This window comes from Erithacus rubecula (assembly GCF_903797595.1).
Source record: "Erithacus rubecula genome assembly, chromosome: 4".
Taxonomy (NCBI): Eukaryota; Metazoa; Chordata; class Aves; order Passeriformes; family Muscicapidae; genus Erithacus; species Erithacus rubecula.
In genome coordinates, this window is record NC_136686.1 from 51,576,339 (window position 1) to 51,643,160 (window position 66,822).

The 66,822-nt window shown below is 38.3% G+C and overlaps 4 protein-coding genes across 6 annotated transcripts; 1 reads left to right on the forward strand and 3 right to left on the reverse strand.

The window, feature by feature from the left end:
* Positions 1-260: 260 nt before the first annotated feature.
* On the reverse strand, positions 261-12,687 carry CRELD2 (cysteine rich with EGF like domains 2). The gene is made up of 10 exons (XM_079304932.1): positions 12,389-12,687; positions 11,398-11,480; positions 10,403-10,513; positions 8,132-8,223; positions 6,938-7,114; positions 5,737-5,835; positions 4,072-4,149; positions 3,399-3,494; positions 2,426-2,566; positions 261-833 (listed from the first exon to the last, which is right to left on the reverse strand). Exons 1-10 carry the CDS (start codon positions 12,557-12,559, stop codon positions 775-777), a joined length of 1,107 nt encoding a protein of 368 aa, XP_079161058.1. The 5' UTR covers positions 12,560-12,687; the 3' UTR covers positions 261-774.
* Positions 12,688-12,835: 148 nt separating this feature from the next.
* On the forward strand, positions 12,836-27,293 carry ALG12 (ALG12 alpha-1,6-mannosyltransferase). Of its 3 annotated transcripts, none has more exons than XM_079304929.1 (10): positions 12,836-13,071; positions 16,720-16,909; positions 17,054-17,186; positions 17,710-17,883; positions 19,237-19,431; positions 20,763-20,866; positions 21,317-21,540; positions 22,256-22,425; positions 22,610-22,685; positions 25,976-27,293. In XM_079304929.1, exons 2-10 carry the CDS (start codon positions 16,745-16,747, stop codon positions 26,205-26,207), a joined length of 1,473 nt encoding a protein of 490 aa, XP_079161055.1. In that variant the 5' UTR covers positions 12,836-13,071; positions 16,720-16,744; the 3' UTR covers positions 26,208-27,293. The 3 variants fall into 3 exon arrangements, with proteins under 3 accessions (XP_079161055.1, XP_079161056.1, XP_079161057.1); XM_079304930.1 differs by lacking the exon at positions 12,836-13,071 and adding an exon at positions 13,828-13,852; XM_079304931.1 differs by lacking the exon at positions 12,836-13,071 and adding an exon at positions 13,878-14,097.
* A 5,967-nt stretch (positions 27,294-33,260) lies between these two features.
* On the reverse strand, positions 33,261-59,147 carry LOC306801406 (uncharacterized protein; the record flags this gene model as incomplete). Its single annotated transcript, XM_079304474.1, has 3 exons — positions 33,261-38,564; positions 51,603-51,679; positions 58,076-59,147. The coding sequence occupies 3 exons, from the start codon at positions 59,145-59,147 to the stop codon at positions 38,556-38,558; spliced, it is 1,158 nt and encodes a 385-aa protein (XP_079160600.1). The 3' UTR covers positions 33,261-38,555.
* Positions 34,645-38,133, reverse strand: ZBED4 (zinc finger BED-type containing 4; the record flags this gene model as incomplete). The annotated part of the gene is made up of 1 exon (XM_079304473.1): positions 34,645-38,133. The coding sequence occupies one exon, from the start codon at positions 38,131-38,133 to the stop codon at positions 34,645-34,647; it is 3,489 nt and encodes a 1,162-aa protein (XP_079160599.1).
* Positions 59,148-66,822: the final 7,675 nt, after the last annotated feature.

A 66,822-nucleotide genomic window follows, 5' to 3' on the forward strand; every position in this document is an offset into this window, starting at 1 on the left:
CTGTCTTTGAAAAGTTAAGTTGACATAATTCTTCCTTTAGAGGAAAGCATGTGTGAGAGAGGGGATGTTGTTGGGTTGGGGGTTTTATTTCATGTATGTTCCAATACAACTGAGTGCTAGAATTCAGTTCAAAAGGCTCTGGGGTTTTGGTTCTTTGAGGGTTGCTTGGGTTGATTTTGTAGTTTTGGGATTTTTTCACTGAAGAAAAATAGGCATGACAACACATCAAGGTATTAACATCTTAAAAATTTTAAGGCACATTCGAACAAAATAAACCTTTATTGAATGCAATATTAGGCATTCTATTTTGTTTAAGGGAACAGTGCTTCCCTCCCCCCCAGAGAGATTCCCTTTGACAATTTCCAAAAACTGTATTTCAATTACAGAAATATTTCTCATGATTAGAAACATCAAACTTCAGTTTAAATTTTCCTTGAATTATGAAGTGCAACTAAATTCTTCCAGAAGGTAATAGCTTTCAGTAGGCACTAGAATGAGAAGCCTGCAAGTTGTTTACAGTTGCTGGGTACAGTGTTATGTTCATTCAAATTTTATAGTAACCCAACTAGAGTGCTGTTTTTGAAGAATTATATAAAAAGTGGAATTTAAGAAAAAAGAAATGCAGCTTAAAGAGCAGGTTGTCACCACTGAAAAAACAAAGTCTTAATGGCAACCTGTGTATTTCATACCACTTCCACAGTATGTCAGCTAGCAGAGGCTTAGTCCAATAATTTAAAACTTTAGATAGGAATGTCTTTTGGTTCTGAATGCAGATCATAAGTCAACATGTTCAGTATGTGAAGGCTCAGTTGTTTCACTCTCTACTTCCCCTCCTGTGAAGTTAAAATCACAATTAGAATACAAATCTACTATCAATTATATATATATAATTAATTATATATATAAAACTATGATTTTTGAAATTAGGATTTTTTTTAAAAAGAAACCCAAATTAACACATTTATCAGGACTAGAGAAGCAATTAACACCTACTTGCATCATTCACCTAACCTAAGTTTGTATTTATTTATTTTACTATATACAAACAAAATTTTTCAAATAAATTGGTACTATACTATTAGTGGAAGGAAAAAGAATAATCAGCACAAGCACTTCTGTTCTTGGCTTTTGTTTTCAGCTATTCACAGTGAATTTCCTCCTTTTACACAACCTGTCAGCAGTAGTTCCGGTGTTTGGAAAACTAGGGCAAGTCTTACTCTGAATTGTTTTTTAAACTGCTCAGCTCAGATGTTAAAACAACCTTCAAAAAATCAGAGCAATTTTATTCTATTGGGAAAAACATTATCTAAACAAAACAAACAAAAAAAAAAAAAAAAAAACAAAAAAAAACCCAAAAAACAAAAAAACAAAAAAACAAAAACTAAGCCAATTTGTCAACTTTTTGTTTCACTTTTAGTCTCAAAATGTCAGACCACATTAACAAAGGTAGTAACTGATATCCTGCATATCTGTATCAGAGAAGTATGGAACTGATTCTAAAGGAATAATAGCAGTAAGCACTGAGAGTAAAAGGAATGAACTAAGTGGCCTTGAAAAATCAATGCAACATCCATCTTTACAACTTATTAGTACAGGATGAAAAAAATCAGTCTTGGGGATAGAAATGTGAGAACAAAAAAAACACTCAAGCTAAAAAGTGGAAAGAAAACAAAGGTATGAAATTAGGTGTCTCTCATCTATTTTTCTACAGCTGTTACTGCAAAATAATCCCATCTTTCTCTAGGGAATTGTATAAGAGGCTTAGATGGGGTAATGGAACATTTAATGTAGTTTTGTCTGTATGGGTTAATGCATCCTAGAAAATTGATAGTTGATTTTTTTTACTGAAGGGCTAATTTAAGTGATGCTAAACAGTTCTCTATGACTGACAGATGGATGTCTTTTCCATTTTCACCTTAACACCAGCTCTGGCACTTACAAAAATAAACATTCAGCTTTGTTACCCAGCAAAAAGAATTCATAGTTATTTGTTTCATTTGCAATTTTCTGAGATTTCAATGAGTTGAAAATTGCATACAATCAGATAAATCCTTAAGTCACTACAATTAATGATAAAGGAAAGAAGTGAGGAGGACAAATTCATTTTTATGACAGCAGAAATTTGCTAGCTCATTTTATGTAACAAAGCCAAACCCTTAAGTGACCTAAAACAACAACCTTGAGTTAAGCAAAAATGTAGCAACACAAGAACAGAATGTTTAAAAACATAATTATCTTTAAGCAAAAAAACCCCCACAAACATATCAGAGTGTGGTCTACACTATAAACTATTGATACAGCCTGTATGAAGATGAGAAATAATACAGAGGGGTTTACAAGTAACTAGACCCTTAGATTTAAATAAAATTCCAAGTTATTGATACAGCATTTTTTTAAAAAAAAATGTCCCTGAAAAGCTACTTACCTGGTTTTACAGTTTGAACACAGCTTCCATCCTTATCTTCAAACCCTTCTGAACATACACACTTGTAACTACCTGATGTATTAACACAGTCTTGATTTTCTTTTGTGCAGACCTTTTCAGGAAGGTTACATTCATCTATATCTACAGATAGCACAGGGGAAGAAAGAGTCCACTGCTGTTATTTTGATATAAACCTTATTTGTGCTCAGTCATATAAACAAAATTATATTCAGATATGAAGAACACTGATGAGCAGAATGCTGCTGCAAGAGATTTAACTTCTGTTAAAATAATCTAATTCTTCATTATTTGAACTGTTTCAAAGTTACTCAGGTAACACACAATACTGTTGTTTTTTAATGTTTTGCAGGTCCCTTATGGAGACATGTCAAGCAGTTATATTTGTAACAATTAGGCAATTTGTCTTAACCTACTTAACATTTCCCCCAGAGTAATTTTCTATTTATGCCATTCAAGTATAGCTAAAGGGAACAGAGCTTGTAAATACTACATCATCACAGTTAATAGCTACTTCAGGTTATGCATATGTTCTGCTATTTCCCACAGAGGAAGTCTAATTTCACGTTGTAATTCTATAAGAATGAATATCTTTGAACTTGGACACTGATGGATTATCAGAATGCCTTTCTGTTACAAAATGAATAGAAACACAGATCTGATAAAGTGGTAAATAACTGACAAAAGACTCATACAGCTGTTTCCTGAACCTAATATAAAACACCTTGCTCCTTTGTATCAGTGGCTCACTTTAAGCCTTGTCAAGCATATTAGCTCAGTAATATAAAGGAGGTTATTGAGAAGCTCCTTGCAGCTAATACCAGAACGACTGGGTTCATTTTGACAGGCATGAAAGCTGAAGCACACAAATCCGAATGTACTTATTAGCTCCTCAGCATGGCTAACCAAGAGTGAACTAGCCAGCATTCTACCAGGTACTGCTAAATCCACCAACCTGTACACTTCTCATCTTCCTTCATGTATCCAGATGCACAGGTCTTACACTTTTCAGAACCTTCTCCTGTGCAACCGACACAGCTGGCATCACATGCTAAAGATAAAATATTGTATGCATAAAAAAAAATGTATATCTGGGGTTTAAAATACCACCCTTAAAGTCAGACAGTTTACCCACACAAAGGAATCATAAAATGGCTTGGGCTGGACATTGACCCTAAAGATCATCTAGTTCCAACCTCCCACCATAATCTGGATGCCTTTCACTAGACCAGGTAGCTCAGAGTCCCCTCCAAGCAGTCTTTGAAAACATCTAGGATCATGGCATTCATGACTTCTCAGGACCAATGCCTCAACACTCCCATAGCAAAGATTTTCTTCCTAATATCTAATCAAAGCCTACTCTATTTCAGCTTGAAGCTGTTCTCCCTTGTCTTGTCTACTTACATGCCCTTGTAAAAAGTCCTTCTCCACCTTTGTTGTAGGCCTCTTTGGGTACTGAAAGGCTTTGAAGCCTTCTCTTGTCCAGAACAGACAACCCCATCCTCCCCATGCCGAGTGAGGATCAGACAACACAGCACCAAATACCTATTATGCATATTCTAAGCATTACCTCTAGCATTAGTTTAGGATTCTAGACAGTAAAATACAATAGCAGATTGAAAAGAAACCTTTGCATGAGAAAGATCCATCTGTGTTCAAACAATACTGGTGATCTTTGCAAGGAGAAGAAGCACATTCATCTAAATCTGAAAGATAAAAAGTGACAAGTTACCTAAAATAGCCATGATTAAACAGCAAGATTAACACTTGAATCCTATAAACCGACTGCACTGAGAACAGTTGTTGGGATGAGTTTGGGGTCAGGTATGCAACGTGGTAGACACAGAACTAGGATGGTAACATACGCTGTTTTGCTCAGCTTAAACCTGTATTAGAAAATCAAAACTGATCCCCATATGCTTTGTGATGACAATAAAAGATGTATCAGAAATTCAAGAGCTCAAATTAAATAAACTTCCAGGATACATGCAATCCTTGTCATTTTCAAGTCATGCATTTATGCAAATATAACAAATAAGTACACAGACTATAGTTCTGGAACACTATTTTCTCCTGTATTCCTACATTACCAAGTTACAGAACCTTTTTATATGACTAAAAACTTATACTAATGCAAATACATGCAACTCTTAGTATTTTACACAAAGTAAATTGGAACAAACCAGATGATGATTAGGACCAAGATGAAAATCAAGTCTACTGTAGAGTTAAAACATGCACACCTTATGATTTTGAGGAAAGTTAAATTAAAAACTTCAAACAAAGAAGGGCTATTTCAGTCCCTATCTTCCTGTCATTGCTGTCACTCTCATCCTGTTGCTGCACCCATTATTCATGCTGATTACTCAACTGATTTATAGTTCATTAGTGGCAATAATTATTTGAAAAAAGACCTAGCTGTACAGAAAAACAGTACCAAAGCATCTTAAAAATGCCCTGGGAGTGTTCAGTAGTTGCCTAAGCAGGTATTGCAAGACCTGTAATTCAAGCCCAGTTCTCTGTGGCACTTTGTAAAGGACGCAGTGTTTATATAATTTCTAAGACACTGTTTCTGGGCATTATGTTAGAGGTCTTTAAACGGTCACATTCAACCACTTAAAACAGACTGTGTTACTCTCCCCTCCTGCATTGGGAATATTTTTAGTGTTCGCATTTTTCCTGAAGTGTTTCACTCTTATCTCTTCATAAATCAAGTTAAATGCTAAGATAGAAACAGGTAAGAGATTAATGGAAGCACAGAGCTCACTATCTCCCACTATTTCTGTCCAACAACAGAAGTTAGCAAGCATAGCTTTTAGTGAAGTGTTTGAACTTTGTTAAGGTTGAGCACTTAGGACCAAGTTATGTGAAGGTAAATGTGCAATTAGTATAAAATACATAGTTAAGTTTATGCCAACCTTCTACTAATTGACAAAATACCTTAAGTCAAGAGCAAGATATTGCTTAGTATTCAAACAAGCACCAAGAAAACTCAACTAAAAAGAAACCAAAAAGAAACACCCCACTTGCTGCTCTGTATATTCCACTAAACTAAAGAGATACAGTGAACAGTATGATAAAGATAACTATCATCATCAGGCAATCAGTGGTGAGAAAATACTGCCTTCCTGCAACATGAAACAAGTTACGAAGAGAGAGACTAATAAAACTGTAGACATCTAAACTGACAGATCATTTCCATAAAATACAATAAAAATAGGAAGCGATGTCATCTAATCTAACTAGCCATTGTTACTACAAAACTTGCTTGAAGTCTGCCAAGCGTTACTCACCCACACAAGCTCCACCTTCATTTTTAATCCAGCCTTCTTTACAGTCTTGGCAGTCCTTGTTACTTGAACCAGTACAAGTCTTACAGGCAGCATGGCAGGCTGAGAGAAGAAAACAACAACCTGAGTTTTGCTCAGAGATCCCAAGACAAGTTCAGGCATACAAACTCTCAGAGACAAGTTTATTTAGGATTCACTGGAAGCCATAATTTTTTAGTAGCTTGAAACTCCCATTCACAAGACAGCACCTCCATAAGGTCAAGATTTAATTTAGAAACATGCAGCTATCTGACCAAAATAATTTCAAAATTCAAAAATAGCCCTGGAAACCAAACCTAGCAATTATGAGTTATTTGCACCACTGAGAACACTGTCATGAAATTCTAAATGACTACAAGTGGTAGGTCCAATTTCTAAAAAATTTTGAAAGAGGAGATCGGGAAGGCAAACTTAGCTTAACCCCTCAAGGCTAGGACATGAGTTTAAACATCAAATTCTGCACTTCTCTACAAAATGAATTCTCACACTACTCACATTTACAACTAGCTATGAGAGCAATGTGTGAAGTGATTTAACTCTGAAGAACTTCAGAAGGAAAAATCCTAGAAATATATATGTGCAGCTGTATATGCATATTGTAGACATATATATAAAACATGCATATATAATACATTCTATACAACACATGTATGTTATATATTGTAATCTAAAACAAATCATATAGAAAAATTACTACACAACCAGATAAAAAAAACCCCAAAAACAACCCAATACAGTCTATTTAAAAACAATCTTATTAGACCCCAGGGTCAGGATGTAGCTGTTGCAAGAGTCTAAAAACAACTCAAAAATCTGACCAATGCAAAATTTTATTCCTATGACCTGACTTTGGATCAAAATTAAACTTAGGCATATCTAACTGGAATCTAAGTAGTTTGCAGTACAGATCAACTGTTTCCATGCCTATTTATTCCATTTAAGCTTATCTGAGACATGAGGAAAACCTAGCTTTTAAAGCAGTCTAGTATGTAGTAATTTCACCTAAAGATTTTAACAGTACTTACTAACGCGTCTTTTATGCTTAAAGCTGAGTGACCAAACATGTTTTGTTTTTATATTTGTTAGTTTCAACTGTTTCGAGCTTTGTTGCCAAAAACGGAAGTAGTTAAGACAAAGATACAAACACATGTTAAGACTTTGTTACCTGTACAAACAGAATGTGTCTCATTTCTCAAGGAACTGAAGTAACCACTAGAACAGTCCAGACAAAACTGTCCCGTGTACTCCTTCTTACAGCTACATGAGCCATCTCCACCTCGGGTACCATCACCGTCACAGTGGCCGTTTCCATGGCAAGGTCGTTCTGATCCACCATGACAAGCTAAAAAAGGACCAAAATTATTTTTAAATCAGATGTTTAAGGAAATAACTTTCTACTTTCAGACACAAACACCTGAAGTCCCTCCCCCTTCACAGAAAATAAAATAAAAATTAATTTTTAAATGTCACACAAAAGCAGAATATAATTTCCAAGAGTCTTTTCCACTCTTGAGAATAACCAAAAAATTTTGCAATAAGGCAATGCTCAATAATATATTCAAGTATAAGGGAAACACAAAACAATCTCAAGGAAAGTTCAGTTATCAATTTGATTTTGGGTAAAGACCATGTCTCAGAATTTTATTTATTTTCCTAGCTTCCCAGATTAAACTGGTATCTTTATTTTTTCTTGATCTCTAAGAAAGCTCATATCACATTTGTAAAAATTTCCAGCTATCATTTAGATCAATAGTGAATGGAGAATTAATTTTTACCAATATATTAAGTGGCCAAAATCAATCTCTTAACAATGTGCACAGTTTTACAGATTTATAAATTTTACCAGGTTCAGAGGCCAAAATATCTCTTATCACTTTTGCAGAGACTTTTCACCTCCCACATACTTTTACGCAATTTTCCTCATTGCCTTTTTAACTGATCCTCAGTTGTAAGTTTCTTCACTTAAACCCCAGCACCATTTGGGTTGTTTTACTCTTGAAACTGGTCAAGAATTCTTGTTTACACAGATTCTGCAAGGTCACCTAAACAACAGACTTCATGTTACATAGAGCCTTTAAGGATGTGTCAGGTGTGGATATGAGCATCAGATTGATTGTTTCTGCACATCTCATACCCTTGAGCACTTTGCACATTACTACATGCCCAGAAGACTTTTATTCAGGAAGGATATTCACAAGGTAGCCACTCAATTATGGGGCAGCAAGCAGGTACATACTACACAGCAGCCTGTGTCCCATGCAAAATATCATATATCATGTATTTGTCCATGACAGTAAGGACTGAAAGAAACAGGTAAAAAAACCTTATCTGCTACTGAAAGTTTCAGAAGAGAAATTACCAAGGCAATCTGGTCCATAAGTTCCAGCAGGACAGCAAACTTCTATTGTTTCAATGCAAAACCACTTAAACAAATCTGGATACTTCTTCTTTCTGTATATGAAAGACATTAATTTACAACCAAAAAGAACAAAGATTCTTTAAAAGCCAACTCACACAACTAAACCAGCACAACACAGGAGAGAAATCTATTGCACATTAGAAACCTATTTCTTCTGAAGATTTCAGGAATCAGTTTCTAGAAGTCCTCCAACTTGTACCTTTTAAAATAGAATACTACTAACAAGTTCTACCCAAATTTTATAGATTATATTTAAGAAAAAAGTTAAGTAAGAGCAACAAATAAAATCAATTCATATAAGCACACAACCCTTTTCTTAAACACCTTACTTTTAGGGAAAGTTTATATATAGCTTAGACAGTCTTAGAGATAATTGCTGTATCTTTATCTCAAGTATACAGAAGATAGTCTGGAAGAGATATTAACATTTGCTTAAATTATTGGGAACTTGACAATAGGGTTAAAATTGCTCCCTTTCTTTAGTATTGATCAAGTATTATTTAAAAGACATTTTTAAAATTAAGAAGTTAGTTATGTGCTACTTGAGCACTGCATATAGCCCAAATCAATTGAGGCCAGCTTCCTACTCCTTGCAGGACTTCCTACAGGAAACTATGTGAGCAAGAGTGTCCTCCAGATGACTCCTGAACTCTGACAGGCTTGGTGCTGTAGGGAACCTGTTTCAGTGATCGACCACCCTTCATGTAACAACTTGCAAAAAATGCCTAAGGTATCCATGGGCAAAGAAACTGTCTTTGGAAACTGTCACAGAAACTAAATGACATTTGGATACTGCAAACAATCAATTGCATGCAGTCAAAAAGTCTATTAAATATAGAAACTCTCCAAACCCCAATGTATTTTATTAATTGTTTAGATTATTTTAGGAAGGTCTACTTTGTCAAATTTTCTGGTTTAAGACCAGTTCTGCAAATTTTAGCTGAATTAAAGACTCTGGGTTGCATAGTTTACCTTTCTGGAAGGCATGTCCTATGAGGAGCACCTAAGGACTCTGTGCTTGTCTAGAAGCAGGTGGAGGGGGTGGCCTCATTGCCCTCTGCAGCTTCCTGAGAAGGGAAAGGGGAGAAGGAGGTGCCAATCTCTGCTGTATTTAATGACAGGACACAAGGGAAAGGCTCACAGCTGCACCAGGAGAGGTTTAGTTGGACATTAGGAAACATTTCTTTACCCAGAGGGTGATCAAACACTGGGACAAGTTTCCTAGAGAGATGGTGGAGGCCCCAAGCCTGTCAGCATTTTAGAGGGGTTTGGACAATGACAACATGCTTTAACTTTAGATCAATCCTGAAGCAGTCAGACAGTGGGACTAAGTGATCATTGTATGTTCCTTCCAACTGAAATATTCTATTTTCTGCTCTGCTATTCTATTCCTCTCACAATGTGTTAATATATATACAATCCTGTATAGTTAAGTAAAAGGATAAAGCAGTCATTTAGAAGAAAGAGGAGTATAAAAAAGCCTTACCCAGTTATGAAACATTACAATGGCAGTCCACCCTATTGAATTCTAGCTAATTAGGAGTGCTGACAGTCTAAATTAGTAAAAAATACCTAGAAGAAATGAGATTTGGAACTAAAAAACCCAAACTTTAAGAAATCTAAATGTTACACAGCCATCCATGCACTAATTATATTTAAGACTGGTACACAAAAAGCTTAGCTGTAACACAAATCTCAGTCTAACTTAAAATGCAAGTAGAAAAGTGAGCTGATACTCTACCACCCTCAAAAGCTTCAACCTGTACACTGATTAGCACCAATTATTCTTTTGATTGCCAGGAGAACAAAATGTAGTTTCAGAGAAAAAAAAACAAGCAGCCAAAAAAATCACAAAAACCAAAGAGCCCCTTGCATTTTTCTGACAAAGGGAAACAAACAAGGGCCTAAATTTCAAAACTTTCCAATGTTAGTTTACCTTGACACCCACTGGTAAGTAAGTAGACAGTGTGTAAGAAATAAGTGTAGATGCTATGGTGCAACACTGCTGGAATTGAAATAAAAAAGAACATAGTACAGCAGCACATGATACTAAAAATTAGCCTGAAACCAGCTGTACACAGTGGCAACTCTTGAAAGGCAATGAAGAATTACCCACACTGCTACTGTTCAGGCACAAGATTTAACATTATTAATTCATCCTCTTAGGCAATTTATTGACACAAAGAACTCCACCAAGAAAATTATACTTACAATTTGAACCACCATTTCTCTATAAGTTCTTCATGTTCTTCTACCATGTTGTTACATTCGAAGTTACTACTGTCACACAGATTCTCTATGATCTCAACAAGACGAATTTCACTACAAGCAGAGAAGGAAAACTGTAAATTTAATTTAAACATTCAATACAATTCAAGACCTGACAGAGTAACCAGACTTCAATGAGAATATTACACCAGCTTATGGGGTACCCTGAATTAGTTTCAAAACATATCAAATATCAGAGTAAAGAATTAATAATCATTATTTCAGCCAAAAAAAAACAACCCCAAACCAAAATAATGACCACAAGAACCTTGTGACTTGCTTGCATTTCCTATATTTGCAGATTGTAGGTGTGACAGATTTTTAGCTTCCCAGAAAACTGGAATGCAGTACTGGAATGTTTAACAATAAATTTAATATATTTTTTTTACAAGCCTGTGAATCTCAAAGTAACATCTCAGTGCTCCAATTAAGACAAAAAATGAATCTGAAATGCAGGAGAAAGGTATCAGGTTACTCTTCTCCATGGTTAACCAGATATGCATATAGTAATCTGCTTCCTCTTTGGCACTGAAATAGTGACAACTCTAAGGAGGAGATGCTGCTTTAATTCTAAATCAAGTATTTCAGTACACTGAAATTTTTATGACTAGCAATAAAGTACAGACCATTATTTAGATTCATCATTTTAAGACTTTAATAGGTAAATAGAAAAAACACCCTACAACTAATAACAGAATTAACTTTTGCTGCTTTCAGAAACTAGACAAATAAAGACAATAATAAAGTCTTCAAGTCTTTACTATAATTTTTAGATTACAATGCAATGTAGCATTATAATCATTAAGAATTTAAGGTTTGGACAAGAGAAACCTTAGCTGCCAAGCTCAATATTTAAGTTCCAAACAAGCACTGGTATAGTGAAGTTAAAAACAGTGAACACAAAATGCAGCTGAATGAGAAGTACTGAGACAGCTCACCTGGACTCATACTTTGACAGTGTCTTCTCTTCCCAAGCAGTGTTTCCACCACCAAAGTTTTTTTTAGCTGTATCTGCTAAACCCTACAAATAAAAAAATAACAGAAATTACATAGGGTTTGTTTTAAACAAAAATTAAGGGCAATAACAAATGCTTATATAAAAATTGTGAAAAGCGCCATGCATAAACTTGAGCTCTCAAGCTGCTGATCAAATTCCTGAGTGAAAGCAACACTAATTAGAACATGAAAAGTGAGCGTATGTTACAGCACAACATGATTAAATTTTCCTAATGCATAAGCAAGGCCATATTACAGTCTTGATTTACAAAACAGAACAAAAACTCATGCATGTATGAAACTTTATACCCTTCCCCCTCAAGTTCTCAGGAGATTTATTATTTATTATCATTCGAACAGAACCTGTACTTCATTCAGTTTAGATAACAGCCCAGTCTGCGCCACGTTGTGAGTTAAGCACACAACAGTACACCAGGGCGATCAGCACAGCTGTCCCCAAACGCAGCCAATGCCACCAAACGAGAGCTCGCAGAAATCCCGGCAGCTGGAGTGAGCTGGCGATCCGCAGCAGCCGATTAGCGCACGGGGAGCACAAAGCGCCGGGCACCAGGCGCAGCAGCCCCAGGCTGCGAGCGGCAGCACATAGTCAGTGTTCGGGGACATTCCACCAGCACTTCCCATGGAGCCGGACACGCTCCAACGGAGCCAGCCTTTCTGCACAAAAGCACCGAAACGCCTTTGGGGCAGAGACGGGGGAGCTCCGCCACCCGCCCGCCTCAGCACCGCGACCGCTCCGGAGCGAGAGCCGCCGCTGCCCCATCACAGGGCCGGGCGCCGCCAACGCGGCTCCGGCGGAGGCGCCCCGGTAGCGCGGCCTCCCGGCACAGAGCCCGCCGGACCTACGCCGCTGCTCGGCCCCCCCGCGAACCCCTGCCCCACCGCGGGGCCGCCCGCCCGCAGCCTGTGGCCCACCTGGTTGAACCTGTCCACGATGCCCCGGCAGGTGGAGCACGCCAGGCGCCGCCGCTCGCCGGCGCCGCGGACAGGCGGCGGCAGCGTCAGGGCGGCACAGAGCAGCACGGCCAAGGCCGCGCGAGACGGTCGTGGCGCGGGGCCCGGGCGAGGAGAGGGGCCGGGCCCCATGGCGAGGCCGCGGGACCCCTGGACGCGGAGCGGGGCCGCCCCAGCCGAGCCCCCTCAGCAGCGGCGGCCGCGCTCGCCCCGCCCCGGCCCCGCCGGCCCGCGAGCTCCATTCAGATTTCCGCGTCAGCCCCACGTGCGCACCAGCCGCGGGCGCTCGTTGGCCGAGGCGGGGGAGCGAAGGGACGTGGTCCAATCAGCGGCCGCCACGCTCCGGGCCAATGGGAGCCCCCCGCGTGCCCAGAGAGCTGGGCGGGGCAGGGCTTTTGAGCGAGAGACGCCCATTGGCCGCCATCATGGGAAAGGGCAGGCACCGGCTCCGTAGGGGCTTCAGAGCCGCGCGCCATTTGTATTTGTGTTTGGCGGCCGCCTCCGAGACCTTCTGTTGCCGGGGGCGTGCCCTGCCCTCACCTAATATGGCCGGCGGGGGAGGCGGTCACGTGCTCGCGGGGCCGGCGCTGCCGCTCCCGCGCTGCCGGCGCCCTCTGCGGGGCGGCCACGTGCGCGCGCGGGCGGTGAGTGAGGCCGGGCCGCGGGCGCTGCCCGGGCCGGCGGGGCGGGCGGCGGGAGGGACGGGCAGGGAGAGCCGCCGCCTGCCCGTGCCTTTGCTGCGGCCGGGCCAGAGGGCGCTCCCGGGAGCCCCGCCGGGCGCTGCCAGCTCGCAGCTGGCCGCCCCAGCTCTCCGTGGTGTGGCGGCCGGGCAGGGCAGGGCAGCCGCTCCTGAGGGGTGTGCGCGGTGCCTGCCCTGCCGCGGGGCCGGGCGGCCTCGGGGCGGCGCCGGCGGCCGCGGCATCGGCGGGTGCTGCTGGGTCTCGGCCCGAAACGCGCACGGAGCCCCCTCACAGGAGCGAGCTGACGCGGGCGGCGCTGCAGACCGGGCTGGGCTGTGTGGGCTGCTCTGGGCTCGGCCGGCGGGTGTGCGGGTGTCCTGCTGCGGCCGGAGTGCCCGGGAACCATGAGGGCTGGCGGGCAGGGCAGGGTGTGCGGGTTGCATTTGGGTAGGTGTCAGTCGAGAGCATCCTGCATGCTTGTTCCCCGGTCCCAAGAGTACCATTTCCCCTCTATCGCTGCATCTTACCTTTGTGTCTGGTAGTGTGCCACACTGTGTCTCCTGCCTCAACTTTCCCTTCTTTTTTCCCTCCAAGTTTTTTTCTTGGATTTTTTTTTTTTTTTTATTTTTACAAGTCTCAAAACTTATGAGGAAGTGTATATAAGAATAGTAGCTGTAGCTTTTTCCTAATACGAGAAGAAAAAGCATTCCCAGCAACTACAAGGTTTATATCGGACCTCACTGAGGTATTAACTGTAGAGCGAACTTGGAAGAGCTATTAAAGCAAAAAAGCCATGGAAATTGAAGAACGTATAAAATGGGTTTTGCCAAGGCTAGGTCAAGCTGAAGGGGGAAGGTTTTATGCTGGGGTGCGCTTGGTGGTTCTGCTCGGATGCCGCCGTGTGAGGAGGTGAAGTGACTGTGGACAGGTTTAACATGCAGTTTGGCTGCCAAACTCTATCATGGCTCTTCTGAAGCGTGTCTGAAAAATGTAATTGAGAGAAATATGGTAGGTTTTTCACGGGAAGAGTAAAAAAATATATGTGAAATAATGATACTTCTACTGAAAAAGTATAAAACAGCAACAAGCCATTTTTGATGGAAGTACCTTAGGTTTTTTGGGGTTTTTTTCCTCACCCAGTGTAATCCCAGGAAAAGATAAATCCTTTGTTTTAAAAACTCCTGCTCTTTTGTGATTCAGTCTTGATGTAGATTCCTGTGGATGTGTTGTAGAGGCCTGAGGAAGATTTTTCTGAAGTTGCCAGAATGTAAACAATGGCAAATCTATGCGTAGTTGCTTATGATTATCTAAGCCTCATTATTAAATTATTTTATTAAGTGAAAATCTGCTTCTGTTTTTGGCATTTAAAAATAAAAAAAAAATAGTTGCAAGTATTTGCTTTTATATAGCAAATTTATTTTAATCATCAAATTCAGTGTTGACCTGTCTTCATAAATTCCACTTGAATTTTGATGCTTGACAGCATCAATTGTCAACAGAGCAAGTTATCTTGAATCTTGACAAGACCACTGAATTTATTAGGCTTTATCTCAGAAGCCTGTATGTTGTCTTCATGCTTTGGTTTTTTATCTTCTAGCATGTTTCCCTTCAGGGAATTTCAGTATTTGTAATGCATATAATTATCTTCAAGATGTACAAGTATGCTGGCATGCTTTTTTTTTTCAGGCATAAAAAAGGATTGTAGTCAACAAGATAAAAAAAACCGCTTGTGATTAAACTGTGTATGGGACACGTATCTTCACTTTCATTCTGATTTAGGAAGCTGGGGACTGATTACTCATGTGGTTATCAGCTAAAGATAATAGAGCAGGCTGTGTTGTAGATCGGTTGGAGGATAATGAATGCAGTATTTATAGGTGATTTACAGCTCGGTGTTATGCAGATGGTGTAGTTAAGAAGGAAAAAAAAATGCTTCTTGGCACTTGAGTCCTTTTATAAGGATTTATTGGGTCCTAAAGTACCTGCAATGTTAGGAAACTGTGAATTTGGAGTCAGAAATACCTACCTTGCAGGTGAATATCCTGTTTCACCTGATGCATGAGCTACTCAAGAGCCATGTTGCTGTGTGTAGCTGTGGATGACCCTTCAGTGTCCATTCTTCTCAGTTCAGCTTGGCCAGTAACATGAGATTCTTCTGCTTTATTGGAAGAATTCGGCAAGATTGCCTTCTATAGACAAGATTTTGTGCAACATAAATTGCCTGTACAGGGACTTCATTCCTGCCAGACACTTTTTGAGGTATCCTGGTGTGGGAGATCAGACCTCAAAAAGTGGGACTGATTCTCAATTCCTGTATCCTGGTGTCAGTCCCATTCCTCTTTTCCCACTCCTGTGGGAAAACGATTCTGTTGTAGCATAAGCCATCATTATCTATTCTTGTAAAGAAGTAATACTAGCACGGGTTAAAAAAGCTATTCCCACTTCCTGGAATGAAGGGTTTGTTTAGGCTCCTGACAATGCTCTATCTTTCACCTCAGGCTTAGAGCTTCAGTTATAGACTGCAGCAGAAGCAATCATCAGAAAAATAAATGCAGTCAGTGAGACATTTAAAATAATATGCAGATACATGCAATTTACAGGGAGTACACAAATTTCAGGATTTATTGGTGCTAGTTGTGAATAAAAGGAACATGAGCTCACTCATTTTTGATGAGCAGCACAAACATTGGTTCAGGAAAAGGTAGCTCTAGGAGGCAGTTGCTAAGTGATCCCAGGAAATCTACCAACTACCTTACATCTCTTTGGACATAATTTAGACCAAAACATAGGAGAAAACATCTCTAACCAAAGCTGCAGTTATACCTTAGAAGTGCTTGTTTTGAAATTTGTCTCTGTGAGAACAGAACAAGAATAACAATAAATAAAATCTCTTGCTTTTTATTAAATTGTAAACTTACAAAAAAATGGGAAGCTTAAATTAAAAGAACATGAAATAGATTTGCTCTGGCATCACCTGGACATGTGATTTTATGATAAAATCATAAAAATAATGATAAAATACAACATAAATACTACCCTAAGCATGGCTCAGCAGTGTTGTGAAATGAAGCACTAGGGAGAGATGGCCTTCATTTCTGGGTACAAGTCTGAGGTGTGGGCTACAGAATGTCTCTTGCCATAGTGATGTGTGTGGGTGCCACAGGGGATTTGTCCTTCTCTGGCCGAGTCCAGACCTAGCTGCTGGCAAAGTCAGGAAATTAAAGTACTCTGTCCTGAATATTCTCATCCTTGTGGATTCTCTCCCACTGGTTTTGGAGTCCTAAACAAACAAGAGAGAGTATGTTCTAAAGATCAGGTGTAAATCCAGTGTGTAGTTAAAGTGAGGGTAAATTACAAAGCTGTCCCACAAATCACAAACATAACTGAGGTGACACTCAGCTGTGGGGCAGTACGGAATGCAAAGGGATATGGATACCTTAATTTCTGGAATGTAGTAAAAATTTACTGGATATTTTGAGTTACTAGTCTTTGTTTAAACTTTTCAATTCCTGTAGTACATTTTCCTTGCATCATCAATCTTCTTGTGTGGTTGTACACTTCATCCCATGTTGTTTATGTAACTTTTAAAAATTTTCTTTTTATTAATAATAGAATATATCTGAATTTCATACCAAATATGGCTCAGAAGAGGAGCTCGAGTGGGCGGTCATTCCTGTTGCTGCTGCTGCTTATTGTGGTGGCCTTTGTTCATTTAACTGTCTGTCCTTTTACAAAAGTGGAGGAAAGCTTTAACCTACAAGCTATCCATGATGTGGTGTACCACCAGCTGGACTTGGATAAGGTAAATTGAAAATAAAATCTTCATTTTTGGACAGTGTTAAAGACTGCAATTTCCTGCAGTATCTGTAGGAAAATAGGGCGTGAATATGATTTATTTTCCCTTGTTTCTGATTTGCCTATTTTAAGTAGGTTCTCTTTTTTGCAGTATGATCATCATGAATTTCCTGGAGTTGTCCCAAGAACGTTCCTTGGACCAATTTTTATTGCTGCTCTTTCCAGCCCAGCTATCTACGTACTTTCTGTGCTAAGAATGTCCAAGTTTTATTCCCAGTTGATAGGTATGAGAACTTCAGATCCTCAGAGATGTCACCCATTAGAGCATCAGTTAAAACATTGTTGCTACATTTGGATCAATGGTTAAATTGTGATATTCTTTTCATCAAAGAAGGAAAGCCCAGACTGTGTTACTTGGGTCCAGCATGGCCATTCAGCTCACTCTTTGGGCAGTGTAGCTAACAGCACATAGAAAGTCTGTTCTAACATATGTCAGGCAGCGTCGAAAAAGCAAATGTCTCAAGTCTCTGAAGAGAGTATACTCCTGTATATGCTTCAGAAAGGATTGTTAAATTTGGCATGGAAGCATTGACCTTTGTGCAGAACTACCAGACAGGTTAAAAGTAGATTAGAATAGATGAACTAAATTGAGTTTTCTTTGGCTTTTTGTTTCTTTGAAGGTAGTTATATTGTGGTATATTATGTATTAATCTTCAGAACATCATCCCACTACATTATATAACATGGCCATTCATCGGTGATCCATCTGATGCTATTCTTTGATTTCCATTTTTATTCTCCTGATAGTCCGAGGAAGTTTGGGGCTCAGTGTGATTTACACGTTATGGAAGCTGCAGAAAGAAGTTAGAAAACAGTTTGGAGCAACTACAGCATCAATCTTCTGTCTCATCACTGTTACTCAATTTCATTTGATGTTTTACTGTACAAGAACCCTCCCTAATGTGTTTGCACTTCCATTTGGTAGGTATTTCATGGGGAAAAAAATTAAAACCTAAAACTTATGTTCAAATGTGTCAGTAGTTAAAGCACACAAAAGTTATGGTCAAAACGAGTTAACATATCCACTTGATTAAACTGTGTGTTAACAAGACTAGAAAGCTTGATATTTTTCTCTTTTTTTACCATATATGCTTACAATGACTGTTGAATCTAGTTTTATTGAATGTGAGTACGTGTGGGTTTTGTCAGATGGCTTTGATTAGCTAGAGGTTTGAGTACACATCTAATGCATAAAGCATGGAGTTATAAAAAGGGATGAGATATACCTGCAGTTCAAAAAAGCCCTGTGAACTTGGCCTGCACTTTTTCATGGGAGTGCAGAAGAAATTCCTACTGCAGCATCTCCACCTTCCTTTTCTGGAGCTGTCTACAAATGCAGCAGTTTCTATACTTAAGAGTAAAAAAATTTAAAAAAAACAAAAAAAAAACCCAAAACAAAGCCAAACCCTTTTTTTACATGTAAAGTTTTCACCCAGAGCTGATGAAGAGGAAAATAACCACATGTGACAGATATTAACTGAGTCACTAAATGCTTCACTGCAAGTTGTTCAGCTAATAAAATTGTGAGGTTGATGTAAGAATCTGTATGGATGAGAAATGAGAAACAAAAACAGATTTATTGTCAGATAAACTGACAATAATATAGTAATGTTTCAGATAACTTCTGCATAAATTAAAAAAAAAGGTTTTTCATTATTTTGTACCTTAGTATTTCATGTTTTCCTTAGGATCCTTAGCACTTTACTATGTTGAGATTTAAACTAAAAGTAGAGACAATCTGCAGAGATATGTGTCCCACCTAATAATGTAAATGAGTTTATAGATCGTTCTCCCTGATCAGTAGTCTGTAGTCTCATTTTTATGTTTGAAATGGGTTTGTATTGTCATGAATATAGAATATACTTAGCCAAGAGAATAAACTAACTGCCCAGCTGATATTGAGCAATAATAATTATGAATCATAGTTTGAGAAGATTTTAGTGTTCCCTTAAGGTTTATTTTCCTTTTCCCCCGCCTCAACAGCTATTAAATATACTGCCTAGAAAGAGTTCCCATGTTTTCCTTCTGTGGTTATACTTTTCCTAATTACTTAAGCATCAATGGTATAAAGCTGTGCATTATTCCAAATTACATTTCTCTAACAAAGGAAGAATTTCTGAACTAGAAGTGGTGGGAAGACCAAGAGAGGATTGGTGGGAAGTTAGAGGAACAAGAAGATAGCATTGAGTGTTACCCTTTAGAAAATAAATATTTCAGTGTGTTGGATGATGTGTTTTGGGGTTTTTTGATTTGTTTTGTTGGTTTTTTTTGCAGTGCTCCTGGCATTGACATTTTGGATACAGCAAAAGCAAAGGCCATTCATTTGGTTCTCAGCTTTGGCGATTATAGTCTTCAGATCAGAGCTCTGCATATTCTTAGGCCTCATGCTCCTGGTGACGTTATTAACTAAAAGAATCTCCATTTTCAAGGTGCTTTCTCATGCTTTTCCTGCTGGAATATTTTGGTTGGGTAAGTGTTTTCTTGGAAGAAAGCAAATGACATGAAGCTCAAGTGGAGTTTTGACTGAATTATCTGTTGAATGGCCCTTAAGGGTGTTTTTTGGGAGGTGGCAGTGGAGACAGGGTAAGTGGGGTGTTGTAAGTTGTTTGTTTTAGTTTAATTTTTTTTTTTTTTTTTTTTTTGCTAATAATATGACAAGATTTTTTATTTCTTTGAAAATTTCTGTGTGAGGAAGTAGATGTGTACAGAGCAGAGGAAGCTAGTGTGGCCTCTGTCTTTAGATGCTTACAGTGTGATGTCCTGGTATTAAAGAGGCTAGGATGTGCAAGTTGACTTCAGTACAATTAGTATCTGCTTGTAGCTACTTGTGAATATTATAATTTGTAGTATCTGTTGCTATGGTGATGAGTCCCAGGATAAAATACATGGTGTGACAGACAGAGATATCAAGCAGGAGGGTTCTGGGGAGAGTGCAGTTCAGCTCTGTTATGTTATTAAATTCAATTTAACCTCTCAAGTGATCTCCATACTGGAGAGGTTGAAAAATTCCCTTGTCTCTATCCATCTGTGGAAGACCCATGTGTATATGCACATAAATACTCCAAGCTGCTCTGCCAGCTTACCTTATTAAAAATACTGTTCTCAGATATGTGATGATGATCCCTGGCAGTGTGTTGTCCCTTGCACAGAGTGCACAATACAAACACTAAAACAATTATGCCAGATGCATTTGGTGGCACCTCATGATGTAAGAGTTTGGAGGCCCAATGAGAATTAACCACTGGCACTCCCATTTCTGAACAAAATCCTTAAATACCCAGAGCAGTTTTCACAGAGCTGAGTGGAGGAGATAGGGCTGACAGTTCTGCTGCTTTCTTTTTGCCTTTCATCCCATATTCTCCTTCTCCCTCCACCTAATAATTAGTAGCAAACTTTGATTGTTTTTTCTAACTTTACAAAGAACAATCGTAGCTTTACAGTAAAATTTATTTAACACTATTTGACATTAACATGAACTTATAATTACATTTTATGCTCTTAATACTAAAGCAAAGCTCAATTAAACCATTTTTTTCAAACCTGAGGTTGAGGGGAGGTGAATCCCAATTGGATTCTTGTCTACCATGCTTCTTTTAAGGCTTCTGTTCAGAAGTGCCTCCCTTCCCTGCATTTTCCCTTCAAGACAGACATACTCATCCTTCTCTGTGGTTTTGGGTGAGGCTTACAATGCATGTTTCAGTTCATATTGGTCTCAATATGCTGTGTATGTGCTATTCAGATGTGTTTGCTTTTACCTGGTTTTTAGTTCATGCAGATTTGTATCTCTTTAATTCTTTTAGGGCTAACAGTTGCTGTGGATTCTCTATTTTGGAAGCAGCTTGTGTGGCCTGAGGGGAAAGTGCTCTGGTACAACACAGTTTTAAACAAAAGTTCCAACTGGGGAGTATCCTTTGAAACATCCAGAGAAAAAGAACACTACCAGCCAAAGCAAAGACTTTATGTGACTTACTCCTGAGACTCAGGATGTTAGATTCTACTTTTCATTATTTAAAACTTATGAGACAATGTCTGTCTTTTAAGTGTTCTTGCAAATTGTAGGTCTCCTCTGCTAACTTTTTTTCTTGCCAGTCTATGTCCTACCAATATAAAGCCAGTTTCTTCCCCTTGGTTTTTCATGTTGCCCATCATTAGTGCAATTTGATATGCCTCTGTTGGGTGATGTGAATGTAATTAAGCAATTACTTTTAGTTTTCCAAAGATAAGACAGGAAATGAAAGGCTGGAAGAATGTGTATACAGAAAGTGTACACATATTTGCAAAATTTGTGGGTACAAATGTAAAGAATACTTACATGTTAGCAGTGAAAGCATCCTTAACTCTTTTCACCTTGAAGACCTCTCCCTTCTTGTGGTACTTCTATTCAGCCCTGCCTCGTGCCTTGGGATGCAGCATAATATTTGTACCTTTAGGAGTAACAGAAAAGAGAACTCGGATTTTACTTTTGCCAGCACTGGGCTTTATTTTCTTGTATTCGTTTCTCCCACACAAAGAGCTGCGTTTCATCATCTATACTTTCCCTGTTTTCAACATAGTGGCTGCTAAAATGTGCTCACGAATGTAAGTTCAAAATCCTGTTGTTTGTTGGTGTTTTTTTCCTCTGAAAATGCAAAAGGAAAATGATTTGTACTATTTCTATGCGCTTTTTTCCATCTTGAATTTTGGATCATATTAAAATATTCATATGCTGTAGAAAGGAGTTTGAGGTTCTTGTACCCATTTGACTGCAGAGAGAAGTGGAAACAGAGAAGTCAAATGCTTTGATGGGACTCTTTGGGAAGTCTGAAGGAGAACTGAGAATAGAGCCCTGATTTTACTGTTATGCTGTTACATGCAACTTATTTTATCTACTGAAGAGACATTGCAGTATACTCCTGAGCTGTTAACGCAGCTTACCTCAGGAGATGGTTTAATACACAGGTGAGGCTTGTGAAACATGGAATTAAATAATTATGTTTGGGTATATTGAGTAAACAAATTGAAGTTCAGAGTTTAACTTCCACTATGAATATATTCTCTTTCAAAGAAGGTTTTAAACACAGAAATATTTAGCTTTATTAATAAGTTTGTCTTAGCGTTTTTAATGAGAATATTATAATTTAAATGTCGCAAGAAGTTAATCTTCTAGAAATTGGTAATAAATACATGCCATACAGGATTAACAAAATTTGCATTAATCTTTATTATCTAGAATTGGAGTTTCCATAAAAGCTGGTACAGCCAGTATGAATGAAAATAACAGTATATTCTTCCTTGTTTTCCTCTTCCTCAACAGTCTGAATAACTACCGGAGATCCTGGCTGTACAAACTTGGATCTTACTTTATTGTAATACATCTTCTACTCAATGCTGTTTATTCAGGAACATCTTTATATGTTTCACATTTCAATTATCCTGGAGGAGTGGCAATTCAGAAGTTGCATGAGTTGGTACCTTCAACAGCAGGTAGGTAAAGCTGTCTTGAGGTACGTTCACCTAATTTTAATTTCAGTGTATCTTTTCATGTATTGAATACTGCTTCTTCAAACTAGGTACATGCATCTTCTTTGTTACTACTTAGTTAATTTATTATTAATCAGAGTGTACCTGGAGGAATTTTGAAACTGTTCTATTTTCTTTGTTGATGTAGATGTCTCTGTTCATATTGATGTGGCTGCAGCGCAAACAGGAGTTTCTCGATTTCTAGAAATCAATTCTGATTGGAGGTATGTTCTGTAAGAGGTGTTTTGATCTGAGGACAATTGCCTGCTTTTTCCTTCTTTGCATATGCACAGGGACAAGCATTGCAAGCACAATTTCTGCTACAGCATAATTATTAAACTAGCTAAAGAACAGTATGAATCTTCAGAGAGTTTTTGATGTCTGCAGTGCTGCCATTTCAGAAATAAAGCACTGCAATGTTTTTTCATTATTTTGGTTGATTCTGATTTGCCTATACAGCATAGGAGATTTCAAAGAACAAGAGGAAATGGCCTCAAGTTGTGCCTGGGGAGGTTTAGGTGTGATACTAGGAAAAAATTCCTTCATGGCAAGGGTTGTCAAGGATTCGAACAGGCTGCCCAGAGAAGTGATGGAGCCACCATCCCTGGAAGGGTTAAAAGTGTGGATAAGTTGGGGCCATGGCTTAATGGTGGATGTGGTGGTGGTGCTAAGGTGATGATTTGGCTTGATGCTCATAGACATCTTTTCCAGCCTTAATGATGCTGTGATTCTAAAGACATCAGAAACTGCACAAAAATTGTTAGCTTACCAAAATTTATGCCAATGTGTTTAATGTGGCTAGGTTTGATACCCCACCAGACCTTGTGAAACAGAGTTGTTCTTAGCAGAAGAGTGCATATAATGATTTGTTTGTCTGAATGATGTGTGACAATGTGAGCCTCATGCACATTTTAATATTGAAAGTCTGTTTTTATGTGGAACATCCTTCATATTGATAACATTGAAGCTGCTGCTGTGTACACGTTCATTAGCTCTGAGGGAAGGCTGTTGAGTGCTTTGCTACTATGACCAGCAGTAATACATAGATACTTCTTAAGAGTTGGAATATTGGAATTAACAGTAGGAGACATTGTGGGGTGGCATCATTTGCTTTTCCAAATGAAAACCAAAAAAGAAACCTTTCTGATTCTTAGGCCTACCTCTTCAGCTGAAGTATAACTTTTTAATTTAAATAAAAACGATCTTAAGGATTCATTAGAAGGTGACACACACCTTCCCTCCATACTGCACAAAACAAAAGCATATAAGCAGATTTTAAGAAGTATTCTGAGCATACCATTCTTTTTCTCCAGTTACAGTATTCGAGATCAGATGAACAAACATAATTTAATTATTGGTATGTTTAGAGATAAAAGTACTTTGGAAGTAGAGCAGAAGAAGGGGAAAGAATGCTTCCAAGGGAATTACAAAAATCATTGAAAGCTGATGATTCATCAGATAATTGCAATCCATAACCAAAAGTGTTTTACAGTTATCAGTTTACAGTAGTGTGTTCAGATTAGATCTATTTGCCTCAAGAAAAATGCAGGCAATCTATTATTTTTCTTCAAAGGGTGATTGAAAGGAGCTTGATGCAGGTTCTTACATGGAACAGGTGTTATAATCTTGTCTTCAATTAGTGCAGTCTCTTTGAACCCTGAATAAAGATGCTGTGTAAGCTTAAAGTATTTAAAAATAATAAAATTCAGAAATGCTTGCAGCCAGATGAAAGGCCTTTTACTTGCTGATGAAGAAGATGCAAAATTAGTAGTTGGTAAGGTTGTTACAAAGTAATGCTGTTCCTTCTGCCAGTTTGCATGTATCTACCAACCTAAGGGGAATTGTGATATTTTTGGAAATAGCAGGTGAAATTAGCATGCAATTGTTTTAGAAGAAGAAAACACCTGTTCAGTGTGCAAAGTCTAATTCTGCATCATATGGTGTATTTAGTGACACTTAGGAATCTTGTCAGCCTGAGTTGTCAAAATTTTAGTTAATTTTAGTAAACAATCCACACAAAACCTCTAGTTTTCAAATATCTTAAATGTTGATGGCTGCCCTGTCAGGCAGGATTACAAAAATCTCAGAATATCAGTAAAGATTTTTTTTTCAGGTAATTCAGGCAGATGAGAGGCCAGGCCTGCAAAGACGCAGGCTGGATTTAATCCTAAGTGAATTTAAGGTGGATGTAGGGCTGGGATTGCACTGCTTACCTACCTGTATCCACATCTGCAAGGAAAGTCACAGCCTGAGTAAAATACCTGTGAAACATGAGGAAGGGTTCAGGTGCTTAAGAATAGGAGTTCCAAGTGCTGGTAGAACTCAGTTCATGGAACAGGGCAGCAGAAAAGGTGAAGAATGGGGCACTGCTCTTCACTCAGGTTAGTCTAACAGTGGTTTGTGGAGTGTTTTGGAGTGACCTTACGTCTTCCTCCTTTGAAGTTGCTGGATTGAGGACTCAATCAGGCTGCTGTGTCCAGTATGAATATCCTTACCCTTAAGCTGCTGTAAACTGCACCTGACTCTACTCAGTGAATGAACAAATAACTATTGCAAAGTAGAACCATGTCCTCATGACACAGTGAGGATGATCTGTCTCAAATCCTAGAAGATTAAAGGGATTCATACAACTCTTAGGAGATAATGAACTTCAGTTTTGGGCTTAGATCAGATGAAGAGTGACTGAAACTAGATCTTGCACATCCCTGCCAAATGGTTGTCACTTGTTTTCTCATCCTGTAAATTCCTTCAACAGCTAGATTAAACAAATCCTTTTAAGAAATGACTGTAAGTGTATATAATAAATAGTCCTAGAAGTCAGTAGTTGCTTTTAAATATTTTTTAAATTTATATATATAATTTATATGTATTCTAGTACTTAAACAGCTTGTGAAAGATGACCCAAAGTGATCTGCCCAAACATGTAGTAGATGAGGGAACTGCACTTAGAAATAACAAGTGCCAAATTAGTATTGTAATTGCCAGGCTCTTTCTTTCCTCCAGTGTTCAAGGAAGTCTTCTCCTTGCTATTCTCTCAGACTCTAATGTATGACTACTGGAACAAAAAGGTTTCTGCTTAAGTACCAAATAAGGTGTTTTTTGGAATTACTTAAAAAAACCCCAACAAACAAAAATCAGCAAAAAAACCCAAACAAAACCAAACCAGAACTTTCACATTTGTCCAAATGCAATTCTTGTATAGTAGAACTTTAAAATGATTTAGTTTCCTATAATCTTAAGCTTGGGAGTCTTTTTTCCACTAAATTCAAATAGGGAACTTGTAAGAAATTTTGTGATTTATATCACAATAGCAACAGAAAGACTTGCAGGGAATAACTGAGTCCCTACATTCTTCAAAAGTATTTCTTCCTCCAGTTCTATTTAATCAGGAGATACAATTGAGAATGTTAGTTTCTTCTTGTGTTTCATCTTGGGTGCTACATGCATCTGCAATAATGACCATCTTTAATAGGTAAAGCAAGGAATAAAAATAAACCTTCTTTATTCTTCACAGGTATGACAAAAGAGAAGATGTTAAACCAGGAGACCAGTTGATGTTTTCTTACACACATATACTGATGGAAACAAATCCTCTTCAAATATCACATTACAAGACAACCCACAGGCCACTGGCAAATATACCTGGCATCAGTAAAATTGGGTTGAACCTTACTGCGCTACCTCCTTTTACTTTAAACTTGAAACCAAAATTAGTACTGTTGGAAAGACTTCCTCTATCATCTTGACTGTGAATTTTAAGTAAGTCTTTTGATGTGATTTTGCTGATGACTGAACTGTACAAGACAGCAAGTTGTCATTCCAGCACTGCAACTCAGTTTCTGTGGAAAGGCACTGAAAATCTCTGTACCAATTGGTATTTAGCTCCGTCCTGTTTCTTACATAAATAATACAGTGCATTCCTAGTCAGTACATACTCAGTATACTGACTTGTATTGTTAGATGTTTGAGAGAGGTTGCCTGCAAGTTTAGTGGTATTAAGTAAAACCTGTCTACTTGGTTTGGTAGTCTGTTTCATCATGTAGCACAGGTATGTCCTAATCATCCTATATAAGATACAAAAGCAACATGTTTGTGCTAGGGCAATAATTGGATATGTAATCTGTGTGTGCAGAGATGTATTACTTTAAGTATCTGCAGCATTGTAACCCCCTCAGCTGTCAGATTGCCTGTGTGAAACCTAACGATGTTATCAACATAGGAAAGCCATATTCATTGTATCTTCATCATAATACCTAATTGTGCCCTATAGGCTACCAAACTAATGAAACATTCACTTAAAAAGCAGTTGGGCCTCTTGGTAAGTGCTGTTTCATAACAGATTTGAGTACCAAGGATGATTATCTTCATTCCAACAGCTCATGAAAAAGCAGTAATTTGGATTTCCCGGGAAAAAGCATTTTTAAAATAACGTTTCCTCACTTGTGTTGTAATGATAGCTTAATTAGCAGTGCAAAAATTTACCTATGAAAATGTCCACTTTAAGATAGATGCTATTTTTCTTTTTTTTTATTAAGCGATCCCTTTGGAAAGGAATACTCTAATGTGCCATGTGCTGCATTCTATAAACTAGAGTAAGATTGCATGCTCTGTAGGTTCTTTATTAGATGTTTTTGTTAAAAATGTCTTCATAGATTGCTGAATGGAATGAGGAAAAAAGGTTAGAATTTTGTTTAGAGCCAGTTGTAACGTGACAGAAGTTCCATTAGTGTAAAATGTCAGAATCACTGAAATTATCATGGACAGAAAACTATTCCTTGCTGACTGAAAACTTGAGTAAAATATAATTATGGAATAAAATGCTTTGGGTTTTTTGTTTTGTTTGTTTTCTTTTTATTCTTAAACTTGCTTGATTCAGGAACTACCTCTCAGTTTGTTTCAGTTTTTGGGACCATGTTTTCTTTTTATCCTCTAGATTATGTATCAGTGGAACTGATCTGGTGGGGTGGAGCTTGCTCTCTCCTGGGTGGCTGTTGTTGCCCAGGCTTCCTTGGCCTGAGCAGATCTGGCAAAGGAAACCTGCAGAACTTGTTGGTCCAGTCTCTGGCTGCTCTTGAAATTTAAATCATTCAAGTGCTATCTCTTTGACTTGTCTTTGGAAGAAAATGTAGCTTCCTCCAGAGCCAGTTTGAACATCAAACAATTCACAAGAGACAGAAGGAAATACATGTGCAAATAGTTGCAAATTTGGAACCACACAAAGGAAAACTTCTGTTTAAGGATTTAGGTAAGCTTCATGTTAAGGCTAATTACTGACTTCATGTAACTCCCCCACACTGGAATCCACAACTCAAGAACCCAAACTAAAATTTACCTGCCCAGGTGTATACAAATGTGTGTGTGGTTGATTCAGCTTTCCATATCCCCAGTTGTCAGAATCCCTCTGCAGGAACTTGCTTCTCACCTACAGAGAAAACCTAGGGCTACCATGCTTGCAGAATAGGCATCTCAAACTACTGTCTGAAGTGGCACTGAGTATGTTACACGAGGCATTTGAAAAGTTTCATGTTGCTAAATGTCGTACTCACATCATATAGAATCCTTCCACAGACTTACTCTGGTGTGAAGGTGCTACCTATGGGACCTAAACTAGGGATAGTGTTCAGCTGTGGAGCTCATGTTCCTGTTCACAGCCTCAGCACCCAGCTCAAACTGGCCTTTGACTCTGGGGTAGAGAAAGATGAAATGCATACAAGGAGATAGGAAAGAGATTCTGGATTTGAAGTTTATTTGGGTCCTGTTACATCTTCCTCTCTATCAGAAGTTATTGAAAGTGCTTGATTTGAAAATCTGCAACTTTGGTTTTATAGCTAAAAGGGCTAGATTGTGACCCAACCAGTGCATGGAACACCACAATACCTGTGTCTATGACCTTTGTAACAGCATGTGTCAGGGCAGGATTAAGTTGGATAATAGGAAAAGGTTCTTCACCCAGAGGGTGGCAGGGCACTGGAAGGGGCTCCTCAGGGAAGTGGTCACAGCACCAACCCTGACAGCTCAAGAAGTGTTGGGACAGGTGCTGTGATTGTTGGAGATGTCCTGTGCAGGACCAAGAGATGAACTTTGATGATCCTTGTGTGTCCTTTCCAGCTCATGTATTCCTTTCTAACTATGATTCTATGGGTACCCACCTCAGACACAGGCCATGAATATTATGGTGGTCCACACTTGGAATAAGCAGGGGCAGCTGGCAAACTGGGATGAAGATTACTGCAGTTTTTCCCTAAAGGCTGCTTGAATAAAACAAGCCATCCTTGGAACAGAAACTGAAGCCATCTTTCTCTTAAGTCATTTTCTCATCTCTAAGTCTTGTGTTGCCTTTCTTTAGCTCCACAAGAATAAGAGGGTTTATTTTCTCCTTAATATAAATTAATATTCAGTGCACTTGCATGGAAGAAAAAAATTCCCTTAAATACAAGAAGGCATAAAGTAAGTGTCTTGCTCCTTCTACAAACTTGAAGTCATGTATTATAAGTTTTTCTGCATTTGGGGGGCATAGGAGGGAAGCACCAAGTTACAGAATGAATGGGGCAGATAGGAGGACAGAGACTAAACACTTGGGATTTTTGAAGGGACTTTAAAGTAAAAAAATTTCTCATACCTATTAAAGTTCTTCAAAGGAAAATACCTTTTGATTTGACTGATTGCAATCCTACCATAAAGTTCAGCTTTTCTTAACAAAAACAGAAATAAGGTGAGCATATTGAATTAACTGAAGGTTGAATTAACCTGAGTTAAGCAAAAATATACTATAGTTCATCTATAGTTCTGCTATAGAATGAGATTTATTTTAGGGTGTCTTGTTTAAAATCCCCAATGGTCAAATGTTGTGTAGCATCATACAACTTAATTTCTTGGAAGCAATGCTTGTTCCTGTAAGAAGTCCAACAGATTATTTGGACGAAAATACATCACTGTACCATTTCACACAGAGAAGATGAATAATCACAATCTTATACCCTGAGATGTAGGATGTTCTTGTTATAAAACTAAATAAAGTAATGCATGGAAAAAAAGTTGTGGAACTTGCCAATAGAGGATATTTCTGGAAGCTGAAAGTAAAATCTGCTCCAAAATAAAGGTTAACTGATGATTCTTGCATCAAGAATGAAAAGAACTAAAGATCAAGGAACAACTTCCAGTTCATGCAGTCTCTAATATCAAGAGCTGGAAAAAAACAGACTACACTGACCTTGTACCTGCCCTAAGTCCTTGCTATGGGACTTTCTCAAGCTGAATTGGGGTGAGGAGACATCGAGAATGGTTGTACTGGATCTGACATTCCCATAATGTTAAGGAGCTTGAAAACTCATGAGTTCTTAGTATTGGTTTGCTGTATCAATTTCAATGCAAGACAGTGTGTTTTCTTTTCATCTGACAGCATTTTTTCATAATGTACACAGAAATTCCAGGAATTACAGTCTATTGTTGTTTCCCTCTACTACGTGTGCTCACTCTTATATATTCCCATTCTACCACAACCCTCAAAGAGCTTTCCTTTTTAGTATTTAAAGTTTCTTTCTTGTACAAGTGCCATCACTTTGTTTTTGCAAGAAAATAAGACAACTTTTCATATAGCTGAGTTTATGACTGATGTAAGTAAGTGTTCAGCCACAGTTATCTCAGTGAGCTGGTTACATAATTAGCCTCAACTACACCAAGACTCATGTTAAAAGGCTGTTAAACAGTGATACGTGAAATGTATCACTATCTGCTTAACATGTGACACCAAAGATTAAAAGAGTATTTGCAAAAATTCCATCAACTACATATAAATACCTCTACAGCGGTTTTCTTAATCTCCTAATTATATATGTGTGATTTCAAAGAGTAACTGGTCCACTTTGTATGCATCTACCTATTATAGATTAGCTCTTTAGATAAACATGAGCAGCTAAAACTACTTTTTGGTTGCTCAATTCTGACCCTTATGATAGAAGGGGCAGCCAGTGTTTCCTCTGAAATTCCACAACTTACTGTCGTGGGCCGTCTTTCACCAATTCTACTTTATTTCAGCTACAGCTGCCCTTGGTTCTGTACCAAGGCTTCACCTGTCAGTTTGTGCCAAGTATAAGGTAAAATTGCTGCCTGAAATGGAATCCATGTTTTCCTTTAAAACTGCCAAGTTAGAAAGTTGGAAGAAGACATTGGTTCAGAGATTAAAAAAAAGGGTCAGGGACAGCTTAAGCAAAGATCCAGCCTTTAGAACCCAAACTGATAGCTGAGTTGGGGACATCATAGTGGTTACTGTTTTCTGGTTGGCATTTTATGAATTCACTTTTAACTCATTTTATGAAATCACTTCTGGGTCAGCTTTGCAATGAAACCAAGAAGGTAACGAATCACTAAGATTTTACTAAGAAAAAAGCAAAAGAGAAATAAGTTTGTGAAAGAGTAAAATGCTTAATTTATAAAATCAAAATAATCTAAAACTAGAAATTGTTATTTGTTAATTATGTATTATATATATGTATTTACATACATTATTTTCCTGTGTTTGGAGGCAATGAAATTAAAGTTTAATCTGGTCAGCTCTGAATAATGGTAGGGAAAAAAGCTACTATAGGGGAGAGATCTCAAAAACTGTAAACACCTACTCTGAGCTGTCATCATCAATTCAATCAATTACATCCTTAACACTAGTCTTGACACTGCTCTAGTTGAAATATGAGTTCTTTACAAATCCAGAAGCTACATTTGGAAAGCAAGGTGAAGATATGAGTATTTGTAGTAAATGCTCACTGGTTAAATTCTGCAAACACGTTTCCTTCACTTGGACTTGGTGGGCAGGGAAAGATGGCACAAATAAAAAGAGACAAATGTGGGGGATTATCTCAGGTTTCTGAAGCATAATCTACATCTCAATAGATACTTTCCATTATACAGCCTTCACAAGATCTGAGTTCTTTGGAAAGGCTGTTGCAGATCTCAACTGCATCACCTTCCTACCTTTATATATATGAACTATTTCTTGCTGCAGTGTATAGTTGTTAAGCCAGTCTGCTTTTAAAAGAAGCAAAAGATGCTTCTTTAGAAGGAAGATGTAAGATTTGTATGATGACCAAGTATCATCTAAACTTTAGTTTCTGTGCTAACACTGAAAAGAAGTCTGCTTACTAAATTTATTTCTGAAGTTGCAAATGTACGGCAAGTATCTGTTTAAGTATCACTGTTGCAGGCTCACCATATTAAGCATTAGGGAACTGTCTGCTGCCACAGGGATTGGTGCAGCACAAACTCAGGTTGATGAGAACTCCCACTGTTTACAGCTTTATTAGTCTGAGGAGAAGCACTGTAAAAATGGGGGGATTTTACCTATTACAAATATGAGATGGGTTGTAAAAACATAAAATTTTAGCAATCACTGAGAATTTACATTAAAAATAATAAGGCAAACCCAACACAAAACACAGTCACTCGATAACTTACCTCAATGAAATTTAATGAAAGCTTTAATGAAAGCTTTCAGCCCTTCTTTTGGAATAATTCTTTTCTCACAGGCAGCAGTGCCTGATCTGAAGGAGATGCTCCTGTAATTCCTATAGAAGGATCAAGGCTTACAACTGAAAACAGCAACTTAATGTTCTCAGTTTCCCTCATATTTATTTAGGAATTAAATGTTTCAATTTTAAGGTCTTTTGAGCCTGCATATTATCTTAAAAAAATATAATATAAGCATTTAATGAATTATTAACCAAGCTGACACTGAAACAGTATGATCTTAAGAACTAAGACCTTTAAAAATCCAAACCAAAATTAAAAACTGAAATCACAGGTATAAATAGACTAACTTCATGAAATTTTACTAGTTCTTGTGTTCTCAGGATGTTTTGACAAAAAGCATGACTACACAATTAATTATCTGTATGACTAAGGAGCAGATTTCGGGCTACAAAATGTCATCACTACAACTTTCCACAAGGGAGTTTGACAGGAGCTACAGCAAAGGCTCCCTTCAGAGGAACCGAGATTCTGGCATCCAGAGATTTTCAGGTGAGCTTTTTCACTGCCAGCATTCCTCCTCGTTTGATGTGACTCCACAATCCTTCAAGTCATAGGCTGTATTTATATTCAAGCCTTGAGTGACAATTATATTGCTTTTTTAAAAAGAAAAACGTTTTCTTCATACTCTCTCCTCTCCATTGGTTTGGAGAGATTAAAAATCTCCTTTACAAGGGTCAAGGTTATATTCACAGTTAAAATGTAGGAGAAAAAACTGAGATAATAATTAACCAGTAACCATTTAAACATGTTTCCCAGTAAGCTGCTTCAAACTCATCTACTTCCAACTATATATAAATGGGACCAAATTGTTTTATTACTGCAGGAAAAATAAGTGCTGTTCTTATGTAACCCTAGAAGATCAAAGAGATGCTGATTGTTGATAGAAATAAACAATATCTTTTAAAATATTGCAGGGTAAAAAGGAGTATTAGTCTTTCCCAAATGCATTATGTACTATTTAAATATTAAGTAGTAGAGGTATAAACATAACACGATGGATTAACACTTGAAATACCTGAAACTAAAATATTTAGAGACACAACAAATGGAAACGTGAATTACTTGAGAAGTAATTCAGCCCATTTTCCTGAAGTTAAAACAGCCTTTGGAAAATGAAAAGAAGCAGAATCCAGGCCAAGTCCAAAGAGCTAAATGGAAAACCTGTCTTTTCACATAGTTTGTTCTGTGGTATATTTATGATTAAATTGTTTTAATTAATTTTTATTCAATGGTTGTCTTAAATCCATATGAAAATAAAAGGCAGTATTGACTACCACTGGAAAATTGCAAATAAAATGTTTAATTTCAGAAACTGAGTTCACCATTTATAAATACACTAAAACATAGTAAATGCAAAATTGGATTAGGCATAGGTAGAATATTTTAACAAAGCTACAACTTTTCTAAAAGGTCATAGGCAAATGATGACTTGTTTCCCAAAAATGTATCCAATGAAAACTGAAATTAAAATATGAATATTTCTAGTTAAACTCAGGAGAATGTTCCTTTCAAATTAAAATGCTGGCTATTTTTTCCATCTTATTTGAAGTTTTAAAGGCTCTATATCCCATTTGCCTGATGGACACCAACAGTTAAGAATCAACCCTACTATATAAAGTTCTAAGCAGTGCACCATATCCATAAGGCTATAACTGAAAACTGGAAGATCAGTTATTTCTGTACTAGGAGCTTTCAGACAGGCTGTTCTACACAATTGAAATTACATTAGGAGTAAGGGCTCAATTTTTACAATAGGGACCTTATAACTGTGATGCACTAAAGATTAGAGAAGGCTTCAGAATGACATTAGAGTCTTCTTGGTAAGTTTCTTGCCTTTTTTTTTTTGTACACGGCATTAAATAACAAGCATTAATTCACAAACTCTGAGAGAACTTCCAAAGACCTTTTATAAATACCCAGAATATTTCTGTAATTCACTTAAAATGTAAAACCTGAACAGGAGAACCCAGAATGGGAAGTTTTACTATGGATTGCTGTATAAGTGACATTCCATCTCATGTTAAATTTTAGATTTATTTTCAGATATTAAGTCAACAGTCTCCTGTAAACACATTTTCCTCAATAACTCTTCTTAATCCTTTAAGTACTTTAGGGCTTGCAGTTAAAAACATCGTATGATAAAAAGACAGCTTGAACCCCATCTTTCACGTACAGCTTTCTTTTGACAACTACAAAACCTTTTTTTCTTGCAATTAAAGCAATGTTCAACTAAAATACAGTACCTGGTTTATGGTTTTTACATAATAATTGAATAAAAAACTACAGAATAGAACTGTTTACATCTTTTTTTTCTTTTTTTTTTTTTTTTTGGCCATTCTATTAAAACAAAAGACTGAGCTTTTAAAAGTTCATTTACAATTATGGATTAAAACCTACATAATTTTGTATAATTTTACGAGACAGGCTATCTCTAGTGTGAACTTTTAAAAAACATATATACAATATCTGGCCTGAAGTACTATGAATAAGGCACATGTAGACATATTGAAAGCTGAAAAAAATGAACCTAAAATTTGGAATTATAGTCACTGATTAGATGTCATACATGGCCCCTACTGGAGCAATTTAAAAATCCAAGTTATAGATCGTTAATATCCAGTGAGCAACAACAGATTTAGTCTAGCAGTTTGTTCATTAGTTTCAATACTGGAAGTATATTAAAGGAAGATTCACTTTCAAAAAGATAAGCTTTTCAAAATGTTCAATCATTAGCCTTGACTGACTAAAGTTGTTGCTTTCATTGGATGTATTGAACAATCTCTCTGAAGGAACAATGCTTGGTGGACAACCCAAGAACCTGACAGCCAATTTTGACAGTACTGGCCAAGATGACTTCTTAAAGTTCCAGTAAGTTAGAGGATCACAGTTATGCTCAAGCACTTCTTCCTCCAAGTAAGAAAGCACCATTTCCTCTGGTAACTTTGCTCTCTCTTTCAGGTCTTTTGTTTTCTTCATGTCACCCATGAGTGACCAGAGATTATCTTCCCCATATGAATTTGTAGATGGTGAACCTATATCACATCCATTGGAAACAGGTTTATCATCATCTGAGGTAGAACTCATTATTTCCAGCTCCCTGATTAAGTCTTGTTTATATTGTTCAGCCTCCTCTTCTGTAAATAATGATGTTTTATACCGGGGATCCAGAAGTGTAGCAAAAATGTACCTTGGATCGTGAAGGGTGGAGGACAATCTGCTCACCATAGCTTCTTTCAAAGATTTCAGCATAGTATCTATGCCCATAGTTTCCTCAAATAGCATTTCTATTTTCCTGTTAAGTATATGAATCATTGGAATCACTTGGCTTAGCGTAGACATGTGTGTACTCATCTCCCTGCTTGCAGCTTCAAAAGGTTTGAGAGCATGACACACTGACTGCATGACTTCCCACTGATCACAACTTATTAGCTCCCGAAAGCTGCACTCGATTGACATTTCATCAATTGCTCTTTTCTGTTCAATAAGACGTTCAAGCATATGAAATGATGTATTCCACTTGGATGGAACATCTTGTATTAGCTGATGCTGAGGCAACTCATACTCTTTTTGCAACTCAGCTAACTTCTCTTTTGCTTTTGCTGACCGGTGGACGCGTTCACAGATCTTTCTTGCAATACTAAGCAGATTCTGAACCATTCTCTGGCTTTTAATAGCCTCATTTACAATTACATTAACAGTGTGACTAAAACATTGTACACTTGAATGATCACCTTCATTTAAAGTTTTCTCTATACTCTGATTATCAGTAACAGTAATCCCAATCTGAAGCCCAATGGAAGTAATCCACGTTTCCCACCAGTATTCTAGCTGCTTTTGAATACTGATTCCATTGTAGTCGCAGTCGATCTGTGATACATTTAACAGTGCTGAACAATGGTAATCCTCACATTGTGGTCGAAATGAAGACTCAAATGTTACCCAGTGAGCGGTCAGGGTTAGGTATTCTCGTGTTTGGTTGCTCATCCATATTCCAGATGTAAAATGGATCACTCCACTTTCAGCTTCTTTAAGATGTGAAATAATTATCTGTTTTACATTATCATACATATCTGGAATTGCTGTCCTAGAAAAGTAAGATGGAGAAGGTAAAGAATACTGAGGTTGCAAATATTCAAGCAGCCTGTTAAAGCCAATGTTGTCTACAAAAGAATATGGCTGAAGGTCAAGTGCAATCATTTCAGCTACAAGACTTGTGATTTTTTTGGCAACGGGATGAGAGTCACAAAACTTGTCATTGGTTTCATCAAAATTTGAAGATCCTAGTAATTCTGAGCGGAGTGGCATATGATTATCCGTAGATGGGGATAATACTGTCTCTGGGACATCAGTTTTCAATACATTGTTATGAAACCGCTGCAAATGTCTTAGAAGGCAACTTGTGCCTAGGTTTGTTGGCTTTTTCCCCCTACTTATTATACGTCCACAGTGTGTACATATTACTTTTGTTGAATCTGCAGAACAAATGGAAAAGTGATTCCACAGTTTTGAGGTCTTCTTACTATTAACCGGAAATATAATTTGATTATCATGTGTAACCATTGTAGGCAAGTCAGTCAACTTTGAGGATGAACATTCTGCAGAAGCCAAAGTGGCATAAGGAGAATTTGCCAAACTCATATCAAGAAAGCTCTTTTGGTTTCCAATTACATCAGGATGGCGTCTATATAGATGTCGCATTAAGCAGCTTGTACCCACATCTCCTTTCTTACCACGACTTATCATACAACTGCAGTATCTACATACTGCTTTTAGACTGTCTGCAGGTGAGAGTGAAAAGTGGTGCCAGACTTCTGACTTAAGCCTTTTCATAATCCTTTTATTTTGCTGAAACACAGCAGTAGGTTCAAATATTAGTGGACCTAACCCCTCACACTGTTTTTCAGGAGATGAAACAAAGGAGACTTCACCTATATCATCAGAAGATGACAGCATTGAGTCTTCCACTAGAGTATCTCCAGAAGTGAGATTGGTATGGATCTCCTCAGAGATCCTGTCTGGAGAAGAGGAAACAGAAGTTGGTTCTTTCATTAGTTTTCCAGGAGAGGATGACATAGAATTCAGATCGCTGTCTGACGGTAGTAAAGAAGGCAAGAGGGTAGGAGGAGTGGTGTAGAGAGGGGGTATGCTGGTACCACCCCCATTCTCTTGCAGGACAATGGAACGATGGGCTCTCCACATATGTCTTATTAAACAACTCGTCCCTAGGTCTTTTCCATTTTTTCCTCTACTGAATTCATTCATGCAATGGATGCAAACAGCTTTAGAATTATCTAGAGGTGACAAATAAAAGTGTTTCCAGACAGCAGATCTTCTTCTAGAACCTGATGCACTCTTTGGAATTACAACTGTTTTTTCTGCTACATTCTCAACAGTGTCATCATATTGGTTGTTGGCTTGCTGTGGAGATGAACCAATCATGACTTCTTCTTTGCTGCACTTTTCAGAAACTGAGAGATCTGATATTTCTTCAGAAGAAACAATGGAAACAGATTCCTCAATTATTCGATCTGGAGATGGTATTTTAGAAGCCATTTTCTTGACCAGTTTTATGGGGGATAACATAGAACTCAGATCTCCAACATCTGCAGACTGAGGTGGCAGCAATAATGTAGATGAAGAAAAGGAAGATATACCTGGCATAGTTCCATTTTCTTGAATTAGTACAGTGGGATGTGCTCTCCTCACGTGTCTCATGAGACAACTGGTACTCAGGTCCTTTTCATTTTTACCCCTGCTAAATTCTTTCATACAGTACATACATATTGCTTTAGTGCTATCTCTAGGAGATATGAAAAAATGGTTCCAAGCAGGTGACTTTTTTCTGGAGCTTATGTTTCTGCTAGAAAGGAGGCTTTGTGTCACAGCTTCCATTGCTACATCGTACAGCGTATTACTATACTGAGAAAAAAGAGATCCATAATCATCTTCATTTTCTGTAGACAAATATTTGCCAGGATTGTTGGTAATGAAGTTCTTTTCTTTGTCTTCCTGTTCATCACTGCTGTCTGCATGTTTGAAGTCATCTTGTTCTGTCTTTATATCCGTTCTTCCCAAAGTACAGTTGATGCTGTCGTCTTCTTGCTCTACTTTCAAGTTATTGATTTTACCCAATACAAAAGTATCATCCATTCCGGGGGAATCTGCTTTACTCATGTCCATGGATGATCAATTCTTGCCAAGACTTCATTTATGAATAAATATAGATAATTTAAAGATTATTTCAAATTTGATTAAAATTACGTGTCTTGTATACTGGATGTAAAACAAAATGTGTGCATGTGTTAAAATAATCTCTGGTTTATGAATTCTGTATCCGTGTTGCACATAAGCAAATATAATTAGTCATGAAAACGCATTTAAAAATTATACACTTAATTAATGGAATCTCATTTTTTCCCAGGATCAGGACATTTCAGGTCATAGATGAATGTTCTCAAAGACAGCTATTGCTATATGCTTCATGTTGTAAATATAATCCTAAAAGATGGATGTTCTGTTTTCTTGTTGAAGAAAGCCATTCTGTTCATCTTGATTGGGCAACTGAGATTCTTTTACACCATCTACAAAAAAAAATCAGAAGACAAAGTTGACTAACACACATTAAAAAACTACAGTAAAAGTGAAATGAAAACAGACACTTGGGTTTTTTTCCTTTGAAATAAAAACAATTCAATGTACTATTGGAAAAAACAAAGGGAAAAAACCAACATTTACTCAAAACAATTTATGTAGGCAAATATATCTACACGTGCAGCTCTGGTTCAACTTTGACAAAAATCTGGAGTCCAAGCATGACTTTTGTATTTGTTTGCACATGCCCATACTTCATCCTACATCATCATTCAACCACTGCATGCATACACACACACACATACATATCTAAATCCATTTACCATATAGGTGTCTGAATCTACCAATATATATGAACACAAGCAGGCATTTAATTATGTTAGCACAGAAATACATACTTAAAACCAAATGTTATATCCCAGTCCTGTATGTGAGTCCATCATACTGACAGCAGTCTTTAAAAGAAAAGAAGTAACCTCTGTAAGGTTACAGCCTCTGTAACCAATGCCTCTGTAAGGCATTGTCACATTAATCACTCTTCCTCTGTCCATAGTCACGTGTTTGTATTCATGCTGAAACACTCCCAGAAAACTATAGAAACAAGCTACTCGTAGAGTTTCATTATTAAAAACTGACACCTTTAATTTAGGATAACTGAGTGTTATAAATGTCATACAGACAGAGGTCTTGCAAAAGCGTAGCAATATCACTCAGAAGCAGACACACTGAGTTGCATATGCTGGTGCCCAGTGCAGCACTGCCAGCTGAAGTCCCTCACATGCCCAAAGGTCATACTAGAAAGCCCATTTACAAGACAACTGACTTCAGCTGTGAGTAAAGATTCTTCACCACCAATTCCAAAGAGCATATAAAGTTAGATACAAAAGGGCAACAACAGCCTCAAAAACTAGAACTGAGTAGTCCCTCACAAATATGAAGAAACTATCTGCATTATCAGTCACTTTTTTTCCACGGCAACTATACTAGAATATTAAATGTTGCCAAACCCTTTCTCATTTATTCTTCTGTGTCATTAATGCAGTTAGTGATGTCTTCAATCAAAATAACAAATATTTTTGGCCACACTACTGATGTCACACAATGCAATTTCTGCAAACTAGATTTTATGGAACTCTTTCTACACAACTGAAGCCAAAAGACAAATCTAAATTGATTATTTTAAAACCTTTCCACAATTTGTATGTGTTACTAAAACACAGGGGTGACTCTTGGGGTCCTGTGCAAAGTCAAGAGTTGGACTTGATGATCCTCATAGGTCCCTTCAAAATCAGCATATTCTATTATTTCTGCAATGGTAAAATTAGCCATAGCCACAAATCACATTAAAAAGGCTGTTAGTCACACTGACATTTCCCCCTGTATCAAGATCAATGTTTTATTACCTTTGTAAACTATTTTGACTAATTTTTCTCTGAGGTTTGTTTACAAAGAAATTAGAAACACTCACTTTCTGTGGATTTGTGATTTATGGAAAGCCTGTCATCATGGTAACTAACTTCCTTTCTTTTCCAGTGCAAGTGAAGGGGCAGGGAAAAGGAGGGGCAATGATTTTAATGCAGCTATTTTATGAAAAGGGAGATGGAGCAGTCAGAACTTGCTAAGAGGTAGGGAGCAATTCTGCTTTTTTTTTTTTTTTTTCTGTGAGAGTTTTAGTATTTGTGCCTTTCATTCACATTCTTGGAGGGGAAAAAAAATGTTTTCAGATACCAAAAGTTATGAGGGTTGAGGATGAAGAACAATGAAAGGAGGGACTTGAAGAAAAGGAAAAATCTTAAATTTCTACAAGAAATTTACACTACAGAGACTTTCCACTGGCTTGTGAGAACACATCTGAGAACAATTCTGGCAGCCAGACTAAATTTACATGACTCAGTATAAAACTGAATGAAACAGAAATTAGTGATCACACATGTACTGATGATACAGACACATGTGGATCTGGGACAAGACAAAGAGTGTAACACAGTCAACTTTTTTTAATAGCAATCCGATCAAGAGGATTTTTGTTTCATCTTTACTTTGATCTAATCTGTGAATTCGGAGTTTTACTACATACAGGAAAAGCAAGAAAATATAATAAGCTGTTGCGACTTAGGATCACAGAATAGAAAGGCTCACAAGCAAGTGGCTTGATGCAGAGCTTACAGAACATAAATTATGCAAGGAAGTGCCAAGTTACAGTAAGGACATTACAGATTCCTAGCTAGATTCACACAAAATAAATGTGTGTATCCACTATCATCGGGTTCTGATTAGGCTGTGTGCAATTTCTTTGGCTCAAAACAGGTAATCACATCTTTATCCTGCAGTTCCTATAATTTCTAAATTATGCAAGAACAATGCTAGGCTTTGAACAGAAAAATCTGCAGAGACACTTCAAGTGCCTCTGTCCTGATAAGCAGTTACTGCTCAACACAGTGAAGCTTAAGGTAGCTGTGATGGGAAGATTTGAAAACCTGATAAATAAGAGCAGTTGCAAACTTTATAACCACACTTAACTAGATTGACATTCATTAACAACACATTGCCGGTGGTTAAGTTCTTAATCATTATCAGCCATTATCACTACATATTCAAACACTTAGGCCCTAATCACCTTATCCTAAATTAGCTTTGAGTACACAATACCACTGAGCTGATGCCATGTAGTTAAATACTGATGGTTGTAGTCCTTGACAGTCTTAGTTACTGAAGCTGAGGTGAAGAGGTGAGGGAGTTGTTTGGACTCTGAAGCAGGAGCCATGGTGGTAGACTTCTTTTTTCCATATTTTTCCTTGCTGTCACAGCATGTTTTTCACATTCATACTCTCCTCCAGCAAGCAAGTGGGAAGCAATCTTGTCTGGTCCTGGCCCTACTACCTTCATTTCTTTAGGACCAAAAATTGTTCTTGTTCCACCAGAAATCTTATTATTCTGTATCCTTAGTTTTTGATTGCAGTTTTTACTGCTTGAATTTTTGATTCACATGGTTTTTGTCCTCCTTTTGTGCAATTAAACCCTTTGCAGCTATATGTTATTTCTATATTTCTGCTTAGCTGTGAAAATGCCTGCATACTGTTAACAGAATTATGCTATTAGCAGTGTTTAAAAGCACTCACAGACTATGGTCAGTTACACTATTTTAGAGTACTTTTGACTGAGTGTAAGACAAAGAAAAAAATATTTATATCTTGTCCAATTTGAGGCTGTTATAGGTCTCTGGCTATATAGTATGTATTTTTCTGGGCCTTGTTTCTGCCATCTAGAAATGAGCAGAAATAGCTGAGATTAGAGGAGATAATCACTTCCTGGGGAATCTCCAAAGTTGGATGGCCCTTAGAAGATTTTGAATGTAATTTTTTTTTTCTTTCAAACATCTAAGAATCATTTTTGTTGCTTTGACAACAGGCTGAATGGCACAGTTCAGAGGGTTGCAATCAGCAAGACAATTTGGTTAGAGGAAACCTAACTAGAAACCTGAAACACAGGAAGGTCCATCTGAATAAAAGGAAAAAAAACCCTTCATTTTGACAGTGACAGAGTACTGGAAACAGCTGCCCAGAGAAGTTGTGGAGTCTCCTTTGGAGATACTCAAAACCAGACTAGATTAAAGATAAAAGCAGGATTGTCCAACCTGTTCCAGCTGAACCTGCTTTAGCAGGGGAGATGATGATCTCCAGAGGTCCTTTCCAACCCCCATCATTCCCTGATTCTGTTATGATGTTAGATCACATGTAAAATTAAGTCAAGCTCCTTCCCCTCAAACACCCTCACATATTCAACTGAAACTTTCTTTAGAATACAGTACACAGAATACTCAGGGTTAGAAATAGAAATGTTTTTTATCTCCTCCTCCCATGCCAACTATATGTGCAAGTCAATCTGTTTTAATAAGAAACAAAAAGGCTGTTTTAAAATTTTATGGTTGCCTAGAATGAAGCATGAATTTGATTATGACCACGTTTATATAGCTTATTTATCCTTGGACCCAAGCTACTCAAAATTAAGGACTACTGCTAAGCAAACAGAATATTCAAGAATGAAAATGTTTTCAAAGATACAAAAAGCTATAGGCACTTAGCTCAAAGTGATTTATGTTTTTGAAATCTCCACAATGAGATAATGAGTCACTTTGCAACAAAACCATCTTCAAAGAAAATAAACAGAACTAAAGAACAACTATACTCAAATGCACTACTCTGGACTATTAGCTCCTGAGCAGTAGTTTGCTGTGGTTAAGAAGCCTACAGAAACATTTTATAGGATTTTCCATTCAAAATGGGATTATTGAAAGCATACAGTGGTTGACAAGAAATGTCTGGATAATGTCACTGATCCTCAGTGCCACAGCAAGCTGCCAGGACCAGAAGAAATCACTGCTGAAGGAAGGAGGTAAAAAGTGAAACACAGGTGTCTTAGAATTGCAGAGACATACATAACACACAGAGAAGTATGAAAAGTATGCAAGAACACTGGACCATAAGCTGATTACTTTTTGTAAAATAGAGAGTGGCCTGTAAGCTTTAAACAATTTTAGATTTTAGACTGAATAGTCAGGCAATAATCTGAACTTGATTATATGACAGAATCTTGGTGCAAATAATGGTCTAGAAAAAGTAGTTTAACACAAAAAATAATTACATTACTGAAGAGCATGTAGTATAAATGCAAAGACACACACCTGCAAAAAGCAAGAACAGTTTGTTCAAGAAAGATGTGAAGTGTGGAGACAGTGAAAGTAAAAGCATTTACTAGTTTGAAAAAAGATCAAGAATAGTAAGATTTTGAGCATAAGATGTACATAAAAGCTCATTAATAGTAATTTGCACATACAGATGTCAGTTTTATAATAGCATTTATCTTATTTATTTTTGGAAACGTACAGGCATAATTTAGGAATACATAAAAGCAAGCAATATAAGCAATAACAAACTTGAAATTGTTTGCTTCATCTGCAATGGCAGGTACTAAGCTAATTAAGGAATATTTGCTAAAGCAAAACAATCAAACAAAATAGAAACACACACACAAAAAAAAACCAAAAAAAACCCCTTAAAGATCCAAAGAACACATATCCCAGATCCTAAACAAATAAGCAGAACATATTTGTATAATTTTATAGTCCAGATGAACCTCACTGCTTTTCTAAGTTATAAATCCCTTGAAGAAGGAAAACTAAGAACAGTGCATTTTTTCTACAGAAATTTTTTATGACAAAATATTAGTACTAGTTCACCTGTAAGAAACTACAGAGGTTTGCAAGATACTGATCAATCAAAATGCAGAATGAGAAATGCAAAATTGGCATTTTAGTCACACTGAAACCAGGTGGGTCCTAATCTCAAGTCTCACAGAAGCTCACAGGAATTGGCACAGATGTACAAGAATGAACTAGAGGTATGCAACAGTTTAATCTTGAATAAAGTGCAGAAAGTCAGGCTTAATAGAAGAAACAAGTCATTCTGGACTTCATGGGAAATATGACTTGTAGAGAGCTGCTGGAAGAGAAAAGAGGTGACACCTTTACTATTCCATTACTTTTAAGTCACCTGAAAAGCAGATCTTATGAAAACTAGTATCTGCTATGGTTTTCCAAAGGTTTTGTCTCCATCTTGTAAAATAACCTCTCACATCCACAACCCCAAGTGTTCCATCTGGACACAAAGGAATGAAGAGTGCAAACAGCACCACCAATATTGATCACTGCCCCTTGTTGACATGAATAGTCTTCTGTGAGCTCCCCAGTGTGCTTGTGCTACTTGTTGGGACACGACACAGGGCCCTCTGATTTGCTGAAGTATAAAGATCACTCATGTCCCCTTCATGTTCAGGGCTTGGTGTAAGCTGCCAAGTCATTGTAGAGAAAAAAAACAAGGTGTAGGAAGCTGAGTATAACAGTCACCTTACACTCTGAGTACTCAAAATATATTTTTTAAAGTAAAATTTATTTTAATTCAATTCTTACAGTCATATATCCTCAATCATAAAACTTAAAATAATTGAGAAGATGCTTTTAAAATATGATACATTACTATTACACATTATTATACATTTCATATTAATTAAAGTGTGATAAGGAGGTTCAACTTAGCATGTATATTATTTATAATATTATTAAATAATATTATTTATTTATAATATCGGCCTGACATTTAGTTCTGGTATCTGTGTTTAGTGGTGTAGTAGGATGCTCTGCCTGGAATGGGATAAACCAACTTGAACAATGCCATTTGCAAACCTACAAGTGGTAAATGAAGAAGGGAGCATCATGCTGCTTTTGGTGAATAATGCTGAAACCAGCCTGACTCATCAGTCCCAAAGCTAAACATCCTGACAGTGAGATGAAGGTGTGGTAGATCTGTTCCTGGATAAATGAACAAACAAGTGATACTACTGATAACTTGTCCAAAGCTGCTGAGCTGACACAGCTGGAGACATCTGACCATCATCAGTCCCTTTACACTATAAAAGCCCAGTCCAACTTTTAATGCAGGGTCTTCAGAAGACATAATCCTTCTTGGAGTGTATGTATTCCAAGATTCCTTCCTTGAAAGGGGAACATCCCTCAAAGTTACTCCTCTTACTCCTTGAGGCTGAGCTAAAGAGATTTGCCCAAGGTCATTGTTATGGGTGAGTAACATTAATCAACTTAATTGTTTTGCCAGCTTTGATACAACTGCTTCAATACAACTGCTTCATAGTGTACTATAATAGTTGTTACAGTTTCTGTAACTGTATAGTAAATAATTCTGTAAATTATTTGTATCTAATCATTATAATAATATATCATATATATTCATATAAATCTATATGGTTTGTCATCCTTAATCCTGCAAGACAAAGTTATATAAAGGTTCAATTGCACCTCTATAATCCTTTAGACAAAAACCATTAAAAAGTCTGGACAAGACTGGATGCAGCCACATTCAGGCTCCTCTCTGAGGAGGAGTTTAGAAAGCATGGAGGTCCTTTCTGCACCCTCTGACTCACCACGAGAGCTGCTTCAACAAACTTTGAAGCGCCCATTCAGCCCACCAGTTTTGGTAAACAAGCTCAGTACCCAAACGTTTCATCAGACTCGATGCAGGCTCACTGCACAGCATGTATAAGAATAAAGCAGGTGTCTGATACAGAGTAGTGAGTCAAAGCTCAACCTTAGTTTTTGAGAAATCAATCTTCATAATTTATCTGCAAATATATTAAGCATATATCTCTTTGAAGCATCATCCTCCACCACCTAGACTTAATTAACACTCTGAAACATGCTAAAGCCCATAGCACAGAAATCCCTATTCCACATGGTTTTGAACAGAATTTATCTTAAAGGTAAAAAAAATGTAAAGCTACAAGAAAATAATCACCCTGGTCAAAACTTCACTCTCAACTTTTAGTAAAAAAACGAAGAAGCATATTGCATTACCACCACACATAACGTTATCACCGGAATTAGTAGCACTATTTAGTAGCACTATTAGTAGCACTATTCACACCTACAACAACCTGATAAGCCTTTAATTGTTGCTATTTTTTTTCCTTAGTGCACTAAAAATATCATCAGATCTTAAATGGGTCTATATTCCTTCACATGTCCTTTACTAACTTCCCATTGCAGCACAATGTAATGAAGGACAAAAATAAACAGGCTCTACACATGCTAATAATTTGTCCCAGCTTCTACTAAGAAATTACTCATAAAAACAGATCTATCACACTAAATAAATCATGTCAACATTTGTCTAGAATCCAAACTGTCTTAAGTGTTGAAGTGTTACTTCTCATTATCAGGTATGCAATACTTGCAGCATATGTTTCTGAGCTATTGTTCACACCTACCAAATGTCAGATCTTTCATTTGTTAAAATGCCAATGTTTTAAGCAATAGTTTCATTAAAACTTCAAGCAGGATTTTCCCAAGTCTTACACATCAGTTCAGTGTTGCTTCAGCAAATTATAAATTTATTTTTATATTTTTATCCTTTATAATTTTTGACAAACAAATGTCATATGCTGATATGATGGGGAAAATCAATGTTACAAGAAATAAGGTGGTTTTATTAAGAAAAAAAAATCTGTTTTTTTTTTGTTTTTTTTTTTTTTAACACAGCTGAAGCATGCACTGTTTGATTTAGAGCATTTTTGGAGCAGGACATCAAAGCTGTGTTTAGTATCACATGCTGTACAGTTTGAGGCTGACTGAAGACGAATGAAGGTTGCAGTAACACAACACAAGGGTAAAATGAAGATGATAAAAATAAGAACAGAGTATGAAAGATGCATCAGTATTACTGCAGAATAGGAAAAGCACACAACCAAAACTGCAGTAACAACAGATTAGTCAGAAGAGAATGAAAAGCAAAAGACTAAAGATGTACTCCATATTGCTAGAGAACATCAGCCTGCTTTCAGAAAAGCATCAGAAAATTTAAAGCAAAGCTCCTCTAACATCTCTTCTCTCCAAGTGATCAATTCTCTGAATAGCCCATTAGACTCTTCTCTTTCTTCTCCCATGCAGCCCACAGCTGATAAAGTAAAAGGGATTAGGACAAGTGAGTTTTCTACTGACTACTCTACCTTCCTAGCTTGCAACATAATAAAAAATATATACTTTTGTGGGCTTTTTTTTTTTTTTTTTTTATTAAATGTCTGTCTTTAAATCCAGTAAGAGTGAAACTTCAACCACTCTAAAGATGATTTCAAACAGTAAGAAATGAGACACCTGTAAAGAAGAAAGCCGAACAGGCAGGATGATGAAAAACAAGAAAACAAAAACAAAAAAACCAGTCATAAGAGACATGCCATGTTTTGTGTAGTCAGTCTTCTTGGAACTCTTGCTGAAAATATACATGCAAGTAGAAAGTGGAAAATGACCTCACAGAATGTAAACTGAGTCCTTGACAGAATATATTACACTAACTGTTACAACTATAATTCTTTTTGATATTCAAAATGAAACCATATCTGTTAAACTGCTAAGACTACCATGTAGTAGTATTTATTTTCATGCTAACCAGATGAAGTCTGAAGATGTCTGTTTTAAAAACCCTGCACAGCAATCCATCAACCCAATTCTGTGCTCGTATTGATGCCAGTTAGTTAGATGTCCTCAGATAGTTTAAACAGTGCTATTGAGTAGTTTTCCATTATTTATATGACATTTGTATATGTGTAACATGACAGAATACTATGCTTATATCCTGGAATGCTTGTGAACTCAAAGGAAGGTTAGAAAGAAAATTCAATTAATGGTACCCAAAACAACAAAAACATATTTTCAAGAGTATGAACAGCAGTTTAAATACTTCAGAGGGATTTCTTTAAACCTAAGCTGAATCCTTCTTTTGTCACAAAACTTGATTTCAAGTCAGAAGATACCCTGTATGGAGAAAAAAAAAAATCTTTGGAGAATCATTTGCAACTGAGGCTACCTTCTTTCTTCCTCATGTAATAAAATTGAAGAAGCATGTCTAGATGTTTCATAAAGTAAGGAAAAGGTCATCTCTTTACTAAATCTACCAAATAAAACAGAAAACAATATTCACAATACAATCCAAGTAATTAGAGTTCAGAAACACAGTTTCACCACAGTGCCAATGAGTACAAGAACTGTAACAAAAACACAGAGGTAACTTTAAAACCAAGCTTCCATATCACATGCAGGCATAATGCACATGCTCACAATAGGGGTGAACTTCTTATGCCTCTTTCAAGTATTTTTTGTATTCTGTATTTTCTATATAAATTGCACATTCATCAGTAGCACATGACATTTTCACCTGAAATCCCAGTTTAAAAACAATGATCAGATCTCTCTCCCTCTCAAAACAAACCTTCCTATTCATGGAACAGGGGAGAGAGAGGGAGGAATGAGTGTGCCTATCTCTGTACTCACTTGTCAACCAGCCTGTTCCCAGCCTCCATGACAAGAGGTACCCTCCTCTTAATCTTTTTTAGAGATATATTCTCTTTGTCTTCTTCAAGGCAAGGTAAGACATTGCAAAGACTTAACTTACTCAGACAACCAAGCTAAGGGTAGCCAACACTATCCACCAGCACCACAATGAGCACTAGCAGCAAGTGCAGAGACTCTCCCACCCCAGGCAAATTGCTCCTGCTAATAGCTTCTTCTCCCAAAATAAATGATATTTAGAAGAACCATCTAACTGCCATAGGGAGATCTTAATTTGATCAAAGAAGGTTTTGCTCAAGAAGCAAACAGTACAAGAAATTTTAAATTAAGAATAAAGCTTTTCATAGTACTTATTCTAACCAGTGCAGTTCACGAGCTTTAATTAATGTAATGCAACTTGCTTTTCAGATAAGTTTTACACAGAACAACTACATGGGCGTCCTATTCAGAGCAGGATCTACACCCCTATTAGTACAAGAACAGGTAAAAGAACAGATAACCCCTTCCATTCACTTGATTTCTGTTATTGTTAATAATTCTTTTAATAAACCTAATATTTTGTGAGGTATAGAAAAGGGAAATAAAAAACGTTTAGAGAAAAGGAATCTTCCTACTCTTTATCAGCATCATTGTATTTCCTGTCATAAATTGATTATGGTCTCCCCACAGTTCAGTAAGGCAACGAAGACAACTCAAAATCACTAAGAAAGGAAACAAACAGTACCTCAATTCCTCCCATTTCCCAGTACCAAAGCAAGGATGCTGCTGACACAGCACAATCTGCACACTGACTCCCTGAAAGCTGACCCACTCTTCCCATGTTTCAGCAGCTATTATTGCAAGTCACAGCAAGTGACAACCTCCCATGAAATGAGTTTTACACTCTTGGCTTTCATTTGTTTTTAACTCCTGTCTGTACACATGCTCCCATATCATGCATATCACATTTCCACCTTTAATGAAGAACAAAGAAGGGGAACCCCAGAGTAAAAGAGTATAAAACCAGAAAAAATTATATGACTGCCAAGAGCTATGCCACATTTTAGCACTGATGTTTGCAGTCTCAAATCTTAATTTAAGAAAAATTGTCATGAGCTAGAAACCAGTAGTTGGGTGTGAGACACAAACAGGCAGCAGTTTTCACACTGCTTTGTTCTCTCCCACCTTCTCAGGGCACATCTAGCACTACTAAAACCATTTAACTAGATTTTCTTCAGTGATCTAAACTGCACATAAAACTTACTGTATAGCAAAACACTGAAAGATTAATTCTTACAGTGGATGCTAAAGGATGCAAACTGGTAACACTGCTGACCAATCAAATTTTAAAATTTCAACAGAAAAGCTAACATCTTGACAGCAGAATCTTTGTTCTCAGGAGGCTCCAAATCTATATAAGTATCTGTTTTTAGGGTACCCACTGTCAAAAGCGTACTGCTTTAATCACAGATTAACAAGGGATCTATCAGAACACTGAGCTTGCAGTCAACAATTATTTCATACAGGACTATAAATCAATAAATAGTTGTTGAAGGTACTCATTTTCATTAGATAGGCAGTACTAAAATGGCTTATTTTCATTGAAGGCATTCAACCTTCAGAGTCACAATGAAAAGACACTTTATAATATCCTACAGTGTTTGACATCATATAATGAAACTGTGCAAAGCATTCAGTAACCTTGAAATAAGTATATTAGAATACAGCATGGAGAGTGAACTTTTGGATATTCTGGAAAAAAAAAAATACTGTCCCTTTTGTCAGATTTCTTTACAGTGGTATAAAAATGACCTGGGAGGCTGGTACAAACAACAACTACTCTCTCTTGCTCTTCAGCTATCCTGTGGGTTTGGAAAGCACTAGCAGCTCATTTTTGAGCTTATGACAGTCCACAGGCAGATTTAGTTTGTAACAAAATCTCCCACATCTTCTGTATGTGTCACCTAGGAAGAGAATGGAATGAATCTGAATCATACTTTTCCTCCAGAGACCACAGTCTTACAGGGCAAGGCTGTGAAAGTTGGAGTTGTTCAGAAGAGAGTGCTCCAGCGAGACTTTAGACTAGTCTTTCTGGAAGAGGAGTTTGTAAGAAGAGTGGGGACAAACTTTTCAGTAGGGCCGGTAATGATAGGAAAAGGGATATAGTTTTAAATTAAAAGAGGGTAGAGGCAAACTAGATATAAGGAACAGATTTTTTACAAGGATGGTTAAATGCTGAAACAGGTTTTCCAGAGATGCAGTAGATGCCCCATCTCTGGCAACACTCAAGGCCAGGCTGGATGGGGCTCTGAATAATGTGGTCTAGTTGAAGATGTCCCTCCTCATGGCAAGGGGTTTGACTAAGTGGCCTTTAGAGGTCCCACTTCTGATTCTATGAGCACACCAAGACTTCAAAGATCAGCATTTTCTCCATCTTAAACATTGCTAACATCCATATTAACTAATAATACAGATAGCTTAAAAATTGAATTATTGTATTCAGGACACAGAGGGGTTAGGATAAGAAATAAATACAAAGCTCTGAAACACTATACAAGAACAACATTTATTGTTACTCCACATATAAATTATTATCTTCATATGAACAATTTTCTCTCTATGGCATCTTATTCAGGAATCTCAGGCTTCCAAAAAAAAACCTGTATTCAAAAGCTCAAACAGAATACATATAGTTTTAATATTTTCAGACAAAGACCCTAGAAGAAAATATTAAAACTAACTTGCTCAAGGAAGACATGAAATCTGATTAAGACCCTGTAACCAGAGTACAGGGTGAATGCAGCATCTAAGTTACCTCCCCTTTTTAAACAGTATAACTCAGGGTAAGGATGTATATATGCCAGCTGGTACCAGAGAGTAAGAAGTGCCCCATAAATCATAAAATAGTTACTATTCCTGTACCACTCTAAAGATATCCAGGCTTCCAAACTTAATTTTTAAGGCTCAGGCCCTCATACAAGCCTCCTTCTAAATTATTAAGCTCCATACAAGTCAATGCATAGGCATACACTTCTTCATTATCTTTTCCCATTGTCTTCCTCCAAATTAATAAAAATAATGATACAAGACCCACAACAAACAAGCTGCTCACTAGTTTATTGAGAAAAACAAACAAACTTACACATCTGTTCCACTGCAGGCAGGCAGCTTCATTTGAGGTTAAATACTTGCCACTCAAACTTAATGAGATGATTGTATCTAAGGAAAAGAAGAAAGTAATTACTTTTGATATTTTTTAAACACATGAACTGTCACAGTGGCAACTCATGGGATGTTTCAAATTTCTCCTTAGGTGACAGCTCCAGGAGCTGTACTTACCCGACTCAACTTTTTTCAGATCTCTAGCTCTCACAATTATCAAGAAATATCAGACATTTTCACTTATGGAGCTCAAAAGTAAAATAAAAATTAAAATCCCTCAGATGATTGCTAAAATAAAATTTAAAACTGAAATGTTTGTATTTATTGTAGCACTACTCCATTTTTTAATGCTTACACTGAATGAAACAATCTACATTACATGCAAGATTTCAAAGGAGCTTGCTGACACCTTTCCCTGCACTAGAGGATTCACCTTACTACACCTTCTCTTCCTAAGTTAAATATATTGCTTATACACTTTACCAACCACGTGTATTAATCAACATGCAATACCATAGGATCAACAGAAGATTATCATTCCCTGTGTATAAGAAAGGAGTGATTGCAAGTGGAGCATATTAGATCACATATTTTGACTTAACGTGCAAGGCATTCTCTCTTACATTGTAGACATTACCCTTCTTGATCAGACTGAGGTGTTTAACACTAGGTATATACAAACATGCGTATTTATATGCACACTTAGGGGTTTTTTTCTTTAGGAAGGAGATCACCTCTCAGAGATAGTCCTGATGACTGGCTTAGAGAGCATTATGAAATTAACTATCTATCACTTCTCTTACTGACATTTTTCACTTAAAAACACTAAGTGCCTCTTAAGCAATTGAAACACCTCCAGAGCTGTGCTGCTGGCTAATTTGACTGTTGAGATACTTTAGCTATCCCTATTACAGCAACATTTAAATAATGTATGCAGAGAGGAAGGTGTCAGCCAAGGAGACACAGACCCACCAGAGGCAGGGTGATCAGTGGAGCAGTTAGGGAACTCTCCTCAGATGTGGATTAAGCTCCTCAGGCAAAGCAGGGAAGTAAACCTGGCTCTCCCACATTCCTTGCAAGTGCCAGAGCCATCAGACTACAGGCAAAATAAAGTACAAATATGCATCCTTGTGCTCCCTGATGTCTTTAAAAAAGCACCAGAATCCCTCAACCCTTACATTCCCATTTTCTCCCTCTCTGTGATTCGTTAAAGATTTCTTAAACTTGTTATAATTTCAAGCCAGGCCAAACATCTTGTTCTATTCAAATTAATGTTTGGGCTTTCTTGATTGTTTATTTTTGTGAGAAGAAAAACAAAGAAAAAGTAATTTTAGCTGGATCTCAGATTGTTTTTTTTAGACGCAGGCACTGATTCAGAAAATAGTACACAGAATTACAGCAACAGGTAAGCAGGGTAATTATTGAAAAACCACTTAACTTATTTGGGGTGAAACAGGTACAAATTCTTTGATAATTGTCACGAGATAAATATATTATTAAATATATTTTCCCATATATTTTGTAAATAATTGCAAAAAAGTATTGCTAAAATGTTGAGCTTTTAAAAATTCTCTTTTTGGCCCTGATTTTCAAGCTTGTGAGTATTAACCCCAGAACTGGCTTTTATATTAAATATACAGAAAATCTGAACCGTCACCTCAAAAATTACTCTAACTCATCACAGAAAAAACATATCTGTATGACCCTAGTGAATGCAAACTAGAAGATATAAAAATCCAACAACCTTTTGCACAGCTGTAACAAAAAGCTAGTAACCTTCTAAACCTTCAGAGCCAGATTGTCCAACCTGTGTCTTTAAACAAAGGAGGAAGGGAAAGAGGTGAGAAATGGAAAGGACACAACTGCACAGTAATTGCTACAGAGAGCACACAGGTTGGGAGTTTACACAAAGATTATAGTAATATAATAATATTTCTTATGTCAACATCCACTGAAAACCAGTCTTAGACTATGGAAAAGACTCATATCTCACCTCCTAAAATGTTGTTCAATATTAAAAAAAAAAAAAAAAAATCACCATTTATCCTGAATCATCACACCTGAATGAGAACATGGGCCTTAAAAATCAAGCTATTTCCCTGTTGTTGCCCATCATATTGAGTTCTATCTCATCACAAAAAACCAAAAAAAAAAAACCAAAAAAAAACCAAAAAAAACCCAAAAAAAACCAAAACCAAACCACAACCCCAAATCTAAATCAATGCTACCATGGTTAAACTATGTATCACATTAATTTAGGACAAAAATTCCTTTGCTTTCGCAAACAAAGAGAAAAAAAACATAAACCAAACAAACAACCAAAAGAAGCACAAAACAAATATGATAAAAGCCTTTAGTTTTTCTTACTTCTTGTTCTGAGAGCTTTAAATTCTAGATTTCATTAGAAAGCTACTATTAGGCCACAGAAACTACTCAATTTTTTTCACAAATTGCCTGAAATTAAACAATTCCACAGCTGTAAATTGACCAATATTGAGAATGAGAATGCCAGTAACAAATACAAAATAAATAGCCAAAGATGTGCAGAAAACAAGGCACATCTGCCATACAATAACTTTTTCTTTGTGAAGTCTGTTTTGAAAGTATACACTACAACAGGTAACATGTAAATTACATTAACTTAACTTATGTTCATACTACAAATACACAAATATCATCCTTACTTCAAGAAAAAAATGTCAGTCATGAGTTAAACACTCTGCTCTATATGGTGCAAAATTCTCCACTAAACTATCTATAATATTCTTTCTGATATAAAACTAAGCCAATATACATGTATCATCATGTTATTTGCATATGGCTGATTATTTAACTGTTCATTACAGTGGCAACCTCATAGCAAATCATGCTCACTTTGAAGATTAAACTCTTAAAAAATTAAAAGCAAGCTGCAAAGAAGCAGGATTTACAAACCCCCTGTAAATATTCTTCACTGCGAATGGCAATAAAATGCCACAAGCTGTTGGGAAATACAACATGTACATTCTTTAACTCAAACTTTCTCAGAAGAAAAAAAAAAAAAATCACTCAGAAGTTAATATACTTAGGATTCTAAAAACACACAAGAGAACTAATTCCAAGATAAAAAAGGGAGAAGGAAACAGAAAGACCCAGCAGGCTCGAAGGCCACTTCCTTCTGTAATACCTAGTTTTTACAAGTATTTGATAGGATATTCTACTTCAGTGGATGGACAATTTCAAATAAACATGTAAAATTCTGTTGCCGTCCTGTATTTTCCAAGGCACTATTGTAAGTCTTACTGGTGTGTTAATGTTTATTGAAGAAGACACCCTCTGCACTAACCTGTGACACTGGCTATTCTGCAAAAACGATTCTTGCTCTGGACATTTACTGTCTTGATTTAAAATAAGTCATAGTAGGGGGAAGCAACAGATAGAGAGGCTGCAGCAGACAAAGTAACAAAAAGATAGCAAACATTATTCTAAGCTCATCACCTGTCTGGCCTTCTGCTGTTCTATACCTTGCCTCTCACATTATCAATGACAATGCCATACCTGTCACAATTTTGCCTTTTACAGATGTCATGAATGAGAGGTTTGACTTCTTAAAGCAACACTGTCAAAGGTACTGGCAAAAGAAGTGCTTAATACGGATATGTGAACACGCACTTTTAGAGCTCAATGGCAAAGTTCCCTCTACTACTTAACTACACAGACTAAAGCATACAAAGGAAGATCAAATAAGCGATTTGGAATGATTTACACAAAAGCTGTGAATGCAAAAGCAGTAAGACTGCAAAGGGTATGAGTAGAAAGATAAAGGCGCAGAAGGATTTAGCAGCACTTAATACTTGAGTACTTTAACATTTACAAAGTGATTTGATAGTTTTCACAATAACTATAACAATGGCTTAACTATGGATTCAAAATAGTAACATTTGTAGCATAATCAATTCACATACGCACAGGTAAATTACCTATATGCATATTTCTATGTATATAAAGGCTCCTATGAAAAATTCCCCTCGAATTCACTAAAATATGTCAAATCCCTTTGCATTTCCCAATAGGCAATGGTGGCACCTTGAGGAACATGGAGTTGGGGGGTGAAGGGCTGACAGTCCTTGAGTGGCACAAGCTTGAGGGTTTGTGAGCTCTGGGAGGCACAGACACAGGCTGCTGCAGTCCAGGCGAGCTCAGACAGCCTCACTGAGGACTGCTGTTTATAGGGTCAGAAGGTGATTGACTTTGGTCATCAGCAATGTTCCTTCCTGACTGTAAATCAAGTCAGTAACTACTAAGATTTTTTTTTCCCCCCAAAGTGCAGTAACAATGATACCGTTCCACTCGGGCTACATCCAGGTAAATGGTTTACCAGGACTACAAGAGGTAATTGCTTATCCTTTGTTTCCCGCCTTTACCACGCCAGAGCTCCCGGTAGGATCAGGGAGTGCCTCACAGCCCAACTGGTACAGTCAAGGCTCACTTCACCACTCAGCTGGTTTGGTCAGGGCTCACCAGGAGCTTCCAAGAAGGCAGAGCAGTCATAAGGATGGGGGGTGTTACACCAAAAAAAGTAAAAGAGCTATTGTTATGTAACAGTACAAGTGTTTAGAAAACTTTTCTCCAAGATGTTTGGTTTAGGTATTTCATTTTACTTATCCTCCATCAATTCTTACATTTGACTCCTCTGGAGAACCCCAGTGGAACAAATTCCTTAACATCTGTTAAAGCTGCAAAGTACTAGCAACATAAAGTACCAAAGTAGCACCTTGCCTGTTTGTCTTATACCTAGCAGATAGCACTCAAACTTCTAAAAGCACACAGAAGAATTTATTTTGAACATATTTTTTTCCTCTGCAAAACCAGCCTCCATAGCTAATAATAATTAGAATGCCCCTGCCCAGTATTTGCACAAACACAGGCTTCCTAGTAGCAGCATAGTATCTTGGGGATAGTTAAGACTTTCAGACTTCACTCCCCCCAGTTTGTAAGCCACGAATGTCCTCCCAAGGGTGTACGCCTGCTCTTAAAGTGAAACACTGCTTTACTGAAGATAGCCTTTAGAAGGAAAGTGCTGTGCTCATGCTTTTGAAAAGCAAAACAGATACACATATATAGTGGGCCATAAAGACAACAACAGGTAAGTAAAGTCTGGAAAGTACATTCACATTATGGGAGTTTGAAAAGCTTTCTCTACTTAGTATTATAGTATAGTATGACAGCTCACACTAAATTATTGAAATCTCCCAAAGGAAGGCACAGAAACAAGACAGGACTGCTTCTAATACATAAGTACTACGGAGAAAGGTCTCTACATGGCAAAGCCTAACTCTGCTAAACTCAGCAATGGTAAGTGGAACCACCTTTAACGTAAATGAGGCTTTAATCTTTCAGTACAATAATAAATGTTTTTATACTTTTAATAGGCTGTATATGCAGCAGACAACTTTGAAAGTACTGGATACCCTGAAAACTCCAGTAAGCATTCTAACACAAGCACTCTAACATCAGCAGCTGCCTCAGTTTAGATCTAGAAGCTGCAAAAGACACTTTTAATCAAAGTTACCACGCCCCAAGCTGAAAACGAGAGCAGCACTACAAACAAGAAAGCTAAATCCTGCACTTTTCCGAGACACCATTCTTGAGCGACTCTCCCCAGAAGGGATGGCTGGAACTTCTCCGCACACAAGCGCAGTGGCGGTGCTTACGCCGCGGCCGGAGCCGCTGGCGGGCGCCTGTCCACCTCGTGTCCTATTTCTCGGGGGGGAAACGCTTTTCAGGATTCCCGGGCTTTCCGGTCCCGGCGCCGACCGGGGAGCCTGTACCGAGGCGGCCGCCGGTGCCGGGCGTTCGCACCCCGAGGAGGGCGGTGGGCTCTCCACGCCGGGGCTGCCTGGGCCATCTTGTGTCGGGATGGCAGCGGCCACATGGTCACCGCTGCCTCGGCGGGCCCGGCTCCCGCGGCCCCGCCAGGTGGGCGCGGGGCTCAGCCCCGGCGGGTCCCGCCGGCCCGGCCCGGCCCGGGCCGCGCACAATGCGGGGGCTCGAGGGGCGCTCGGCACCGCCGCGGGCACCCCTCCCCGGGCGGGGGGCGCTGGGGCCCGCCGGGCGGCCCGGGACAGCACCGAACCCCTGGGCACCAGCGACCTCCGTTCACCGGGCCGTCCGGGCCCCCTGCGGGGCCCCGCAGACAATGGAGCCGGCACCGCGGGCCTGGCTCCCGGCTTCTTGCACTGCCCTGCCGCCACACACCCCCTCCCCGGCCTAGCGGCGCTGTCCCGCGGGCGTTCCCGGGAGGGACGAGGCGCCGCCGGGCCCGGGACGCAGGTCCCCGGCCGCGGAAGGCACCGAGGCCGCCGAGGCCAAGCGCGGCGGTGGCGGGCACAGGAGTGGAAAGGGGGGTTGCGGGACCAGACAGCCGTACCGCCCCGCCCGGTGCCCTCCCGGTGCCGGAACAGTGCTACTCACCTCCCCGGGCGGCCGCCGCGGGGGAAGCCGGAGGTCGCCGTTGCCGCCGCCCGGCCGGGCCCGAAGGAGTTAAGAGGAAGGGCCGGGCGGGCCCGTCCCATTCATTACCCGGCGCTTTGTCTCCGCCGCCGCCGCGGCGCTGAGCAGCTGCCCCGGCTCGGCCGCCGCGGGCGCGGGGCGCAGGCGCGGGGGGCGGTGCCACGCACGGCGCGCGACATGTCAGCGCGCCGGGCCGCAAAATGGCGGCGCGGGTCGCGGTGCTCAGGCGCCGCGGGGTCTCTTCGCCTCCGCGTCCCGGCGGCGCCCCAGGCGGGCCGGGGCCCGATACCGGCCTTCTCCGCAAGGGCGCGGCCGCTGGTCGCTGCGTCCCGCTTCGTTCCTGGGGCGGCTCTGAGGGCGGCGAGCCGGGGCTGGGGCGGTTCCTGCGATGCTTCAGGCCTGCCGGGACCTCCGCCCGCCGGCTGCGCCTTCCGCGGGGGGCTGCGGGCGGGCGCCTGGCATTCCCCTGGGCCGGCCGTGGAGAGGCTTTCCCGGGCATCGCTCCGCTGGAGCGGGCACGGACATGCCGTTCCGAGCGCAGCCCTCGCCTTGTCAGGAATTTAGCCTCCATTATATCCGCAGTTAAAGCCGCCCTGATGTGTACGCGTGGTCTCACGCACAGTGGGTTTGGTTCTGGGCGCTGTTCTGATGTACCGAGTCTGCCGCGGGAGGGGCCCTTGGCGTGGCGCTCGGGTCCCGCCCGAACAGGCATCCAGGGAAGGATGTCCAGAGCTAAGGGAGAGCACTGCGCCGCTCCAGCAAACAGTAGCCTGCTATATGCTTGAAGTCGTGTTCTGGATAAAGCTCCTCCACTTCTGGTATTCGGTTGTAGGTCGGTGATTGTCTTCTCCGATTGAGAAACATTAGTTGAGGTTATCAATGGGCCGAGTGATCCAGGCTTTTCAGGTGAGGTCAGGGTGAAGAAGGGTGGTTTGTTGGGTCCTTTTGATATATGTTGTTTCTCCGGAGAGCTGAGAGAGATATAATCTGCTGTGATTGTGGCATTTGTTGTCAAATTCCCAGTGGCTGTCATAATTTGCTTCTTTCCTTTGGGAGAAGAGAAAAACCTTAAGAGTACTGCAAAAAGTACTGTAAACAGTACTGGCTTGGAAACAGTGTTAAATTTTAGGTTAAGACACTGTTTAGAGAGACAGTGCTTAAGCAAGTCCTTCAACTCCTTGCTTTTTGATTTGAGTTACTTTCATCAGTAAATTTTTTTATTCTTTTTTGTAATTTGAACGCATTTATAAGGGAGTGTTTTGGTTGGATATATAGCAGTGTATGAAGAGATCAGTCAACAGCTTTTTGATTTGAATTAGTGGAGCTCAACATTCTGCCATATTAGGTATTTGTACTTAGGTACTGGTGTGATTTTTCCAAATGGATTCTGCCAGTCAATATGCAGTAAATAATTTGTTGTGGTTAATATTTCCTTTGGAAATCTCATGTCAAGTTTTGGGGTTTTTTTTTTGGTTTTTTTGTTTTTTTTTTTTTTTTTTTTGTTATTCATACTCTGCTCAACCTGCCAACAAAATAGTTGTTATGCTGTGTGCAGGCAGTCCTTTGTTCCTTATTACTTTTTAATTTACAGTTTCTTTCTATTGGTAGAGTTCAACTGTATCAGTGTGTGCATATATATATGTGTATACAGACAATATTTTATATATATAGCATATATGTTAGTTACTATAGGTGGCTGAGGCCAAGCAGCTGAGGCCAAAATGATTTGAGGTGAAGTTGTGTTCCACTGTTACAAAGTGCAGTTATATAAATAAAGCTGCTTAAAAATGAAGTTTGATCTTGGTTGGATCTTCCCACTAGACACAGTAATAGAGGTGCTAGAGTTTACTTGACAGGACATTAAGGTGATGATAGCAACAACTGTTATTATTAGTATCGAGATATAAAGTATATTTTAGAGAACTGGAAAATTGCAACAGTTGAAATGACATAGTTGCACTTATCACAGTGTGGAAAGATTAAATATCAAGAGTACCTGGCTGTGTTAAGTCTTTCTAACAGCTGTAATTTCAGAGACTTTCACAATTCATAATTGAAAATTTTCCAGACCAGAAATTAATTTTGCACTTTTGTACTGCATGTTGGTCTTTCTGAAATCACCTCTCTGTAAGTCTTCATTTTTTCATACATCCTATTTTGAAAATTTCCTTAAGAGTTAGGGAAGTTGAGATTAATGAAAGTTAATTATTTCTTTAAATTATCTTTTAGGTGGCTTGGGAACCTATCAGTGATTCATCTACAGGTTTATATCACAGATTGAGTGAAATAACTGCAATTTCTCTGTTCTTATTGTTTTACAAAAATACACTGGAAACTCCAGGAATTGGGTCTTAAATTATCTGAGCAAAGCTGGATCCAGAGAGTCTTCTCAGTGACAACCAAGTAATGTGATGAGTAAAACACAGAGGTGGTGATCTGGTGACAGGCAAAAGAAAGAGTAAATAACTGCAATTCTGAGAGAAGGCTCCAGACTGCCAGCTTGTGGTGTATGTAGCAGCACTGGTGTGGTGATAGTCTAAAGATACAGGTTGAAGTCTGACGTGTAAGTATGTGAAAGAATGTTGTCATTTAGGAATAATGGATAAGATAATTAGGAAAATCTGCAAAGCATCCTGACAGGAAGAACCCAAAACTTTGGTTATTTAATTTCAGAAGCGTAGTTTTTTTTCTTTGATTTTTCCTCCATTTATGCATTTATAGTCTTATCTGTTTCAGATATTGTGAATAAACATCTTTATTTGCATGGTTAACTGAACCTGGCATGAATTAAAACTGATACGATATTAAATGAATATGAAAAAGTGATTTCTCACTCCAGTCCCTGGAGCAAACCTCAAGTATCTGGCTCCCCATTATGTTTAGTAGAATAGCAGAAATCTAGGAGACTGTGCTTCCAAACAAATTGTTCGGTTCTCTGGAAAATAGGTATTACAGGTTCAGAGAAGAAAGAAACATCACTTATGTAACTGTAAGTAACCATCTCTCTGTCATTCTCTCTACAGGATGTACCTTGAACTTGGAAAGCTCTCAGGGAGGCCATAGCAAGAGCCTAAGAGCAGTTGGAAACTAAACTAAATTCTTATATCCCATCTTCCTGTGTCAGAACTTAAAACATGTCTTAAAGAGACCTTAGCCTATATATTATTAGCCAAATGTAGGTGTTCAGTGCTGCAGAGAGAGTTTTGTGGTCCCAGGGTCTCTCCAGTCACTGGACTGTTCATCTTAATCTAGTTTTATTGCTTCCTTCCTTCCATTTCTTTCTTGGTAGTAAACATAATGTTGATACTGCAGGGATAAAGTGGTGATCTGTCTTTCTGCATTTGTATACATTAGGAAACATTAAACATTGATAATAACAGTATAGTAAGTAGTATTGATGCCATTACATTTTTTTTTAGCAAAATTAAGCAGTTAATATTTATCTCCAAAAATATTCTGGTAAGCTTATTTTCACTCAGACTTCTGGCTTCACCTCTAGTAGCTTCTGCATCAATGATGCATTTTCCGTATGGAGTAATGAAGAGTAAAACTACATCAAAAGATAACAGTTCTCAAATAAAGCACAAAGAATTGCAGAGTTTCATATGCACTGAGGTAATACATTTAATAAAATTACCTCCTTTCCTCCTTGTATAGACTCCAGCCTCTTTCAGGAATTTATCTAGGCAATGTCAACTTAATGATCAAAACCTTAAAATAGAAGTCAGTAGTACTAGATCTGGATGTCCAGTTTAGTATCTGTTCAGTATCTATCACAAGGGGTGTGGTTGCTAAGGACTTGTAACATAGGAAAGTACTTATATTTAGCATACGTACCCATTTGTTTCAGTGGGTTCTTGCCTGTGCTCATCAGATCTAAGGTGTCAGGGAGGGTGCTCAGGAAATAGTGGATGAGCAGTCACACAGTTGTTAGGAGCAAGCATTCACTGACAAAACCACAGTGCCCTTGTGCACTTTGTTTGTTACAAACAGAACTCTTTCATCTGTGTCATCCTCGCTGTAGCATATCAGAGGTGTATGTCACTGATTTTTGACTTGGAGTTGAGCATATAATAGTGTGTTGACATACTTGCCCTTTATATAGATTGAGCATGGAGTGAGCACTCCATGGTGCTGGAGTATGTCTTTCAGGAATGGTCAGTTTGAAGTTCCTATTCTAGCATTTTTATTTGGCCTATGGAGATTTTGTCTCTATTATAAAGCCATCAGTATCAGAACTGATTTATATATCTACATGAGTTTGGAAGTTCCCTTTATTAGACAGCATCAGGCCTTGCTGAGGCAGTAGCAAGTATGGGATAAAGAAAGTTGTGTAGGGCTCATTACTGCTTGTTAAATGATACACACAGGTTGGGTTCCTCTGAACAGAGGAAGGTACAGGACTTGTCAGTTGCTCTTGGTTCAGGCTTTTTTGTGGATGTCATGCATTGAGTCTTGCTTCTGACTTATTTTTCACTTTATTTTTCCTTTCCAGATTTTGATGTCACCTTTTGTAGTCCTTCTCATATAAAGGAGGAGGCAAGGTTTTAATTCTGAATGAGCCCAACTATTTTTAATTTCTTCTGTGACAAATGACTAGGGATTCTAACAGTTGAACTTCCTCCATTGCAAATCATCTTAATCATCCGCAGACCAGGTTTGTCCTCTAGAATGAATGAGGAAGAGATAGTAAAGTAATTAAAACTGGATTTGAATCTTATTGCTAATTGAATTTTAACTTAATTATACTAAGACTGAAGTAGTAACTCATAAACATTGGAGATGGTTTCTTAGGGATACATGTTTGTGAGTGAGCTAACTAGGAAAAGAACCCCTCAGAGCTTATACCTCATCTCGTGTTATATTTGCGAGTTTTTTAACTGACACCAGAGGAATTCAGAAGTCACTCTAAGGGTTTCAAGAAATAAAATAAACTTTATGTATGATTAAACTTTATGAAGGCAGTCTTTGCTTGGAAGAATGCTGTGTAGAGAATCCTTTCCAGTGTAGAGGAGAGGATCAGGAAGTAGGAAAGGGAGATGGTAACAATTTATTTGCATAATATTGTTTACATGGGTTATCTTAGGAAATTACTTCATTTATCACAAACTCGGGTATCTTCTGGAATCCAAACCTGGTCAGGAGAAAAACCACAGAAGCTAAAAGAAATTGTATTTCTCAAAAATCATTGTGTATCAGGTATAGGTATGGAGCACGCTTTGTTTGCCTTTGCTTTGGCTGCATTTGACAAAACTGTTCAGTTCAAATAGGTCCTTTTTTTTTGCATTAACTTTCTATAAATTCTATCTTATATCTTGCAAAAAATGAGGTCAAAATCCACAGTAAATTGTTTAACCACACTGTTTTGTAATTCTTCGCTCTGTAAGTATGATATTTTTAGAACTTTTTGCATAGCAATTACTGTTTTGCTTTTTGATTCCTACCCATTACCATTGACATTCTGTCTTTGCCCATAACTTGGCTCAGTTAGTTATGCTGTGCGAATTGACGACACTCCAATTCTAAACATGCAGCTGCTTTTGTAAGCTAAGCTAATGATAGCTAATAACTGGGGATGCTGAAGGGGCACTCCCAAATCCTGGATTTACTTTACTGCTGCTCTTTTGTGCTAGTAATAATTTTCATCTGATCATGCAGGGATATTCTCCTGGGAGCTAAACAGAAAATTGGTGACTTGTTTATGAAGGGCTTGTTCTGATGGCAGTTATCCTGTGGCAGGAATGGCTTCCCACAAAGACCTTTGCAGGGGGAGTTATTATGCAGAACATAATAAAGGTGGCAAACTGTAAACACTAGGAATTGAATAATTAATACTAAAGAGACAATGATGAAAGAGAAGGGGAATATTATTCTCTTGATTATGGCTCTTTCTGCTCATTTGGAAACAGCAATATTATTATACATATGAGTGCCAATAACTCTTTTCCAAGGGTTTGTTCTTGATAAAATAGTCTCTAAAATAGTAGATGGTAGTTCTGCTGTTCGGCAGACCTACAGGTCAGTACATGGGCAAGCTCTGTGCTTGTGTTGTAGTATGTTGTAATTTGGGTGTGGGTTTTATTGAAGCAGTTTACATATATTTTCATGTATATCCTAATTGTGAAGTTTGGTTTTGCATCTTTGCAGTGTCCAGAGGAGTGAGGTCAGTCCTCACTTTCCATCATGCAACTGTTATGAGCACATTTTGTAGAGAGCATCTTAAAACACCCTAAAGGTGTGATGTTAAAGGATTCAATATAGTGGATAAGTAAAGCTGTAGGCTGGAGGTTTCCACATCAGCTGTGTACCTTAGCAAAGTGCTTGGTGTATCTCTCTGTCAGCAAGTGACAGGATATATACCTCTTCTTGCAGTAGGTGACCCTAAGCATTAGTTACAACAAATGCTTAAATGGAAATGATTGCATAGCACCTTTACTACTTGAAGACCACAAGCTTAGCTATAGGTAACATTCCATAGGACTCCTTAGCAGATACAGCTCACAGAGGTATTTCTTAGCAAGCACCTTGATCAAATGTGACTTCTGGTGGAGCTTTGATGATAAAAGGTCTTTGGACCTTCATCGATACCATAAAAAACACTGACACAGCTCTCAGTCTGTTTTTAAACTTGTGTTTTGGTGAAGACTCTTCGTTTGGATCAGTATGAACTGTTCTGAATGGTCACACTAAATGGTTTTACTAATTTATTAACAACCACTTTGGCTGTGAGAATGAAGGTGCTATGTGCAGAAAGTAAGAGTTACTGAGTCTGTAAGAAAAAAATCCTTGATTCCTTAGCAGTTTGTGAACATTATGTACACCAATATCATTCCATTTTTATTCCTCCTTTTGTCATAATACAGCTAAAGCTTCCAGATCAGAGGATTGAGAAGGAAAATCCAGACAATCCTTCCTAATTAGAGAACAAGGAGCAGGAATAAAATGGACCAACATTTCTATTATATTTGAAGCCAAAAATTTGATCTTTGTTCTGGGATGGTCATCTAGGATTTTGGACTATATATCCCACTCAGTCTAGTTTGACATACCGGTGTTTCTGACAAGATAACTAGGAGATGGATCAGTGATGCGTGTATTTTTCTCTTAATACAAAAATTTCCAAAGCACCCTGAAGACTTGGAGTGATCCTGCACCACCACCCCACAGATGAAAAAAAACAGCTGAAATTTTGTCAGCACACTGCTGTAATATGTCTGTTGATAAAGTTACAGCATCTTTTCCACAGTGAATGCTATTCTGGCTTCTGTGAGGTTTGGGAACAACCTTTCTTTTGTGAACTTGCAAGTCATGCCTGCAAAGTATTCTACCAGTGCCACTTATGATGACTGATGAAGTAAGTGAGATCTGAAAGCATTCCCATGTAGGATGAGAGGACCATGGTAATGTTGTATCTCATAGATGAGTGTGAACATGTAAATTGTATAATGGAGAAGCCAAACTTGAAAACTTACTGGTGATACGTTACCTTCAGGCATCATACAGAAATATCACATGCAAGGTTAGGCACATATGTCATCACCATAGGAAGAAGATCCACCTGTGTATGTTATGGCAGTCCAAAACCTTTCTCAAAATTCATATTCTTGCAGATTCTAAGGAGGGTGTGGAGCGAGTTCTGGTTCTTCTTTGTCCCTTCACCAGCCAGCCGTCCAGGCTAGGAGAGGGATACAAAGTCAGTATCCCTGCCAGTATTTGTTGCTGCAGTGAGTCTTGGGTTGACTTTGATTTATCTTTAAAACAAAAGTGCTACACTTCAGAAACTTTAGAACTGTGTCTCATGAAGTTTGATTCTAGGAGAAGATAGAGGAGGATGCCGAGGCAGGTAAGTGTGATTGTGTTTCTATATGTGATCTTTCTTGCAGTTATTCTGTTGAGAGTTTGACAACTAGTGGAGGTGAAAGCTGGTAGGCAGAAGATCCTCCTTCTATGAAGTTTTTCATGCAGTGTGAGTCAGCATTGGCATCTTGGTTAACAGTTTGATGCTGTCAGGTAGGGGTGTGAGGATTCTGAAGGACTGGGACTGAAGCCCTTTGCACATATTGAATTGTCTGTGAAAAACAGTGGTGAGGGATCTGTTGCAATCAAACTATGGATCAGAGGGCTTCTTATTTTTGGCTTGAAATTGAACCATACACTAGCAGAATTGCATTCTTTTGAGTAACCATGTTTCTTTTGTGAAGTGGAAAAGACAAAGGTAACAGATCATTGAGGTTATAGGCATGTGCTGGGGACTGGTCAGATGCCCCTGACAGTACTACATACTGTTCCATTTTGAAATACATGGGCTAATGTGCTAATAACTTAAAATGGAGAGGTTGGACATCCTGCTCTGGTAGCCTGCCATAAGGTTAATGAGAAATTATTTTGATCTCTAAGACTCCTAATGCAAAGCTTTTTGTTGAGTGTACCTTGATCTTTGTGTTGCTGTTCTGAAATACCATATAAAGGAACGACATGAGTTCTGTGTCCTAGCCTGGATGGTCCAGAGCAAAAACTCTACATACCACCTTCTTACTGAGAGTAGTTTGGAGAATCTAGAAGCATGAGTTTAAATTACAAAAAAGTGGTCAAATGGTGAAAATAACAGTAAGGAATACCAATTCTCAAAGGGATGTCCAGGGATTATGGAATGCTGTAGTTCACCTGACAGAAAAAGAAAGTGGAAAAAAGCCAGACTTGCTGTGTGC

Excerpts from the sequence above, each read along its gene's own strand:
- CRELD2 (XM_079304932.1), bottom strand. The coding sequence starts at position 12,559 with ATGGGGCCCGGCCCCTCTCCTCGCCCGGGCCCCGCGCCACGACCGTCT. Across the intron at positions 10,514-11,397 it reads CTGTCAAAGTATGAGTCCAG|TGAAATTCGTCTTGTTGAGA; the intron begins GTGAGCTGTCTC and ends CTCTGCTTGTAG. Across the intron at positions 3,495-4,071 it reads TGGATCTTTCTCATGCAAAG|CATGTGATGCCAGCTGTGTC; the intron begins GTTTCTTTTCAA and ends TTTTATCTTTAG.
- ALG12 (XM_079304929.1), top strand. The coding sequence starts at position 16,745 with ATGGCTCAGAAGAGGAGCTCGAGTGGGCGGTCATTCCTGTTGCTGCTG. Across the intron at positions 21,541-22,255 it reads GCTAAAATGTGCTCACGAAT|TCTGAATAACTACCGGAGAT; the intron begins GTAAGTTCAAAA and ends CTTCCTCAACAG. Across the intron at positions 22,426-22,609 it reads GTTGGTACCTTCAACAGCAG|ATGTCTCTGTTCATATTGAT; the intron begins GTAGGTAAAGCT and ends TTGTTGATGTAG.